The sequence below is a fragment of the Mugil cephalus genome, chromosome 14 (assembly GCF_022458985.1).
Source record: "Mugil cephalus isolate CIBA_MC_2020 chromosome 14, CIBA_Mcephalus_1.1, whole genome shotgun sequence".
In the NCBI taxonomy this organism is placed as follows: domain Eukaryota; kingdom Metazoa; phylum Chordata; class Actinopteri; order Mugiliformes; family Mugilidae; genus Mugil; species Mugil cephalus.
This window is the reverse complement of record NC_061783.1, coordinates 6,534,429-6,602,408: the sequence shown is the minus strand read 5'-3', so window position 1 is coordinate 6,602,408 and position 67,980 is coordinate 6,534,429. Positions and strand designations below refer to the sequence as shown.

General features: G+C 40.5%; 2 protein-coding genes across 2 annotated transcripts; one reads left to right on the top strand and one right to left on the bottom strand.

Annotated features, from left to right (window-relative positions):
* Positions 1 to 9,022: 9,022 nt before the first annotated feature.
* Positions 9,023 to 18,585, bottom strand: si:dkey-202e17.1 (uncharacterized protein LOC555344 homolog). Its single transcript, XM_047604208.1, has 3 exons — positions 18,189 to 18,585; positions 13,469 to 14,130; positions 9,023 to 9,639 (listed from the first exon to the last, which is right to left on the bottom strand). The coding sequence occupies exons 1-3, from the start codon at positions 18,328 to 18,330 to the stop codon at positions 9,475 to 9,477; spliced, it is 969 nt and encodes a 322-aa protein (XP_047460164.1). The 5' UTR covers positions 18,331 to 18,585; the 3' UTR covers positions 9,023 to 9,474.
* Positions 18,586 to 21,092: 2,507 nt separating this feature from the next.
* Positions 21,093 to 28,176, top strand: sdhaf3 (succinate dehydrogenase complex assembly factor 3). Its single transcript, XM_047606006.1, has 2 exons — positions 21,093 to 21,415; positions 27,737 to 28,176. Exons 1-2 carry the CDS (start codon positions 21,239 to 21,241, stop codon positions 27,929 to 27,931), a joined length of 372 nt encoding a protein of 123 aa, XP_047461962.1. The 5' UTR covers positions 21,093 to 21,238; the 3' UTR covers positions 27,932 to 28,176.
* Positions 28,177 to 67,980: the final 39,804 nt, after the last annotated feature.

Genomic DNA, 67,980 nt, shown 5'->3' with positions numbered 1-67,980 from the left:
AAAGTAGAAAATTTATTGTCTTATGCCTTGTCCTGAGAAGACTTCCAGTCATTCTTGGGGATGATGCATCTATGTTCTTTAAGGGCAGTTTGGTGAGTAAAGATTTTTGATTGGTGTTTGACTGGTGTTTTTACATTCTCCTATGTTTTGTTTATTTGGGATGCTATGTTATGATAATTAGCATTTATGTAGATGTTTCATTAAACTTTAGTTGATTTTAACTTGATAATGTGCTTTCACTGTTAGCAAGAGGAAATGAATTACTGCATTTAATGCTGCAAATAATGCAAAAATTCAAAGGGCTTGTATAGTCATTTGATTTCTGCAGAAACAAAAAACCTAAACCATTGAGGGGCCGCTGTTGGAACTTCCAGTTGATGCATAGTTTGTGGCGGCTCCACAGAATGAATGAACCAAAACAACAGAGGACAAATTTTAGAAAGTTGCAGGGGTTTTTGTTTGTTTGTTTGTTTGTTTGTTTTTTTAAAAAAAACTCTGGTCCTCACTGCATAGTTGTTCTTAATGCCTGCTACTATGTGTGGCACACATAGCATACAGTTTTTACTTTTGCACTCGCAGTATGCTGTTACATGGTTAGTGTTTTTGTGTTTTTTTATTCATACTTGAAAATTGTTCACAGAGCAAAAAATTTAAAAACTATGCTGTGGTTGTACGTTCTGTTTGCTGCATCGTAGAAAGGTACGGTAAGGTAATATCTGAAGCAAAAAGTAAGAATATACTGTTGGCAAAGACCCATTTTAATAATTTTATGAAAACAAGGTTTATTTTGGATTTGTTTGTGGTATTTCACACAGTGTCATTGTTAATACTCATTTGTTGCTTTGATGTGTGTCTAAATAAAATAAATAAAATGCACATGCATTGTGTGGTAATTGGCAAAAGAATGACTTAACTGGAATTAATTATTCCAAATATAATACTTTAAAATGTAATATAATCATATTTTTAATATTCATTAATACACAAAAGTTATACAAGATACACAATAAAACGTCAGCAAACAAGCCTAACCAGCAGCAGTAGGCATGAAACATCTACATAAATGCTAATTATCATAACATAGCATCCCAAATAAACAAAACATAGGAGAATGTAAAAACACCCATCAAACACCAATCAAAAATCTTTACTCACCAAACTGCCCTTAAAGAACATAGATGCATCATCCCCAAGAATGATTGGAAGTCTTCTCAGGACAAGGCATAAGACAATAAATTTTCTACTTTAAACTGCATCGAATAATTTGAATTTTACACTACTGTTGCAAAACTGTATGTACAAAACACACGAGTTGTTGTACAATTGTAATTTTTTTGTAAAATTTACCTAAGTCATCCCAAATTTACACACATTCAAATGTACAAATTTCAAACTAGATGTTCCAGCAGTTCACCTCAGGCAGAAATGATAACTTGATAATTTAAGCATATTAAACTTACAAAAATGAGAACACCCAATGATGAGACTATGTTATATTTTTTCCTGCCGCTAGCAGCGTATGAGAAGTAGCTTGGGGGCTGTAAGGTCCATGTGGTCGCCCACTGCTCTAAGCGTACATGCTGCTGTGTGAACAAATGGCTTAAATGCTGAGAAAAGTAGGTCACATGAAAAAAACATATACACTACTAGTCAAAAGTTCCCAATCCCATACACTACTTTTGACTGGTAGTGTATGGGATTGCTACACATTAGCAAATGTATAGTAAATATATAAATGTCATCTGTCTGTTATGTATGCACGGTCACAGATATAAATGAGGCCCATACAGCAGGTAAAATTTTTCATAGTAAACACATTTCTAAAGGTGCTATTGACATGGAATTTTCACCAGGTGTTGGTAACAACCCAAGTAATTCAGAAATTAAGTAAATTGTAAAATAACAGAGGGGAAAAGTGTTGAACACGCTTACTGATATTTATTTAATACTTTGTACAAAAGCCTTTGTTGGTAACAACAGCTTCAAGACGCCTCCTGTATGGAGAACCTAGTCCCATGCATTGCTCAGGTGTGATTTTGGCCTGTTCTTCCACACAAACAGTCTTTAAATCTTGAAGGTTCAGTGGGCCTCTTCTATGAACTCTGATTTTCAGTTCTCTCCATAGATTTTCAATTGGATTCAAGTCAAGTGATTGGCTGGGCCATTGTTTACGCTTTATTTTCTTTCTCTGAAGCCATTTGAGAGTTTCCTTGGCTCTGTGTTTAGGATCATCGTCTTGCTGAAATGTCCACCCTCGTTTCATCTTCATCATTCTGGTAGATTGCAGCAGATTTTTCTCAAGAATGTCTCGGTACATTTTTCCATTCATCCTCCCTTCAGTTATATGAAGTTTGCCAGTACCATACGCAGAAAAACAGCCAGACACCATGATCTTCCCACCTCCAACCTTCTCTGTCTGTATGGTGTTTATGGAAGTGATGTGCTGTGCATTTTGCTACACAAACATGGTGTGTTTTGTGGCATCCGAAGAATTCAGTTTTGCTCTTATTCTCCCAGTATTTTACAGGCTTGTCCAAATGTTATGCAGCAAACTTCAACATGCTTTTTCTTCAGAAGTGGAGTCTTGCGTGGTGAGCCTGCATACAGGTCATGGCCGTTGAATGCATTGCTTATTGTTTTCTTTGAAACAATTGTACCTGCTAATTCCAGGTCTTTCCGAAGCTCTCCACAAGTGCTCCTTTGCTCTTGGACAACTGATAATTCTTTTCACTCCTCTGTCAGAAATGGCCGGTTTATGGTCAAATGATGTTCTTTTACGGATTATGGCCCCAACAGTGCTCACTGGAATGTTCAGAAGTTTAGAAATCCTTCTGTAACCAACGCCATCAGAATGTTTTGCAACAATAAGGTTGCAAAGGTCTTGAGGAAGTTCTTTGCTTTCACCCATCATGAGATGTTCCTTGTGGGACACCTTGGTAATGACACACCTTTTTATAGGCCATCAGTTTGGACTGAACCAGCTGATATTCATTTATACAAGGGGCAGGATGGCTCTCGATCCCTGATAGATTTCAGCTGGTGTCTTGGCTTTCCATGCCTTTGTCCACCTCCCTTTCTGCGTGTGTTCAATACTTTTTCCCTGTGTTATTTTACATTATTACACATAACTTCAGTTCTGAACTTATTTGTTTTGGTTTCTTTATTTGTATGGATTACTTGGATTGTTACCAACACATTTCACGTCAATAGCACCTTTAGAAATGTGTTTACTATGAAAAATTGTAATGTGTTCAATACTTATCTTACCCCCTGTATATAAAGCAGTTAAACTAGGTGTGTGTTTAGAAAGTCTGAGCTGTGAATCCGCTCTTACAGCTGCTTATCGCATGTTTGATATTTGCTTTGGTTAGCAAATCTGTCCACCTCCCTTTCTCCCTATTTTTCATTCATGTGAATGCACATGGGCTCATTCAATTCAATGAGAAGGGAGGTCCAAAGTCTTTGTTTGGTAGTGTGTATATATGTATATATATATATATATATATATATATGTACAAAAGCCTATATATATGGTACTAACTTAAATGTATGTTGTTTGACTCAGACAGAATATTTAATCCTGTACCTGGTGTGTGTGTACATTCTATTGGCAGTTGTGTGGACCGGTGTCACTGGGACTGGGGACTCAGAAGGTAACAAGTAAATGTACTGACCTGTTCACCTGGGCTGGCTTTTAATCATGGTGTGCCTTCTTGGCACAGACACATGTCAACAGTTTGCTCCTGTGTACTTTGCGCACATATCAACATTCTATGTGCAATCGTGTTTGAGGACATGGCAGACAGTCAACAAACAATGGCACAGATAAACAGGAAGTAACTCCTACCTTTGGCCTTTAGATTCTGATCTTTCCACTGAACTGTTCCAATACTTTCCATATGTTTCTGGAGAGGAAGCAGCTCATACTTGTCTCTGTTATTAAAGATAACAACTGCTTTTGGAATCATTGAAGAATGACCAGATACCCTCAAATTCCTTTCAATTTCAAACTTGTCAGGGATTTTCTTCTACCAAAGCCTCAAACATGTTTACATCGAATTTGTGTTGTGTTTCTCCGTGACTCAGACAGAACATTTAATCAATTAGAAACAATTAATACTGTAGCTGGTGCGTGCGTACATTCTATTGGCACTTGGGTGGATGGATGTCACTGTGGGTGTGTACTAAGAAGGCAACAAGTAATTGCACCGACCTGTTCATCTGGACTGCCTTTAAGGTTAGGTAGGGTGCGCATGGGCCCTTCTTGGCATGGACAAATGTCAAAGCCTGTAAATGCCTGTAAGCAATTTGGTTGTGCAGCTTCATGATGGAGAATAAAGGAGAGTTAACAGTAATCAACAAAAGTGACGTAGAACAGCCATTAATTATCCTGTGATCAGATCAGACGTTGCTAAAAGACCAGTGGTCGGAGCAATTTGGCGGAATCCTTGCTCACAGCACCCTGGTCATGGACACGGCAGGGGGCGAACCTGGGACCCCCATGGGACCCCCTTGGGAGCTGTTGGTCCCAGGCTGTATCTCTAACCAGTACTCCACAGCTTTCCCCCTGTAACCGAGCTTCATGACTTTGAAATGCAAAGAGAAAGTGAGTAGTAGTAGAAACTCCTGTTTGGACCTGTTGCAGGCTGCAGTGAGCATGATTTAATAATTTACACATGAAAACACATGTAGGTAGATTAAACTGTATCTCAGTGACTTTGTCTCAGCAAGTCAGCATACATGACCAGCCACGTATTTAAATAGGACCCAGTTGAATAGAGAGCATACAGTATATGGACCTCAGACTACATTCACACTGCATGGTGCTTCCTGTCCGGTTCCAACCTGCTACACATTTATTCACTGGACAATTAGACATGCCACCGCCCAAGTGCATTTAATTTAATTCTCACTTCCTTTCCCTTATTGTCAAGGCATTATTAGGCTCAGGTAATCCACTGGAATCACCAATTGTAAAATAACAATGTTGTAAAACATGTTTAACATAAGCAGTAGTTGGGTAACTAAACAGTACCAAAAAGTATACTATTGTAGGACAAATCCCAATCCAAATTGAATTCTCAAAGACTCAACCCGTGCTCTGTTTCCAGCATTTGAGCTGATGCCGTCTGGTCGCAGGTTCCGATGTCCAGCCTTTAAGACCCAGAGGAGGAGAGCAACCTTTGTTCCCAATGTTATTCTCCTCCTGAACTCTAAGAACTATACGACGGTCACAATAACTTAAGTCCTCCTGTGTTACACTTGAGTGTAACACAATATCATATGTGCAATACTACCTCTTGTGCAATACTACTTTGACACTTTAACTACGATGTCACTTTAAAATTTTATTGTTTTTTTTTTGTTTTGTTTTTTTAACCATGCCTTACTTTATTTATTTTATTTTTTTCTTTGTCATACCTTATCTGCTGTTTTACAGTTTTATTTTATGCACCGCTCTTCGCCCTCCTAATTGCCCTTCGGGGATAAATAAAGTTTTTTTCTGAATCTGATTCTGATTCTGAAGCCTGATTGAGTAAATCAATAAAATAAACCCCTATCTAGTTAAATAAGACTTATGCCATCCCAAAGAATGATCTTATAGATTGGCCCAGGCAATTCATGCTGCATACATAATGTGCTGTAGAGAAGGTTACGTTCAAGATAATACACCTGATAGATTTCATTTCATCTCATCTCATCTTCTACTACTGCTTATCCTCACTAGGGGTGCAGGAGTTTCTGGAACTTATCCTAGTCATAATTTAACAAAAAAAATGCAATGTGTCCCTCCGAAGTTATATGTGACACTTGAAAAGACATAACAACATGGAGCTTGACTTTTAATGCAAGACTTGTAAACTAATAGAGCTTTCAAATCATCCATACAGTAAACTACTGTGGACCAGCTGAATGCTCGAGGAAGCTCTTTCCTTCTAAATTCTGACTTCATTCTGAAAATCTCAAATATCTTTAGCGTCAGCCTACATCCATGGTTTATCAAGAATTAATATAGGGTAGAAAGTCGTAAGCAAGACAGTTTCAGTACAGAGGAGACTGTTTCTAGGACCTAATGGCAGCATGGTGTCTCATGCAGTATTATCTCTCTGTTTTCATACCGTGTGCCAACCACAACTCACAACAGGAGTCCAAAACCTGTTCTGCCCGTACATCACCTACACATTAATATTTTATGTGCAGTGCGTTTGAGTACATGACAAACATTCAACAAACAATGGTACAGATAAACAGGAAGTAACTCCTACCTTTGGCCTTTAGATTCTGTTCTGTTTCTGAAGAGGAAGCAGCTCATACTTGACTCTGTTATCAAAGATAACAACTGCTTTGGAATTATTGAAGGATGACCAGATACCCTCTTTTTCCTTTCAATTTCAAACTTGTCAGGGATTTATTTCTACTGGAGCCTCAAAGATGTTTACATCGGATTTGTGTTGTGTTTCTCCGTGACTCAGACAGAACATTTAATCAATTAGAAAACCTGTATCAATACTGTACCTGATGCGTGCGTACATTCTTTTGGCACTTGGGTGGATGGATGTCACTGTGGGTGTGTACTAAGTAGGCAACAAGTAATTGCACCGACCTGTTCATCTGGGCTGGCTTTTACGATATGGTAGGGCGAGCATGGGTCCTTCTTGGCATAGACATATGTCAACGCCTATAAGCAAATTCGATTGCGCAGCTTCATGATGCAGAATAAAAGAGAATTAACAGAACCTAGGAAATAAAGTGGAGTTTTTAGTGTTTTCAGTTTGCTCCTGTGTTTACACTACTATCGCTTATTGTTTTGTGGACGTCAGCCAGCTGTACCAAATACAATCAAAGCATTATCAACAACAATGATGTAAGATGGCCATTAATTAAAGCTTATGCTTTGATCAGATCAAACACTGATAAAAGAAATCAACTGGCAGAACCACTGCAGGAGGCTAGAGAGAAAGACCTACTGATCTTTATTCATTTCTGTAGGAGAAAATCTTCAATAGATCTTAAACTATAAATAAATAAATTCATGGGTTAACCTATGCCGGTTGTTGAGAATGTCACAACCGCAAGGAAATGCACAGCTTATTTCTATCCCTTTTGAGCGTTTTGGAGTAGATGTTGTTGAGAGGAGTCGTCAGGCAACAAGTTCTCCAGAGCTCAACTGGATTTTCGCCATTTGAGTTGATCTATGCCCATTAAGTCAGAGGTCCTCTAGATGTTCTTCGGGAGATATGGAAGCCTCTAAATGTTGTCTCTTTTGTCCTGAAAATGAGAGAGCAACACATGAAAACCACATCCATGGCCCGTGAGAATCTGCTGAAGTCACAGGCTAAACAGAAAGAGTGGTATGACCTATCGGCTAGGAGGCGGAGCTTTGCACCTGCTGACCAAGCCTTCCTGCTGCTACCTACTTAAGATAACAAACTCCTGGCAAAGTGGGAAGGTCCTTCTGAAATCAAGTGCAAGATTGGTGAGGTGACGTACGAAATCTGCATGCCAGAACAGAAACACCCACTTCAAACATTTCATAAAAATATGCTGAAGAAATGGCACCCTCGCTCTGCTCCATAGGTATCTACACCCCATTCCCTTTTTGTTTGAGCTGTCAAAGAAGAGGATGACTTGGTTGAACAGTATTTACCCACTGAAGAAGAGGAGGAGAAGCAGCTGGATTTAGCGCACCTGTCTGATGAGAGGACGAAGGAACACCTTCAAATCTTACCACTTAACTTCTTCTTGCAGACACCTGGCAGAACAGACGTGGTAAGCCATCACATCATCTGAAAGGATCCAACCCCCAGAGTGCCTGTTACCTGTCTTGAAGAGAGAGCTGGACACGATGAGGGAGATGGGAGTGACTGAGCCTTCCATCAGTGAGTGGAGCAGCCCCATAATCCTTATTCCATAGAAGGACAAAACATTGAGATTCCGCCTGGACTTCAGAGAAGTTAATGGGGTGAGTAAGTTTGACTCGTAACTCATGCCCAAGGTGGATGATCTGGTGGAGAGCCTGGGCAGCGCCAACTTCATCAGTACCCTTATGTAAGGGGTACTGACAAGTCCCACTTCCCAAAGACAGCAAGGAGGGTTACCGCATTTCGAACCCCTTTTGGACACTTTCAGTTCATAGTACTCCCTTTGGCCTACATGGGGCCCCAGCAACTCTTCAGAATATGTTGGACAAGTTGCTGAGGGGCACAGGATCATATGCTGCAGCCTACTTGGACGATGTGGTGATCTACACTTTGAGCTGGGAGGATCATGTGTCCCATCTGGCAGAAGTGTTGAGGAGAATTTAGGAAGCAGGTCTTACCATTTGCCCAGATAAGTGTGAGATGGCCAAGCAAGAGTCCAAATACCTTGGGTATGTGCTGGGAAAGGGTGTGATCCATCCCCAAGTTGGCAAAGTGGATGCCATAATGTCAGCTGAAAGACCAAGGACCAAATCACAAGTCAATCATTTTGGGGCCTGGTGGGTTGGTATAGGCGCTTTGTCCCGAGTTTCTCTACACTCTCAGTCCCTCTTACCAACCTGACAAGGAAGAACCAAGTTTCAGTGGACAAGAAAGTGTGAGGAGTCCTTGTAGTTTGGGCTTAGTGAGAGCCAACATGTACTAATGCCCATAGTCATGGTCTAGTATGGTTCATTTTCTTTTGTTTTTGAATTAAATAAAGTTTTTGATATACCATAAAGCATTTAGCCTTTTCTTTTGTTTGTTTGTTTGCTGTTTCATATTTCTTTTTCTTCTCTACAAATACACATTTTTGTACATCAGCACCTGCACTTGACAAGGTTTCTAATTAAAAGGAAAAATGGTGAATCCTGACTCTGGCTTCTTCTTCCACCGCAAAACCTTACAGTAACCCTTAATTATCCCACAATGGGGGAATATGTTCCTGCTGTTTGATCCGTCCATTCAATCGCACATTAGCCGAGGCTTCTGTATGTACTAAGACCACCTCTGTGTCTGTTCTGTTTCTATTGCATTTAGGCATTTATAACACAGACAAAACATCATATTCATATATTATCTTTTTATTTACCCCCCTGTAACAGTAAGAGCAAAAAATAAAATCTTATTTCCCATTTAAAAAACAAAACAAAAATAGTAATAGGTCACCAAAAACATGGACAGCAAATGGGGCAACATTATTTTTCCATATGCTGTCTTGTCACTGGTTTACATTTATTTCATTAACATTTCATTAATAACAGTTTTTATTCTGCACAACCCTCTACCTCTGTTACCTCTGAGTTACACAATATATGGCCTTGAGGTCTTTTCCCATGGTGTCACAGCTACAACTGACATTTTTATGTGGCTAATTCATACTCATTTGAAGGGGCTGCAACAAGACATAACAAATAAAAGATAAAATATATGATGTTCATCAGCTCTGAAATCTGCAGATGCCCCTCAGCCTCTCCTCCACTTAGTGCACAAAGTGTTAGCAGTTGTCATCATTTTACATGGACTTAGTTGTGCTATTCAGTCCAGGTATCTCATCGGGATTATATCTGTATTTGTATCCATATGGCCGCAGATGGTACGTCAGGTACTCCAGCTCATACAGCTGGTTGGCATAGATGTAGTGAAAAGACACAACTAAATCCGAGCAGCAACCTGGACCCTGGGGAGGAGAGACAAAGAGGAGCACAGCAGGGGTTAGACTTGTTTGCAGGCTGAATGACTGATGGTTGAAGACACCAGCACTGTTTGGTCCTAGACAATGATGCAACTCACACTCTCTGCTTACAAAAAGTCATTAAACTGGAAGCCCAAGAGTGTTTTTTTTTTTTTTTTTACATCTATTTCAGTGATATTTTATGTGTAGTGGCTGTCTACCCAGACCGTTCTAACAAAAAATATGAACATGAATAGTGTATTTCAATCTTGAGTTATTCAGGTATAAATATATAAACCTCTTTCCCAATTTTGGAGCATGGCTACAGGGTTCCCCATGAAGCAGGAAGAGGGATGATAGGATTCATCACTAAGGGTATGGTACTGTTAAACTGGAATGAATTAAACTCCAAGGTGTTATGTTACTTAGAATAGCCCAATGACTAAGATGGGGTTGTAAAAGTAACATATCAGAATACAATTTAATAGTACCACAAAAACAAACCACAGCTCTCTTGGTTGTTTTAAGCAAATCCCTCCACGTAGCTACGATTTAGAGCAGAAGTGTTATATAATTTAACAGTTTAATATAACTTCCCCATTGTACCTAATAACTGGCTCTGGGCTTACTGAATACTGACTCACTGGGAAACCAAAAGTATTGTCGAGTTATATCTTGGCTTTGTAGAACCTTCAATTAGTGTTCAAACTAATAACAAATAAAGAAGTGATTTTTTTTACTAAAGAGATGGTAAGACAAACAAAGACTTCAGGACCAATTGTAAAAAAAAAAAAAAAAAAAAGAAAAAGAAAAAAAAAGGGTGTGTTTTTTTCCAAATTGTTTTCTCTAAAGTTGCATGAGCGTCAGTGATCATAAGGTACAGGACTGGTAACCACTCCAGAGCAAGCAATACAAGCCTGTACACATGTCTCATGAAATGATACGTAATGTCTCAGATTTTTATGGGAACTGGCATAAAGATTTTTGGAAGAAGGAGCAAGTTTAGCAGGTTGTGTTGTCGTTACTGATACAATGACTGTTAAATGGTGAAATCATGTGCTAAATTTATAGACAATCAGTAATTAATCCCTGGTTTACCATTTGGTAGCAAACTCTCTGACTGCCCCACCCCATTTATCCCAGGGTAAACAATGAAAGAAAGGAACAAAAATTATGTACATGTTACACATGTAAAAGTGCAGGAGGTGATCAAGAAATAATTCTAATAATAAAACTACATCCTTTAAATAATTCAAAACTGTGAAGTTTGCAAACATAATTATGTTTACAGTATCATGAACAGCTCTGCACAAATTTCTGAAAAAATAAACATACCGACACATCCAAGTGAGCTCACATGAGAGATTCAAACGCTGTCAGTCTTGGCTTTTAGTCATTAATAGGGATGCTTTTAAACCCAGGTCATTGTTGTAAAACCAGGAGCGTTTCTCCTATAGGTGGGTTTGTTTGGGCTGTTGTCAACACAGCAATTGCACTTTGTTCCAGAACAATTAACCAACCTGAGCCCGGTTAGAGAGGATGGTCTCCGGCCACTTGTAATCGCTCCCACACACTTTACCTAGGTACCAGTACAACTATGCTTACGTAATTGAAGTACTTCCCCTCAGTCACTCAACAGAGGTTTCTTTCTGCTGCGTAATGCTGCTCCTTGGGAGTGGCCTGGCATTTCCTGCAATTTCTGCATACAATTGCTCAAAACATCAGCGAAAAAAAAATGAAACAGAAGAATTATGCTTTGGTATTTGTTTATTAAGGAAAATGTGCCAATATAACATTTACGTGAGCTGTATAAGTCAGTGTCCTAGGATTAGTTCGTGTGAAATTCAGATTAGAGTCCCTCTGTTTGGTGTTGCAAATGTTTCCAACCAATGTAATGAGACTCAGGAGTTGTTCAGTGCACCATTTTGTTAAAAAAAAAAAAAAGAAAAATTCAGGGATTTGTCAAGGTCTGATCTTCATAGCACATGTTTGTGTAATGTGTGATGACACAGACAAAGAACCTCATCAGACTGGAAAAGCTTACAAAACCGTCTCTTTGCCAAAAGACTTTGGAATAATCCAATCCGCAGTCAGATAGATTTTGACCAAATTGAGGAGATTTATAGCTACTGTTACCCTCCACAGGAGTGGTCAAAGATAACTTGCTGTCACTGACGGACCAGTTAATTCTGAATTATACCAGAGGATACCAAAAGAAAATGTCAGGGTATTGAGGAATAGACTAAAATTCCTCCTGATGATCGATCAGGAGTTACTAGAAATGTTTATTGCTGTTATTGCTGCACAAGAGGATCACACCAGGCACTTTTGCACCTCCCAGATATGCATTGGCTAATTTTCCTGAAAAAGTATAATATTTCTGTTTCATTTGTTTTGAGTCATTTTTATGCAGAAAATGTAGAAAATACAAAAAATAAATACATAAATAAATAAATAATACTTTTAAGCTGCACTTCATACTGCACATAAATGTTACCCATACCCATAGTCTGGCCTACAATTATGATCAAATGGAATAAATGATCCCATAGAACACTGGCAAATGCACCACTGAACATTACTCACAACTCACTGCATGATTATGACCAATCACAAAACTGTTTGCAAGAGCATGGTGTTGAGGGTACTATATGTCACAACTTGGCCTCGATCACTTCACTCAATTGCGCTGTGAACACCAGTGTAGAATGCAACACTGGATCAATATGGAATCAACTACTCCCAGAACCAGAACAAAATATGGGTGTGAAAGCAGCATACACTGGAGGATGAACAGACTTAATCCACTTCACTGCTGTACCATGACACGCATCATGCCGACTAGTCACCGATCATGTGACAATAACAACACCAAGACAGGAGACAGGTGAGGAGCCCAGTGGGTCATTGCAGCAAACTAGCAGTGGTTCATCAACTGCATGGAAATACTTCACTAAAAATGAAACCCATCTACTACTGCTAGCAGAGGAACGGTCCAAATCCTTGGGACAACAGTCAACTAATAACTTCACCAAATGCCATTCAGTAACAATTTAATGTTGGACCATTCAGCTGCAGCACACAGAGAAGGCTTCAAAGAAATATCACTTTTACCTGGAGAACACTATCCTTCCTTAAACCACTGTGCCCATTTATATAGGTTATATATATATCTGCAGCTCACAGCATTGATAAGCTTTTGTGTTTATGTTCAGTTCTGTTGTGTTCTATTAGCTGACGTTGTTGTGGTGGTAGAGCGTGTTTTCTCACAGATGTCAGTGAATGCACCATACAAGAGACGGATGTTATGGTACAGTTGAGAGTTTGCCAAGCCAGCTTCTTTATGGTGTTGCTGTGAGCTCTGTAGACTCTGTAGCTCCCCTTGTGTGAGATGTTGCAATATGTATTCAGTTAAAGAATATAGATTCAATTGTTGCAATGCATTGTGCATTGTGTTTTTAAGAGTGACATCATCTGTGACTATTCAATTTCAATTTCACCACATAGTTGTCGACAAATCAGAAGTCGTTCCACCCCTGTACATGAATGTTTGATTATCTGGTGGACTTCCACACCTTGATTCTTTTTTCACACTGTGGCCCCTTTAGAAGTTTAGTTTATCAGCTTCACCCTTTCTTGAAGAGATAATAAACTTAAGATTCTGTGAAACCTGATAAACTGTCCTGCTGTCTCATGTTTTCATGACAGTCCATAACTTTGAGTTTGTCTGAAATTGTGATTCACACTCCCAAGAGGTCCTATGACTTTTATCCAGACTTTACATCTAGACCCTCAAGAACAGTTAACTCACTGATATGTTCTGAGACTAACTTACCTCAACAGGAGTGTAGTGATCGTAAAGCAGATACCATGGCCGCGGCCTTGGTTGCTGTCTAACAAGGTAATAATCTGGTGGATAAGGATGAAACGTTTGCCTCCCCTTCACATCTCTGCTGTCTGCTGGCTCCACCTTCATTGTCTCCATACATTTCCCCAAAGCCATGTCTTCGATGGTGGAAAAGTGGGTACATTGTCCAGTATCAAACCCTTTGATGAATCTTCTCACTGCTTCCTTACTGAGGACATAACCTGCTCCTCCACTCATGTAGCCTTGGCTGACGAAAGGGGCAAATCTCCTACCCAAATACAGCGGTTTTTCTGGGTCATATTTAGACAAGGTGTGACGTAGATTCTCCACGACCACAAATGTGTCGTCATCTGCTTTCAGGAACCAGTCTGCTTCATCTAGGTGGTGCTCGTAGATGTACTGGTAAGCTCGAATGGTCTTCCAATACAAGTTGTCCCTCCCCTCACTCACATTCAGCCCCACAGTGGGGAAGTCCGTCTTTACCGAACTGATGTATAGTGTTATGGTGCAGCGCTTGGCCCATGTTTCCCTGATGTGTTTGGTCCGGGATTCCAAGTACTTTGGTCCTGTCATGATCCAACATAAGATCCGGGTTGTCTGAGAGGAATTTGTAACAGAGCTTTTCTCACCTGGTGGTTGTACAAACACAAAATATTAGAAATGACAAACTACAAACAAACTAAAAATTCTGTATTTGACCATCTCTCTGTTGCTTGCTCCTATTGGTAGTTTTTTAATAACAGTACACTAATCTTATCAGTGGCTCATAGGCTCATTCACTATATTATCTCACGATTGCCCTTCGAGCAGGAACATTAAAAATCTCAGTCAGGTTTCCTTTTCACAAGTGTTTTAAAAACGCTTCAAGTATGAAATGAATCGTAAAAAGATTTGTTCTTTGGAAGTATTTGTTCACAGTGAACATGCCTGGATATCCTCAGACATAACAGAAATGATATGGTCCACACTCAATTTGGCATGTTTCTTAAGAATAAAAAGAATGGATTATTGATGAATAACCTGACTATAATAACAAAGTATTATATACATAAATTCAGATTTGAGGACTTGAGTTGAAATAATTCCACTGTATACTGTTTTTGTATTTTCACTGGAACTGAATGTTGTTGAAAAAAACAGTCACAGTAATAATATGAAATTTAGTTAATTTAACTTAACAAGTCCTACTCGTCTTACAGTTTTCCACTTAAGACATTTGGGTTTAAGATTAAAAGTATGAGACAAGAGTTCATAATGTCAGCTTTTATTTCCTGGTATTTACATCTTGATGTGTTAAACAACTCTGGACACACCACCCTTTGTTTGAGCCCATCCATTTTTCAAGTGAGCTACTTGAGTGACTGACAGGTGTTTCTTGTTGACCAGGTGTTGCCTTCAAACATTAAATACCTCTGCATGACTAGTCTACTTATTGGCCTGGGTTCAAACCTATAAAGTATGCATTTCTTGTTAAAGAAGATAAACCAACATGAAGACCAGAGAGCTGTCTATGGGAGAAAAGCAAACCATTTTCAAGCTGAGAAAAGAAGGAAAATCAATCAGAGCCATCGGACAAACATTGGGCAAGCACAACAATTTGGAATGTGAATAAGAATGAAACTACCGGTGTATTGAGCAACAGACGACGAACAGGTTGGCCAAGGAAAAGAACAGTTGTTGAAGACAGAAATATTGCGAGAGCTGTGAAGCACAACCCCAAAACATCAGTAAGTGACATCACCAACGACCTCCACAGTGCAGGGGTGAAGGTGTCACAATCCACTGTTCGAAGAAGACTGAGAGCAGAAATCTGGAGGCCAAACCACTCACCAGTAGTAAGAACCAGGAGGCCAGATTGAAATTTGCAGAGAAGTACAGAGATGAGCCACAAAAGTTCTAGAACACAATCTTATGGACTCAAAGTGTGGAGAAAGAAAGGAACTGCATATGATCCGAAGCATACAAGCTCATCTGTGAAGCATAGTGGAGGTAATGTCATGGCTTGGGCGTGCATAGTCGCTTCTGGAACAGGCTCATTAGTATTTATTGATGAGAAATGCATCCAAACCAATCAGGAGGAATTTTATCATGCAGCATGACAATGACCCAAAGCACACTGCCAACAAAACAAAGGACTTCATCACAGGAAAAAAGTGGACGGTTTTGTGGACTGGCCAAGTCAATCACCTGACCTTAACCCAATTAAGGATGCATTTCACCTCCTGAAGAGGAGACTGGCGGGAGAAACCCCCTGAAATAAACAAGAAATGAAAGAAGCTGCGGTAAAATCCTGGAATAATATTACAAATGAAGAATGCCACCAAACAGTTTGGTGATGTCGATGGGTTGCAGGCTTGAGGTAGTCATTGCAAGCAAGGGTTATGTCACCAAATATTAAATGTTATTTACTTTAAGATTATTTGTTCCATTACTTTTGCTCACCTAAAAATGCTGTGGTGTAATACAAACTGTGATATATCCTAAGTTGCTTAACACATCTAGATGTAAATACCAGCAAATAAAAGCTGACATTCTGAACTCTTGTCTCATAGTCATCTTTTGATCCTAAAACCAAATGTCTTCAGTGAGCAACAAAAACAAGGGACTTTGCCTTGCTGTTTCAATACTTTGGGAGGGGACTGTATATATATTCCCCTAACCACACAAAAGAAATTCTTTGTGTGTGTGTTCTTTTGCTGTTGTGTGTATCACTGCTTTTAAGTCACGGTGAAGTCAGTAGAGGAGAAGCAAGGGCAGTTAAAAAAAGTTTTTCACAGTGTCATAAGCTGACATTCTGAACTCTTGTCTCATACTCATCTTTTGATCTTAAAACCAAATGTCTTCAGTGAGCAACAAAAACAAGGGACTTTGCCTTGCTGTTTCAATACTTTGGGAGGGGACTGTATATATTCCCCTTACCACACAAAAGAAATTCTTTGTGTGTGTGTTCTTTTGCTGTTGTGTGTATCACTGCTATTAAGTCACGGTGAAGTCGATAGAGGAGAAGCAAGGGCAGTTAAAAAAAGTTTTTCACAGTGTCATAAGGAAAAATCTTGGTGCCAGATGATAAACAATATCGTGCGTGTGTACACATGCACCTTGTGTGCAGCGTTTGCTTTTACACAATGAGCAATAAAGTCTGTACAAACAAAGAATATTTAGCCAGTAACAAGGAAGACGAAACAATGGAATTGTACTGCAGTACTGCATTGACTCAAGGCATGGCTGTCATTGCGCAGTCACGGTAACGGTAAGATAGTGAGGGACTCATTTATTGATTTATCTTTTCAAACGGAGTCACATATTACCAGACAAACTAAGGGGCCAGAACGCTTACTCATATATTTGGCATTGAAAAACGGAATGTTTGGCACTGAAAAAAGTATTTGGCATGTCAGTTTGGGAAAAGAACGTGGATGAAACAGACAAATAAAAAATGTTTACAGGCTACCGACACCCACAGGCGGTCCAACTCGTTTTGACAAAGATATGATTCGCTCTGGACTAGTTTTAATTTGTAATTATTACAGAGGTCATCTGTGATCTTAATGCCGTTCGAATCGGAATTTGTGTGAGTTGAAGGTGGGTTAGTTTCCTGGAAGCAACCGCTGGATGAAGCATTCATCTTAACGTATGAAATCTTTAGTTAGTTCGCCTGCAGTAGACAGGTGGAACAAGATCAACGTGCAATCCTGAGCCACTTTACGTGGTGGGAGCGGGGTGACTGCGGTTCAAGAAGCCGACCCTGGAAAACGTCCGAACTGTCTCACGGGAGCACCACAGAGGCGTGTGCTCAGCACCATCCTTTTCTCTCCGCTCACCCGGAACACCGCATTCAATAAAGGGCGCAGTCTTTCTCAGTCCATGCGAATCGGAATTTGTGTGAGTTGAAGGTGGGTTAGTTTCCTGGAAGCAACCGCTGGATAAAGCATTCATCTTAACGTATGAAATCTTTAGTTAGTTCACCTGCAGTAGACAGGTGGAACAAGATCAACGTGCAATCCTGAGCCACTTTACGTGGTGGGAGCGGAGTGACTGCGGTTCAAGAAGCCGACCCTGGAAAACGTCCGAACTGTCTCACGGGAGCACCACAGAGGCGTGTGCTCAGCACCATCCTTTCTCTCCGCTCACCCGGAACACCGCATTCAATAAAGGGCGCAGTCTTTCTCAGTCCATGCGAATCGTCATTTCTGAGATTTGATCTTTTTGCGTAAGAATGACGAAAGGTGATTTGTGTTCGTAATTTCTTTCAATAGTCTCATCACATCGTTTTTAATTATCTCTAATAATATACATATATATATATATCAGAGATTTCAACTAAATAATAAAATAATAAAAGCTGCCAGAAAGTGTAAAATGCCCTCTGACATGCAGAGGAGTGAAGCGGAAAGTAGCTATGAGACATAATTATGGATAGTAAATTTGTTTTTTAGTTTTTTGTCTCGTACGAATGCGGCACATGAAACACAGGCGCAGGGGGTCGTTTCTAAATCACGTGACGCCGCCAGGTAAAACTAATCCCGTGCAATAGGGCTATCGACTAATAATTCTTCCAAAATCAATTGTGTCAGTTATGAAAGAAGGAAAAATTAAGATATACATATTACAAGATGCGGAATAAAAATTTGAGCAATAGTTACAAAGAATTGATTAAAATAATAACTGTAAGAAAATTAGTGCTTACCTATATGTACGTGCTGTACATCTGATTTGACATGTCTCGTGAATTGTTCGATGGAAAGGTTCGGGTCCAACACATAACGAAGAGAGAAAAATCCAGTCATCAGCCCAATAGCGAACATGAAATTAGACGTCAATTTCCTCATCCTCTCTGCCTGTCACACAGATCAATTAGTAGATAAATAAAATAGCTACAAAATAATATAATAATAATAATAAAATAGAGAGAGAAAAGAAGAAATAAAACTGTTGATGTTGTCGAATTTAAGAACTCTAACTAATTAACTAACTGCGTTGCCATTTGACAGATTTACCACAGAAATGATTGTACTATTCATAGTCTGTGGAACAATACAGAGCCAAAGCTGATGACACACTTTTTTTCTGCTACGACTCTGATTAGACCTATCAGGCGGAGCCAAAACTAACACCTCCCTAGAAGCAACTGCTGGATCAAGGTTCATCTTTATGTGTGAACTCTTTAGTTAGTCCACCTGCTGTAGACAGGTGGAACAAGATCAATGTGCCATCCTGAACTACTTTCACGTGGTGGGATTGGGGTATTACCGCTTGAACGTAAATATGAATATTACTACTACTACTACTACTACTACTACTACTACTAATAATAATAATAATAATAACAAGTGATATAATTTTATTTTATTAGTGCTTTCAATCAAAGTTCTGTACAGGCAATTAAAAACAGATAATCAGAATAAAACGCAGACTAAAACAACTGAAATACAGAAATTAAACCATTTATACAGTTTAAAATATCGAGACAAGTCAAGACTCATGTGAAGCAGTTTGAACTTTGCTTTGACATTTGAACATTCCTGCCTAATGTCTTGAGGAAGACTGTTCCACAACATCGGTTCACGGAAAGGAAAAGCACCCTGACCAACAACTTCTCAGAACTTTTTATTACACCATCACTACAAGGGTGTGACCATACCGTTCTCTCCGCTTATCGTCTTGAGTAACCATTGTCAAAAATGGGCGCAGTAAATTACTGGAAACAGTCTGTAATCAATTCAATACTTTCATCAAAAACAGCCCATGCAGAAAGTATACGGCATTATCAGGGAGCACAGCATGCCGTAGCCCAACCAGAAGTCAGTTGCTACTGTAAATATGCTCTAAATTTGGTCATTTTCAAACTCTTGGAAAAACCTTCATTTATCCAAGAGTACAACAAGAGTAAAGATTGGCCTGTGTAAAAGATAATTAATAAAATAACAGAATAAAAAAATACAAGTATTGGCATATATACAAAGACTATTGAATTGCACAGATGTTTATTGCAGGTATTGCACAGAGTTTCACACTGGTGCATAGCAGGAAGTGTTGAAACCTTGAGGTGTGACAATACTACACATATTATTGATGTGATATATGGTTGATATGTTTGTTGTGGGGCATAACGGCAGCAGGAAGGATAGACCTTCTGAATCTTTCCTTCACACAACAAGGGTAAAGCAGTCTATCACTGAAGCTGCTCCTCAGTGCCGTCCGATCACCCTGCAGGCAGTGCTGCTAGAATTATTGTTTTGTCCACAAACATTTCATTGCACCTTTAAACCTGTCTTAATCATGCACAATCAGAAATAAACTCCAGTCTGATTTAGCCGTTCTCTTGTTGGCTCAGGAAACTTAAGAATTCACGGTCTATAAAGTTTTGTTTCACTTGAGGTGTGTTGTTTGATCTACATAACCGTTTAAGGAGACATCAAGCCATGAGCAAAACATTCTGGTTGTACAACATTCCCATGATGCTCTACTGGATCTGAGCGGTCAAGTCAGTTTCTGTGCTGGCTGTACAGTGGACATAGGTAGGTCCATCTGTCCATCCACAGAATAAACCACAGAATAAACCATTCTGTCGATGGTTTATTTTTACATTATATTGTTGCACCCTCTTCCTTCGTGATGGTTAGAAATATGGACTGTACATAAATCATTACATATCTCTTTTAAGTCACAGACTGGAGCAACAGCTCCACCAGCTGCTTGTTCCCAAGATTCATTATGTGGGCATATATATAAATCCATTCTTAAGAGTTAAATTTATTTTGCTTACATGCAAAATAAGACATGAAAATCATGTATCATTGCCACCATTAAACAATGTCCCCATTGCTAAATCATCACCATCATCACCACTCTTCCAACCCAAATTGATTCAACTTTGTTACTTTGTAGATTGCATTACAGGCACAGATCTTGTGTCAGTGACAAGGCATCATCTGACCTCTGGATGACTTCTGTTCCCTTTAGCACACCACATATGATCACTATATGCTTGTTTACTATTTAACTGTTTCGAGGTTTCCCTTCAAAGACCAGCAGGTGTGTGTGTGTGTTTTTTTTTTGTTTTGTTTTTTTGCTTCCTGTTGGGGGCTGTTCCAAAAGACTCTGACACCCCAGCTTAGACACCCCAGACGCCCCGCCTCAGATGTTAAAAAAAATGAAGTATTCTGAACAAATATTTTTTTATTGGATTATTTATTTATTTAACAACCATTACATTGCTTAAATGCTTTTTCTGATGCTTGGTGGTACTGGGACAAAGCGGCATATGTGGCAATAACTAATTTTAATGTAACACTCATTCATACTTACCACTGTCTCTCTCTTTCTTTTTTTTTTCTTTTTTTTTTTTGACCTCCTCTTTTTTTCTCCCTCTATGCGTGTCCTGAGAGGTAGGTTCGCTTCATTTTACAGGCAGCAGCAGAGCAAACCAGCTTGGGGCTGTCCCCATTAGGGAGAATGTTATTTCCTTCTTCTGTCGTTTTAATGTCATGGTTGAACGATAGGTGATTTCCGCTACCTCTTCCATGTATTTTGCCGAACTACTGCTCCAGGCCAGTGGGTGGCGGTAACGTGCCTTTTACATGTTAACCAGAAGAAGGGCTTCTTCCTGTATAAACAAGGACATGAGTTGAATAACTACCCTTGTGAATGTTGACGTACGGGTCTATCCTCGGAAACTACAGTGTGTGTTTTTAGTGTCTACCGGTAGAAACTTGTTCGTCGGCGTTGCTCGACTAAATGGCGGCTTCTGCCCACCTCTCCAAAGTCCGCCGTCTTTACAAGAGGATCCTGGTCCTGCACCGCTTCCTGCCGATAGACTTGAGAGCCCTCGGTGACCAGTATGTGAAAGGCGAGTTCAGAAGACACATAAGTGCAACACCCGATGAGGTGAAGAGATTCATGACAGAGTGGGAGGTAAATCATTTAACTCTAAACGGACCCCATTCAGAAGAACACTAATGGAGGCACGTGGGCGGCTGGTCCATCTCTGAATGTTATTTTGCATGTGGAGATGAATCTGGAGATAAATTGAAGGATTTTTAAGAGGTCTTCTCTCTAACTGGGAGAACACGCGTCTGCTTTATCTTTTTCATCATTGCCATATTGTACCAGTTGTATGTCGTTTCCAACGTCTCTCTACTTGGAGGTCCTCATCAGAAATCATTGGGCAATCTACCTAATTTGATCTGTTTAAACAGTGGCCATTGGGACAACTACATAATTAACTTAATGATTACTGAAGCCTGGTTTACTTTTGACTGCAGGAAGGCAGGTTAAAACACAAGAAAATACATTGTACAATACGGTCAGTAAGCTCTCGTGGCACCCCATCGCTATGAACAGCTGATGAACAAAAAATGACAGACTACCATGAATGTCTGGGAGGATGACAGAGAATACTCGTCAGCCCTTCTCTGACCTAGCATTAATGTCTGTCCTGGGCAGTCCAATCACAAGAGGCCAGAGTACAGGGGTGAACACACCCAGAGATCCAGTGTGGATGGGGTCTAGTGGCAGCGGCTGTTATAATGTCCCACTGTGCCCCTAATGTTGTCAGGGGTATACAGAGAACAAATGGAATTACTGAATACAGATTGATAGGCTGTTAAGCCCACTTTTTTACTGCATTTGGGTGATGTTTTGTGCTTGGTGTGCTACCGGGTTAGATTAAATGTTAAATTTATTCAGTCACCTACGATAAAACAAAACCTTACAATTTCTGATTCTGACAAATACCTACAAAGCAAACAAATGTCCAAATACCTGAACCTGCTCTGGTTTAAACCTGTCTTTAAACTAAAGCTGAACTAATTAGGCTGTCTTTGGTTCAGAGGATGTCTCATGAATGTACGTTGCTTTTTTGTCTTATGGCTTGCTTGTGTTATGTCAGTCCATCGCCACATGATGGCAGAGAAGTCCCAGTAAAGGCAACAGTAAGGAACCGATGGCAGTGAATATTAATATAGGATTTTGTACTGTTGAACATACGTTGGAACAAAAATAGCAAGATGAAGTTTGAACCTGAAGAGGACATCCTCAGACAGTCAGGGAGAGTATGTTGGAAAATGAACCCAAGCAGAGCAGTGATCACCTTGCAGAGACCTGAAGGAGCTTGGTATTTCATCATGCTACCCACAAGATTTTTACATAGATGTGGTGCATTAATGTAAAGTTAAGTATATCTCTTACATCTGCATTAGCACAGATGAAATTAAATTGTGGTCTGGTATTATTACCCCTGAAATAACTTATCACTGTGTTCTTAAAGCGTTAGGTTTAGCTGTGTGATTTTGTGCCAGTTTAATTCATTTATTAATTTCCAGGAAGCTTGAAAACCAAATTACAACTAAACCTATACCACGTGTTACCTTGGATATTGACCATGGTGGCTGTAAAATTCAAAATAGTATCATTATAAGCCACAAAAAAAAAAACCCACCTGGATTCATGCTGGTGGGGATCAGGGTATCGGTGTACACATCCTCTAGTTCCCAAAATAATCTTAACTCTGACATTATGCCAGATCTCCCTTTTATGTCAATATGGGGAAGAGACAATGTTTTCCAGAACAATTACGCACTGCTGGGACATGGTAAATCACCCATCTGCAGGTAATTTCTTTAATGAAGTAGATGATTGCAGCTGGAATCCTGAGAGGTCTCTTTGTCATTGGTGTGGAGGCAGTCCCTTTCATTATGCCTCTCTATATCGGCATGCATTGTTTTCAACCCAGAGTCCATTTGGATCGTTACTAACCATGTGATGAGTGGCTTCCTGTTGTGTTTACACACACTTTTGGCTGGAATTCAGTGGAACATAGTGAGATCAAAACCACCACAGGAGCCATCCATATCTGGATTGGGCTGGAAATGTACAGTGGACTGACGGCTTGGTCTGTGACTAATTACTGCATCATCTGGCCAAAAATATCAGCCTTCGGTGTAAAGTGGTTTAAAAGTCAACTTTTGTTTCTGAATGTGGAATTGAGCTGGCGCTATTGTGGCCAGATACAGTGATAGTAAGAACTTAAGTACTTTTATCGCTATTGATTTTCTGATTCGATCAAGAGGGTTCATGGTATTGCCACAATATTTTACCTCTCGTCTCATCTTGTGTGTGGCTGTGCTATTGCCCAGTTTTGAATTAGAATTTTGTTTTTTTTTAAAGACCAACCCTCCTGATGATATCTCAAACCCTTCAGTGGCAGCATTGGAGGTGCTAGAAGATCAGAATATTATCTGCCTTCCGTGGGAAAGTATTTAGATTGAGGCCTCATTAACACCTAGTATTGACATGTGTCCTGGTTGGTTTGAGCTCCAATGGGAAGCTATAGGTCTGCGTCTTCACAGCTGGACTTAAATTTAAATACAATTGCTATGACTACCACCGGTTTCAGAACCATAAGCAGCTTGGTTTTTGTTTGCAGTGTCCCGCAAGACAGCTTGATACAAATTGTGGGCTGCACTGTGTGCTGTCAAATGTTAGGCTGATACTTGTTATTTAACTCTGCTCTGGTGTTAATTATTTCAGAGACCCACATAAAGCTCAGACCTTGGAAGCATTCATAAGCTTACTAAGTTTACCACTGCACTATTTTCAGCTGTGGAATGGAGAAATCTGCAGTATTAAACAAGTAAACCTTCACCAATCAACCACAACATTTGAACTACTGAAAGTAACTATCATTGACCATCTTGTGGCAATACAGAGTTCTGCTGAGGAACTTTTGGACCTGTCAATCATGTGGATGCCACTTAGACATCTACCACCCACCTAGACCTGTACATATACCTCCTTGTACATCCTTCACATTCTATTGGGTGGAAGGCCAGAGTTGCCGTTGGAGTGATTCGGTTGGTAACAGCAGTTGCATTATCCAGCTATCGAGAATCCACCAAATTCTGTTATATCACAAACAAAGCTGGAACAGCGAACACCTTGTCCCGACTGTCCCCACGTGTCCGTTCACTGGAATGGAGGCGAATTTCCACTCCACCTCAGCTTTTTCCACAAAATTAGGAAGACTGGGAACAGACGAGGAGCGAGACTCTAAAAGAGATTACAAGGCTTGAGTGTTCGGTGTGTAATCCATTTATTTCAGAGGCACCCATGGGAGTTTTCTGCTCCAACTAAATCAGCTCCATCGGGCCAAACAGGCACTACATTTCATAAAATGCTTTCCCAGTTTTGCCGTCAGAAATTTGCCATAAAGTCAAGGTACTGTAGCTGACCACTGTAAAGCATTTTCGTTGACAACAGACAGGTTAAATATACAACAGATGTAAAAATCCATTGACTTACCTGTTTGCCTGTGTTACCTGTGACACACAGTATTTTATCGTACTTAGATTAGTTAGCGTACTTTCAGCAGCTGTGGACATACACGTCTCCAAGTAGGACTGTATTAATAGTCAGTTTATTTTAACATTCATTGCATTGAACGGTTTTATTATGTCTCATTTTGTAACATTTTACTTTTGGTGAAGATTGCTTGTGAGCAAATATTTTTTACTAATGAAAGGCTCAGAGCATACACACCACAGCTACAGCCAAGAGTGATTTCGGTCTGTCGTCGACTTATTTAACTTAGCTTGCTTAAGATGAGTCGTTGTTGCCCGCATGTGTTGCGCACTGCTGCTTTTGCTGGCAAGAGAGAGCGGAGGTAATCACATTAGGGTTGGGCGGTATCCAAATTTTGATACCTTCATACCGTGTCCACATTTTACCGCGGTATACGGGATTACCGTGACTAATCAAAAATTACGAAGCACACGTCAATTTACACACACCACCTCAATAACAACATAATGTGCACAATATTAACAACTTTTATTAGCAACAGCCTAAGAAGTGCGAATACAACAGTCAAACAATTAAATTAACCTGACCATCCAGAACAGGTTTTGCGCCGAATGCGCCGCACACACACCGACAGTGGACATAGAATCATTTTTAGGCATTGAATTAATTATATCTTATATTTAATCCTTATCTCCTATATAAGTGCACTGCATTTTTTTTTAATGACTGTAACGACGGTATTGAAACTGATACCGTTGCTTTTGAAAGACACCGTCGGTATACCTTATTACCGTATTACTGCCCAACCCTAAAGCACATCCGTATTGATGGCTACATGACGCAAGAGACATCCCCACAGCAAAGGTGAGCACTCAGTCCTGTTTGACCAGATTTTCTTTGATAAAACAACCGAATATTAATAATCACGCCCTTAACATGGCTTCAGAAGTAACTTACAGTCAGTCAAGTTAACCTGATGCAATGACAGTAAGACTCATTTCGACAAGTGAGTAGAAACATAAATAAAAAAGTATAAATAACATTGTTGGAGTGTTCCTTTAAGCTCTAATCCTCCTGCCTCAGGAAAGACATTTTATCCTTGGCAAATATTCAAGATAATTACATTATGTACAGGAAGGAGCCTCTTAGATAAATGGCTCGTTATTGCTTGCCGAGCTTGAGAGCCTTCCAAAAACCCAAGATGCTTTGTGAATGGGCAAACACCAGACATTGACTGTGTGCTCCTTATTCAAATGATTAACGGCTTTTCAGAAGTGGAACGCATGCTCGTGGGATGATTCATATGCAGCACTGGCAGCTTTGACTCATCACACATGGGCTGAGGTTAACAAGACTTTTCATTCTGCAGAAAGAAGAGATCCATGTGCACAAATTCAACCCGAGAGACACCAGTGCTGGTAATCAAAGAATATCACCTTGAGTGTACGACCCAGTGGACATGAAAACTTTCTTTCATTTTCCCATTCAACAGAACAAAAATTTAAAAATAAAATGGAGTTCCGGTGACACTACCATTTTGATTTAAATTTGATCTCTCTGCTCCTAATAGAAAATGTGAAGGAAAAAGGAATTTTCTCTGGTAAGACAAGCAAACCCACGATCACACCCATGGACAGAACATGGCTTTAGAAATGGGTGTAAGTAACGGACGCATTTACTCACACAAGATCACGCCCAAAACTTTTCCATTAACTATCAATGCTAAATTGCAAAACTTGTGTCTCTCCCTTCTGACGGTAACAGTAATTACAAAACACTGGATGTGCATAGGACTCTTCTTCCTCTGAATGCCGCCACTGGTGCGAAGAGAATAAAAAAGGATTACCGTTTAAAAAAAAAAAACAAAGTGAAAGAGGTGAACAACCAGGTTGGCAACCGATGAACGTTCTGCTCAGGTTGATGTGCACAAAGTAACTATGTCCAGTTAAGGTTAGCATTTCCTCAGTAATCACCAAGGTCTTTATTTACACATACAAGTTAGGACATTGTTCACCAGTAGCTCGTGACACGTTTTTAGTGCTTGGGTATCTGCAGGATTAGTGTTTTCACAACTGGAGCTGGTGTTTTAAGCGGAAACATGACATTGATTGGCTATCTAGCCAACATTGTAGTGCTGGATAATACAAAGTTGGAATTACAGTGGACAGGATGTGCATGATACTTGTGATAATGTGATGTATTATCTCAAGGACACAATAAGGAAGATTCACAATGTGGAAAGGTAAAGATTTTTGTTTGCTTAGATGTTGTTTTAAAGTTTTAAATTGTCTTTAAAAACATTTTAAATGTGGTAATCTGGGTTGACTTTTTGCATACCTTTTTTTGGTGACAGTCATGGATGGGATGCCTTTTATTTCTCAGTTAGAAAAGCTTAAGGTTCTTCATGGCTATAAGCCTGCAGGCCCTGTAAGTTGCTTTAGTCAGCTTTCATGAGCTTCATGTTTGAGACCTTAGTCTCAAGTGCCTCTTTCTTGTGTATATTTAAGGGCTGGACCACTTCTTTGCAGAGAAACCTACAATTCAGTTGAAGTTTGAGGGTTTTCTTTTGTTCTACCCGACCAACTTTTCCAGCAGCTGTGGCTGAAATTGACCGTCTTCATATCAAAGTAGGCTCTTAATATCCCACTTCTTTATCAGAGTTTGGACACTAGTGATTTGTTGTCTTTTTATATCCTGAATTAAAGTGTTCAACATCCTTGCCTTGGAAGTTCTTTCACTGTACTTTTGCTTTACCCATGTCTTCAGTATTCAGTAAAGTCAGAGCGTTGACTATATACAGGATTTAAATTATATGGGTGACAAGTGTGGCAACTTACCCTTCATAACAATAAAAATCATGCAGACCATGTGCTAAACACTGTTTCTATTCGTGTCTGTGTTTGAACTGATCCTTGTCTGCCTGCCTCCTTGCAGAAGTATAAGGACACCCTGCAGACACAGGTACTGGAGTCGGCGGAGGGGCGGCTCGGCTCGGTGAAGTTCGGGATCGACCTGTCAGAGGGCCAGCTTGGCAGCCTCCAGGACGAACAGATAGGTCAGCTGTACGAACTCATGCTGGAATCCACCAAACCCAACCGACAGTTTGACATCCAAGAGGACGGCAAGTGAGGCGGTGCGCTCGGACTGTGTAACACAAAAGGTGCTATGTGGAATTCAGACAAATAATGTACAGTATTTCCTCTGAGTGCTTCAGATGAAGAGTGGTATTCAAAGGCCAAGCAGAGGCTTTTAGGGATATTTGATTACATTTAAAGTGCTGTGTAATATCTCTGTGTTCCTTTGCTTGTCTCTTTTACTGTGACAATAAAAGAGGTTCCTCGTGCTCCTTCGCAGATGCATTAACGTACCACTAATAAGGTTGCTTTTGTCATTTTTTTTTTTTTTTTTTAGCTCAAGTACCATTGTGAGCTCATGATGATGAAAAAAAAGACAGCGAGATGTGTCTTCTTGGTGAGGATGCACAGCAGAGCCTCATACAGTCTCAGTGCTGCTATTGTTCGGGGGTGAAGCCCTTATTATCCACGCGGACACAAAGCCACCAGCTGTGTGTGTGTGTGTGTGCTGAGGAGGAGAGTCCATAGCGTTAGTGCATCAGCAACTACAAGTTGGCTTTTATAAGTGCTCTGATTGCTTCCCACTGAGTTCAGGCATAATGTAATTTCTCTGGAAATAAGTCCTGCACTGTACAGACATAACTACGGCTAATAGAGCTTTTGTCCTCAATCTGCTCCCTGCTTTGAACACCACCACCTACGGACTTCTCGGTTTTTGTTCTGTAGACATGTTTTTATTGTCCTTTGAAATACTTTTTACTTTTAGAATACTTTTTTTCATTTTCCCCATTTACTTGTTAGCGCCTTCTCAATGAGAACTTCATTTGAGCCAGTATCATTTAGAAATTACGACTAATTCAGTTATTGCAGAACGAAAAAAAAAACTGAATTATGAAGTGAGTAAAAAAAAGCTGTAGATAAAGCAAAATATATTTTAAATTTCATATTCTTCATAGCAGCTTTTACAACAGTTCCTAAGGACTGTCCACATATGAGGGCTGAGCACTGATTGGATGCTGCTTCTTTACGGTCTTCTGTCACTCAGTCAGTCAAACGTCCCATACAGAGTCTGAAGGTGTGATATGTCCATTGTCATTTATAAAAACAGACATTTAGTGCATTTACATGCAGATCTTAATTGAGCTATGCTCAAAATTCGACTTTCTGACCACAGTCCTTGTCCCAGTTTACATGCAGTGGAAAAATCGAATAAGCCACGGGAACATGTCCTCCTCCTCCACACTAGGTGGCGATATGTGTCTTTTCAGCAGGTTAATACCACATCAATACAGTCCATTTTCCGGTTGACCCATTACATCATATATTAAAGAAGAGTCCTTCATGCGGCGGACCAGCATTTCAAACAACAACCATAGGGATAATATTACATTTTTTAAATCTCGTATGTAATGTTCGCGCTACTTCTGGTGCAGATAAGATGGCGCTATCCCTCTGACATTTTTTTTAGCGGCTCCGTTTACCTTCTTCTTCTTCCTCGACCGGCTTTCTTGGATGTTTTTATTCTGGGGTCACACGCCAGCGTGGCGTTTGTGGAGCACGAGCACATGCATTATCCGATTAAAAAATCCGGTTCAGCGTATACATGTCGGAGAAAATTAAATTCCAATCGCATTATCTGGGCGTCTCAATCAGATAATGAGAACTCCCGATTTTAATCGGAGTAACATGTTTACATGCACTTAAGTTCTCCTGTTATAGTCCGATTAAGGCAATAATTAGTTTTTTTCACGTGCATGTAAACACACTGACTGTGTCACTAAGCCCCAACTAGCTCAGTTCACATGCACACCTCTGCCAAACTGCTCATGGAGATATCGTTCATTCATCTTTGCACCGTCTGGAGGTAAAAATCCATTCCTGTCTTCTTATTGTTCTCCCTCAGTAGTGGTTTCTCTGCTGCCGTCTGAGCTTAAATTACTAATTCACACTAGTTAAGGTGTGACTTCTTCGATTACATCAGTGCTTCCCAGGAGGAGGTGTCGTTAATTGGTGATTGCTGAGTCTGGTAATTCTAATGAACTCGTCGTCCTCAGCAAAGGGAACTCTTGGTTTTCCTCACAGGGGCGATGAGAACTGGTTTCGTCATAGTGTTTGATGGTATTCGTGTCTGCACAAAGATTAACGTTATAAAAATGTTAATATTTAATAAACTAACCTTGAATAAAACATTTTATGTGTTTTTGTTGTCATGTCCATAACTTAGGAAAAACACTTAGGAATGGCAGTTAATTGTCTTCTATGTAGTTTTAACACTCTCACTGCCCTGACTGGACCCTCTGGGGAGCTGGTTTTTGGCCCACGGGATGTATGTTTGAGCACCCCTGCTTTAAAAAGAGACCTAGTTGTCTTACAGGTCACAGTCGGTGCGTTTACATGCAGAGCTTAATCGAGCTATGCTCAAAATTCGACTTTCTGACTACAGTCCTTGTCCCAGTTTACATGCAGCGCAAGAAAATCGAATAAATGTTCTCCTCTTCCACACTAGGTGGCGATATGTGTCTTTTCAGCGGGATAATACCACGTTAATATGGCCTGATTTCCGGTTGACCTATTACGTGATATAACAAACAAGAGTCGTTCAGACCGGCATTTCAAACAACAACCAGACGGATAATACTACATTTTTTAATCTCGTACGTAATGTTCGCGCTACTTCTGGTGCAGGTAAGATCCGCGCTGTCCCTCAGACGGTTCTTTTAGCGGCTATCTCTTCTTCTGCGATCGGCTTTCTTGGATGTTTTTGTTCTGGGGTCACACGCCAGCGTGGCAGTTGTGGAGCATGCGCACACGCATTATCTGATGAAAACTCAGATTCCAATCGCGGAGTAACTTGTTTACATGCACTTAAGATCTCCTGTTATAGTCCAATTAAGGCAATAATTAGTTTTTTTCACGTGCATGTAAACGCACTGATTGTTGTTGTTGTCTTGTCCCTCACCCGAGACTAATCCCTGTGTTTCTTACTGCCCAAACAATCCGAACTAAGAGTCAGACACCCTACAGTTCAGTTCAAATGAGTTAAATGCTGCAGTGTCAAAGCAGGAAATCCCTCATGCAACTTGTTTTTACCATATATCAACCCATCATCAGGACCAACTGTGTGTACTTGAAATTATTATTTTTTTTGTTTGTTTACACTTTTGTTTATTACATAATCCATATGTGCCATTTCATAATTTGGTTCTCTTAGTGTGTCTAAATTGAATCCTTGCCCACCTAGTAATAATTTTCTGGATTACACAAATCAATGTTAGTCTTGGCCTACAAAAAGATTGCAGGGCAGCAGTTGTTTTATGTCTTCCTACAGCCTTCCTACATCAGGGTCTACTGTACAGACTGTGCTGCATTAAAGCCTAGTGAAACAAAGGAACAATCAAGCATCAGTGCACTACAGAACCTCCTCAGCCTCACAGTGGGAAAACAAATGCTGCCGCTTTTATTAGTATTAGTAATAGTCATATAGGGCAATCTGTTCAGTGTCAGTGTTAATGAAATCACTAGTTAATACCCGCTGTGAAAGGCCCAGGATGTAATTAATTGGGGGATAATAAGCAAGGCGGTGCTTTCAGTAATTGTTTAACATGACCTCCATCACTTCGGAGTGGTAATTAATAAGCAGCGCCATATGTCACCAAGTGCAGCGCAAGGATGGTGGAGGGCCGGGTCAATAAGGAACAGAAGGAGGAAATAGGAACCTTGACCAACACTTAGGACACATAGGACAGTAAAAAAAAACTTGAAATTAATCTCATAAAGTCTCAAAATACTGTGCACATTTATACCTTATTTTACCCTCCATTGTGTACTTTTTGGAGGAAATGTACAAAGACCATAATGAATTCTATATGAGATATACAAACTGACTTATGCTGTATTCAGAACACCACATTTGGAGTGAAATCAACTGTTCTAGGTAGAAAAATAAATAAAATAAATGTCGGTGACGGCAACATAAAAAGACCTGGGCTTCTACAGAACACGGTTGTGGTAGATGCTAACAGGATCCTGTCCATGGAAAAGAAAAATCCCTCCGCAACAACCCGACATTTCATTATCCAAGTCTGCCATAAAGGCAAGACTTTACGAGAGCAAATAAAGAGGGTTCACTGCGAGGTGCAAAACATTCATGAATCTCTAGAATGAAAAGAGGCCAGATTAGTTTTTACCAATGAGCATATAAAACAAGACATTCAGGTTAACTTGCACCGGGATCAAGTAAAAAGAAAGTGTGAAGAATATTTGGAACAACTCAGGAAATGAAGTGTATGGCATCCTGTGTAAAACATGCTGGAGTCAGTGTGATGCACGGTAATGCATGGCCTCCAATGACTCCTGGTCGCTACAATTTATTGATGTGACAGAAGCTGCCAAATGAAGCAAAGTTGATTGGATGGTGATTCACAGTACAGATGGACGATGAGCCAAAACATACGGCTTTTGCGTTTCACTTTTCGAGAAGTGGAATATTCTGCAGTGACTCAGTCTGGAGACCGCAGCCTGGTTGAGCATGCACTTCAATTGCTAAATATAGAGCTTAAGGCAGAAAGTCATATGAATAAACAGCAACCGAAGAGAGGCCTGGCAAAGCATATTAAGGGAGGAAAACTATTTTTTGGTAGTGTCCACATGTTCTGGACTTCAGGAAGTCTGCACAGGATCCTGGGCACGGAAGATTAGGTTGAGCCTATTATTGAGTAGTGCGCGAAAATTCTAGTTCGAATGTAGATGTGACTGCCCTCAAAATCATCCTGGAGTTTAACAAGTGCTTGAGAGAGCTCTGTCCATGTGCACCTTTCATGAGTGACACATGCAAACAAGATTGACCACCCAAATAGGTCAATATAACAGATAAATGGTATTACTGAAGTATGAATGCGTCTGGCAGGCGAGCGCAAAAGCTACAGCTCCACAGGGACAAGTAAGACCTCTGCACTAGGGGGTGGTCAATTGCCATTACCATTCCTTCACAATAAAACAGGGCTGGGTCTGGAAGTGTGTGCCGCGCAATAAGAAAAAAATCAATACACTTCAACAGCTTCATTGGCTTCATTCAACAGCTTCAGCGTCATACAGAAGTGGAATTCACTTTGAGAAATGTAGATGATGACTAGAGTGGTGAACAAATAGTGGTGGGACAGGTACATGTGGAAGAAACCAGAGATGAAGTCACAATTCAACTCAGTATGACTCAGTAAGCACAGACACAGTGTGGTGACTGTGAAGATAAATGGCGTCTTTAAAAGGTGGCATTTAATGTTTTATAAAACCGTTCAGGGGCCTATGGCTGCATCTGGTCCTCTTTGGAGAGGCATCTGGTTCCAGATGGTAGAGATGACAGAGGTATGACCAGGTCTGTTCAAGCAGGTCTTTCTATTCCAGTCAGTAACAAAGTAAAAAAAAATAATTATGATGCTAATTCTAGCCATCCATCAGTGACAGATAGCAGTTGTTCACTGGTTTTATGATGACTACTAAGAAATAATTTTCTGGTTATGCAGTATAGGGGTGGTTATTGGCAAGGACTTCACGATACGATATGTATCACGATACTTGAGTCGCGATATGATACGTTATTGCGATATTATGCGATATTCTACATAGTTCACTGAGAAATTTTAAATAAAGCTTAAAATACAAGTTGTACATATGCACATCAGTGACAGTGATAATTCAATGGACAAACTCAGTCAAAATACAAGGTTAAACCAAATGATCCACTTCCAAATTATTGTACTTTTACAGAAAAAGTGGTGGTGGAAGTTGTTCAAGATAGGCCCTTCTTCTTTTTCTTTTAAAATCCATATTAAAACATTCAAAATCGATATTATATCGGAAGTAGTAATATTGCGATATATTGGCATATCAACATTTTTTCCCACCCCTACGGTATACAATATTTTCAAATCGTGGGGCTCAGTTTAAGGTATCAGGCACAATTCTTTTCGTTGTTTTAATTTTCTCAATAAATACATCATTTGATCACACCTCTGGATAATGAAGCAACTTGCACCTGGTTTTCTACGCGGGGCTCAGTCGGTCAGTCAGACTTCTGTGGATCAAATATTTGATAAGTTTGGGATCTAGTGAATTTGGAGGCCAGGTCAACACCTTGTGCACCTTGTTCTTCATGTGGGTTCGTTTGGTATGGTCTAGGTGGGTGGTAATAATTTATCTTACCTGCATTTCTTTGTGTTGTATAGATATTTTATTGTATGTATGTTATGCAAATAGTGCAATTATAATACAAGAAAAAAAAATCTCATAGTCCTGTAATGCAGAGGCATAGGGGCAAACTAGAACCCAGCATGGTTATCTAAAGACAGCCAGATACATGTCTGAGTCACAGATTAATCAATAATCACTGGCAAACACTGTCTTAGTGTGAAATTAATGTTGGGGAACAAACACTGCTGAGGACAAAGAGAAATGATTGGATTATGTGTAACAGCACTCAAAGCTGCCGTCCTTTGTACAGTTAATTGTATTATTCTATTTTTCAATAGGTTTTAGATGAATTGCTGTGGACATTTGCACAAGCTCCACAATCTGAATCCTGTAGATGTTTGACCTCTGACATCTCCTCAAGCACCAGATGGTGTTGAGTTGAAAAAAACAAGAAACAAACAAACAAAAAAACAACCTTGCTTTGCTGTCATTGTTTCGAATCTTTAATTTCCTTGGTGACCCTCATACTTTTAGTCCAGTGCCATCATCAGATCAGAATTTAAATACTAAATAGCGAAGATAACAAAAAAGAAATCATGCCGTGCAATTACAAGCCTTTTGGACTATAAAACTATGCTTAGGGGTTCTGGTGTCTGTCTGTCTGCAGTTTGCTCCTTCTGAAAAAGCTGCTTGCATGAGTGGTGAAATGTCTTCAAGCTTTGCTTTTCTGATGTCAAATGACCTGGTTGACAGAGCAGCTTTATTCCACTTTATTTCATTCACAGCGTAAGATGCATTCAAAAAATGACTGAAGACACAGTGGCTGTAACTGTGTGCAAGCCTTTAAATTGCGGTGCCAATAAAATTAGCAGCTTTATTCAAACTTTCATTCAATATCAACTATGTAGCACCAATGATAATACCAATAGTCAATGTATAGTCATATGTATCCTCACAAAGCTCAGAGGATGAAACCTCCTTGTAACAGGAAGAAACTAAGGCTCACTGGGTAGAGAAAGAAAAAAATAGATAAGAGAAGAAATGCATAAAGAGCAGCAGGAGCCTACATGCAGCTGGCTTGGAGAATCTGAATCCAGTATAATTATAAATACTAATTGGGGGTTGTCTAATAAATCACGCATGAACTTTTCAAATGGTGTAAGTGAAATATAAAACACAAGGAACTCAATTTCGGGACATCACCTATAACACATACATACCCTGCGTGGTCAACATAATTTTATAACAACACAAACACTTCACACACAGTTATTTTTTGTACTCTCCAGGTACTGCAGAATACAATAAAACGGAGGTGTCAGCAGAGAAGTTAAGGGATGATGCTGTGGAGTGACGTCATGCCCTCCCGCTCCCAGAGTAGGCTTGACTCCTAATGACCATCAAATGGAGTGTTCCAATTACCTTTAGTCACTGGCCCACTTTGCAGGATCACAGACAGATACTATTTGTGACGCACTCGTACGCTGAGAGAGTTTACAGGTCCATGTGGTCAGCAGTGACTCACTCTGCCTCCCTTTTCAGTAAAACAAAAATGGCGGAGGTTCAACAGCTTTGTTGTGCCGATGCGTGTATGCGTGTATAAGTGTGAATGTGCTTTAGCACCCCCTCAGCAACCCTACAACTCACTGCCCACGATCTTCAGTAACGCCACGTACAGTGTTGTTTGCCTTTACGTTGGAGTGTTTGCTGTGTGGCGATATTCCCGGTGGTATCAGAGATACCTATGCCCCTCCTTTGTTCTGGTGGCAGTGGTGCCCCTGATAACTTCAAAGAAAGATGCTTTTACTAATGTATGCATGAAGGTGATGAGATTTGCATCTCCTTCTGCTTGCTTTTCTCCATTATTCCTTGCATTTCTTGAGTTTTTTTTTATCCCTTCCCCTCATGTTTTTCCCATTTGTAGGTGTGGTCTTCCAACATGTATGTGAAAGTTCTCAGTCATCCATGTCATATAAAAAACTGAAAACAAGTAAACTGCACTTGTCTAGTGACGAGACACGAGTCATGCAAGTTTCTGATCAACAACTCCCATAAATGTTCCCAATTAACCCACAACTCTCCACCAGAGCTGGAGAAGCTACATGAAGGAGTGGTGAAACATCTTTGAGATACTCTCAATTCCATTGGCCTTGTGTTTTTTATGTGTTTAATGATCCCCTGCAGTCAGCCCGCACACCTGCCCATCTACCCTGTCTACCCTTGTTTCTAGGGGTGTAACGATATATCAATGAATCGATTTATTTTCCTACAATCCAACTACATCGATCTGTGCTCGGCAAGTTGGCTGTCCGGACAACATACATTAATCTAATATCAATATAAAAGGTAATCAATCGATTGTATCGATACTAGGAAATAACGCATTGGATTAAGCACGTCAGAGGATCCACTTAGAATATTTACTTTAGAAACACTGTAAAACTGGACAAAAAAAATATACAAATTAGTTTTATATACCGAAAACACCATTTTACAAATATGCATTAGCTATCAGCTAACATCAATGGAGAAACTTGAGGAAGTTTAAAAAGTGACAGTAATGGCAGATTAAGTACCCCAGAGAGTAGATACGGAGCAAGATAGTTATCTGATGGCAGCCCACCACTCCTAAATGAATGTAGAAGAAACACTGAGTAAGTATTCATTTCAGTCACACTGGTTTAATTTTTGGCTAAAAAGTTACTGAAATGAACCAAAATCATCCTTGAATCGTATCGGCAACCACGAATCGAATTGAATCGTTATTAAAACAAATCGTTACACCCCTACTTGTTTCTCACCAGCTTCTTGCAAGTTTGTTGTGTGTCCACATGTCCCGCTCCCACATGTCACACCTCCAACTCTGTGATATTCTCATTATCTCTTCCAAACTCTTTTGATGTGAACATGGTGAGATTTATGTAATTGTTAATAGTAGTAGTGTTTGGGTTCACTGGACAAACACTTTTGCCTGTAATCCCTTTCCTCACACACCAGGGTGCACAGTGGATCCTAATCGCTATGGATGCATAGTTGGCACTACAGCACAGACCTCAAGAGCTCCCTTTGTGTTTAAAGCCTCTTGTGTGACTGCTGCATGTCACAGTGTGTTTAGGAACATTGTCATTTGGGAAAAGGCCATCTTCTCCAAATCTCCTGGGAGTCATATTTTCATTTATGTACCAACATCAGTCTGGTTTCGTAAGGGTTTATGGCTCTGCGGGACTAGACACTGCAAGCTACACACTTAGCCAACTCCTGCGTGAGTCATGTATTCTTGTGTGCTTGTTAGTCTGTCTCGCTCTGTAAACACATCACCCAAATGCTTGTCGCCAATTTGTGTTTTTTTGCCAGTCGGGTTTATTTTTATTTGTACTTCCTGCGTTACTTTCAGTAAAGACGACTGAAACTTTCGCAGAAATTTCCCTGAAATGAGTTGTAAATTTGCTTGCATTTTCATCACGTGTTCCATCTTTACTGATCTAAAATAATCCATTTGATTCAAGTGATGGAGAAGCAGCCGGAAATACTACAAGGGGAAACACGCTACTACCAAGCGGACGAATCACACAAAAAATAACCGAATTAATAAAATATGGGGAAACAGTGTTTTAAAGAATGACCTCTGTGCCAGTGCCGGCTGAGGCCACGGGCTTTATGGTTTGCGTAGTCCATCCGACCCAAATCCTTTCCACATATTCACTTTGATTCTCAGGAAATTTGGGACAGTCATTTGGACTAAAATGCAAACAGATTTTTATTATGTGGTAAATGTTCAGGTAGCAAAACCTGCATTTGGCCAAAATGCAGGAATTCATATTCTAATTGTGACAAAATTAAAGTAAATGTCTATTAGCAAATAATTATTAAATGGAAACCTTTTTGCATCCAGTTTCAATACAGTAAAGCTTATATGTCGACTTAACAATGACATCATGTTCTGCAAAACACTTCTTGGAGTATATTATATTAGTCTGGACAGACATGAATGTAAACTGTAGACTGGTTGGTGGAGGCACAAAACAGTGTGGTAATTCTAGTTTACTGCAGGAGAGAAAGTCTATTTAGGACTGAAATAATATTTTACAATCATCCAGATAACATTATCAGCTTAACCCTTAGACATACAATGGAAATTACATCCACTAGGAAAGGCAACATGTGCACTACAAAGCAGACGGGAGTGTATTATGTTCTCACTGCTAATTACTTCCCTGCTTGGGAGATTAGCAGGGTTTTTTGTTTGTTTTGTTTTGTTTTTTTTTAAAGATGGTTTCACTATCTTTATCACTTTGATTAGAAAGCACACCAAATTCCACTCGGAATACATGGAAATATCAGCTAAGTGTATTTACCTTCGTGGTCTGTCGTGCCGTTTGACATCATGCTTCCCTGCATTCACAATTGCAGTAATATGGCATCAGTAAACATTTCAGATAATAATGTGAGTGCTCCCATTTACTGTTAGCGAATTGTTAAAAGGTACTTGATTTAACGCAAGTTATTAGTTTTGGCATTCAAAGTTAAATCTAGACCACAACCAATAGATCCCTTGCTTATATATGTAAGCATTTAAAGGTCTACAAGCAAACCAGATTTATAGTGTACAGACAGATTTTTATTTTTTGCAGATGCATTAAGGACCCGCTTGGATGTATAGCATTTAAATTCAGATGCCGCCCCACCCTCACCCTCTCACCCGATAAAAGTCTGCATCTTTCAAGAGGACCACGATTTTCATGCAGGACAACGCTCCATCGAATGTGTTAAAGTACTCCACTGGATGGTTAGACAGTAAAGGCTTTAAAGATGAAAGAATAATGGCAAGGGAATTAAAATAGTGTTTTAGATTTCATATGGACATATTTCAGCCAACATTATGTCCACAATTTTTTTTTTTTTGGTAATTGAAGTGTTTCCTCTGTCCTCAGAGGATCAAAGATGGGTTACAAAGTCATGGAAATGTTTGGAACTGGAAGTGTTTCCTAACAACATTTCCAGAAGCATGAAAATGGAGTAGCACTGGTCCTAGCACAGAACCCTGTGGAACTCCATGGCTGTACATACGCAAGAATCATGGATAATGTTGACCATCAGGAATTTATCTAATAATAGAGACAAATAAGGGGATAGATATAGATATTCTCCTAAGAAAACCAAAACCTTACTTAAATGTTTAGATTTGAGGTTTATTAACATTTTAGACTGAGTGCAACGTAGTGGCTCAATGATGAATCCGCAAAAACACCTAATCATTGTGTGCAGTATATGTTATTGCCATCAGTATCTACAGGAGTCACCAAATTCATTAGGGATGAAATCTTTGAGGTGGCACTGTTATTGACAACCTCGACAAAATTGCTTTTGTCGAACAAACCTGACCTTACATTAGACGCCAGCCCGTCACCACTGACGGTCGTGTGTATTAGACATTGAACCATCAGTCCCAACATAATCAACTCCAACCACTTGAGAATCTGGGGTTATCCGTATATGTGACATTTAATTTAAAAAACAAACAAAAGAAAAGCTGAATACAAATGAACCAACAATCATGCTGACATAATTTATAACTTATAAGTCAGTCTAAGTTAGTCTTTTTAAACCCTGACACAACTAACAAATGAAACACAGCACAACACAAGATACATCCCTTTTCCACTCTTACACCCCTCCAATCTCTATTTAGAAACTTCATTGAGCAAGCTAAATTGTATCTCCTGCCCCCTGGAGCACCATGTTCACATACATCACTTTCAAAGTTTCTTACCGAACATGAGTGGATTCCTACATGAGTAGCCTCACAGACCTTTTTCCTGTCACATATGATACTGACTTGAGATGTGGAGGGGCTATTTTTGTGACATCCACTTCCTAACATCACCCCCCCTCCCACTCCAGTCTGAGGAACAATTACTGCTCCCAGCTTCAGTGGTTCGACAAACTGTGTATGTTTTACTTTTTTTCTTAGCTTCTATGCCAGCATGTGCTGGAGATTTTTCTACAAGTCCCTTAAATCCTTGGTATAATCGCCATGATACTTCCCCCGATGGAACAGTGATAAAACCTTCCTCTCCCCCTGCTTTCTTCCTTCCTGATCACCACCCCCCCTCCCCCACCTCCCACCCCCCAGCCTTCATGAAAATGAATAGGGAGCTGAGGGGAGCATCAATTATTCAAAGTCAATTACCAAGCCTTTTATTCTATTCAACACAGTGGATAATGTCCGTGGTCTGCTTCAGAGGTATTTATAGGATTTTATCATGCTAGATATCTGCTACTCATGAAAAACGATAAGAAAGGCCAGCCTCCATAAGATGTGCAGCTAGTGTTAAGTCTAAAACACGTTGCTTTTGGTCATCTCTACGTGACACAATTTATTTCTGGTTTATGAATTGACAGTACAAGTCTGAAGTACTTCTACCTCAACAGCTGTTGTGGGTAATCATTACGCGCTGTGTGAGACAGTATGCCTTTGTTCACAATAGATAGCACTTTGCACTTGGTCATGGTTAAAAGTAAATCATTCAGTTTACTTCTGACAGTATCAGAATAACAAAGTATCTTGAAACTGCCATCTCCGCTTTGGTATTTGATGCCTCAAGAGCTGAGACTATTTTTATCCTGAATGACATCTGTATATAATTTTCAAGCATTCCTTTTTTTTTTTGACAAATCTGAAAAGGTCTTCTGCTTGTCCCCCAAAGCACACGCTCATACTAAACAATAACTAGGTACAAATAAAACAATTGAGAGACACTCACAAAAATGACAAGTGTGATGTTGGTTTGTTTGCATATGATAGCAAACGCTATCCTAACTTTTACCAACTATAGACATGTTGGTCTTATAAAAGTAAGAGCTTCCGCAATATGCAAAAAATGGGGCAGCACAGATACAGTCTACAAGATTTGATAAAGTTAAAAATGGGGATGACTCAGGTGCCTTTGAACCATCCCTCAGCAGGACTCAGACTGCAACAGCTTTGGGCCAATTTATCTCCCAAAATCCTGACTGGCCCTCTTAATAAACTGAATTTATGTTCCCTGGTAATGTAAGGGTTAACAGATCTGGTCTTAAACCTGCCAAACCACTCACAGACTGATCAGGGCTTCTCAGATTAAGATCTAACATGACAAATATTAAACCTGACAGTTGCAGAATAGGTGGCCTGTGTAGACCGTGTCCTCCCAACCGTTTCCTCAAACACACTTCGCATTCCTTTGCTTTTGCGTACCATGTAACAAGTTGTTGCTTTCCTGTGTGACAGCATGAGGAGCTCGACTAATTTCTTATCAGAGGTGAGTCTGGCAGAACTTCCTTATGGAGTGTTTGAATACAGAGGGGAACATTCGTCCAACCACTTGGGGGCATTTTGTTGTAAATAAATTAAACTCCACACCACCTAGATTATGTGGATGATAATTGTACTGTTACTCCACCAAGGAATTTGAAGGGTCCTGCAGATCTTTGAAAAAAAGCATAATCAGTTCCCAAAGAGAGGCCCCATATCCATAAAAACAGTGGTCTAGGTTCCATATGGACATATTTCACTCAAAAATAGGTCCATGACATCCAGAGTCACTGATTAGATTCAGTAATTCTGAAGTACTTCAGGCCAAATATAATTTTATATGTTTTGTCTTACAAATCAACCAGGTCTTTATGTCTTTCAGACACAACTGATCTGTTTCCTCTGTCTTCATAGAGAATTATAGCTGGGTTGCATAGTCACACAAATGTTTGCCAAGTTTCCTAAGAATTTACTGAAGCAAGTATATGGAGTAGCACTGGTCCTAGCACAGAACCCTGTGGAACTCCGTGGCTGTACGTATGTAAGAATCATGGTTAATATTGACCATCTGGAATTTATCTAATAACAGGAAATGTAGCATTTACCTCAGCATGTATAGAGACGAAAAAAACAAAAAAAAATGGATAAGATTTGTTCTGATATTAATGTATTTCAGCAGTAGAACACTCAATTTGATGTTCCTGCAGTTGGGTCAAATCATCTTTGTCGCTCTGATATAGCCAATTGATTTTGTTGACCACTGACCTTTAGAGCTGACATGCAGTCAGGAGGTATATGACCTATGTGTGGTACTCATAATGTCAGGGGACCAACCCTTGCTGCAGGCCAAGTTAGGGCCTTGTTCGCACCTGGCATTTACATGCATGTACAGCTCCGAGTACAATGAGCACACACTGAGGTCAAATTGGTCAGAACACATTTGGCAGTGGTCTGGGTTCCAGCATCATAAAGCAGCAGGCTACATGAGTATCTTCCCAGGAGGACAGTTGCATGGCAACGTAGGCGGTAATGTCATTAATCACTCAATGTATAATTACTTTTTCATTTAGGTGCCACACTTAGTAAAAGTGTGTTCCATTAACGAAAGTCTGAGAGAGACTGTGCAACAATCAAAATTCCTGCGGGTTCATGTCTCTGACAACCTGACCTGGTTAGACAGAGCCCATCCCAGATGTCCTCACCTCCTTCTACCGAGCGTACTAACTAGTAGCATCTCTCTGTGGCAAGACAGAAGCAGCCCCACAGACAGGAAGGCACTGGAGAGGGTTGTGGGAGCAGCAGAGAAGATCATTGGGGCCACGCTGCCAACCATTGGTGAACTGGAGGAACAGCGCTGCTTGTCCAGGGCAAGGAAGATTATCAGGGACACTCAAACCCCTTCAAACTGTTTTCTCTCCTGCCCTCGGGTAAACGGTACTGCAGCCTGAGGTGCAAAGCAGGCAGATTCAGGGACAGCTTTTATCCAACTGCCATTAGACAATTTAACACAAAACAATTGAAAATACTGTGCAGTATAGAATACACAGTACCATCTGCTAGTCTAGTTTAAGTCTGTATTTTCCAATTTCAGGGTCTAATATAGTGTTGTTAGTGTGTTGAATGTTTAAACTTTGTGACTTGTAGTTTGAGGTTGGCAAATCAGTGGAACAGAATATACTTTGTTTTTTTTCATTTGTTTTCGCTGATGTGGGTGTGTCATGAATATTCTCCAGACTGCTGAGTAATACGCCACCTCCTCTGTCATTAACTGGAGAAGATCTGCACTGAATGTGCACATTTATTTAGTAAAACAGACTGCATTAAAAGCCAGCTGTCTACACTTGTGCAAAATCAATGACTGATGGAGAGACTGATTGTACAAGTGTTTTCTGTTTTCTACATGTGCTTAGGTATGCTTTACTAAACTGAATACAAGTGTTTTTTAAAGATCATGTTAAAACTGTTCAGGGAATCATGCCAACCATTTGTTCAGACTGACATGATATCACTTCCCTGTGAAGTGGCTGAACTGACCCTTTTTGGTCTCACAATTAATGACTTATTTCTTACTTCTTTCTATACAAATATACAACAATACCACTTAAAGAGGACTGCTGAACATTAAAATAGAAGCCACAGTTGGCAAACTTTCAGTCGCAATATTTAGTAGGGTAGAATTGATCTAACCTGACCAGCACAGGCCAGGTTTGATTCTGGTTTCCATGCCTACTTTACTTCTTTTGAGTATTTCTTCAAAGAATGTATATATAAAATATGTCCAGATCTGGTACGGCCTGCTGGACTGTAACTACTTGAAATAACTTTGCAACGACTTTTATTTCCTGTATTATTGTTCTGATCAGTAGCAAGGTCAGTTCCAGACACAAGAGGAGAGTGGAACAGGAAACAGAGGAACTTCAATGAAACTTGCAAATCATGAATAAAAAGCGCTGAACTCTCAGGTCAAGGAAACACAAAGAATGGTATGTGTGTGTGTATATATATATGTATATATGTATATATATATATATATATACAGATAGATAGATATACACACACAGAGACTAATGAGGCACAGGTGAGACTGAGGGTGGAGCACCACACAGGGAGAAACCAATCAAGCAATGAATGGAGGGAAAACACATGAAGTAAGGCAAGAAATAAAACACCAAAGAAGAAACCTTTAATACAGAAGAGGAAAACGCAAAAGAAGATCAGAGAAAATGTTCAAAAGTCAATACCATGACAGTTATGTTTGGACAAACTGAAGGTTTTTCAACCGAGGTTGTTTCACAAGGTCTCAACAAGGTTCCACAGTTCTTGAAATATATATATGTACATATTCCTTTCATGCATAGTGGTCACTATAGAGAACAGCTATTCAAAAGCTGTTTTTAGTATATGTTGTGGGTGCATATCAACCAAGACACCGGACGCTTGTGCTGATGGCTGACAGAGAGCCAGAAATGCCAAGTACCTTGGGAATTTTGTGTAAATACTTCCATAGCATCGCACCACTGAATTTACTAGTTTAAAATCAATTTATATTTGTTTATAGAGCCGTTTCCTACTGAGGCAAAAATTGCCAGCAGGTGCCATGACGCTGCATTCACACGAGAGACAAAGTATGTCTGCATGCAGTGTCTGGTGACTTTGTGCCCTGGATGCTTCACAAATTTCCTCACAAAATAGATGCAAAGAGTTGATGAGAGGGTCATGACACGAGAGGATGACAGAAAATCAAAAAGGTCGTCTGCAGATATTTTTTTTCTCTTTATTGGAGTTAAGCATGCTATAGATGGCATGTTTGTCTGTATGTTTCACATATTATCTCTGTGGACAGCGCCCCAGTAAAGTATGACTCATTATGACGCATTCAAGTTCTACTCAGTAATTATGAGCATCAGGCGAGGGTCAGTTACTTTTAGAATTACTGTTCAAATGTAGCCTTGTAAAATTTTGTTATTGTCGGGATATTTGAACAGTCTAAATACAAACAAATTAAATAAAGTAAATAATAATAGGACAGTTTACACTGGGAGGGATTTAATGTTTTTATTTAAACTATAATTGTCCCCATTTCTTCATTTCATCTTGATAACATTATTTTTTATTAATTTCTTTATCTCCGAGCTGTAAATGTCTCCGGATTTCCACATCAGCAGGCAGTGCTAACACGGGGCCATGCAAACTGGTTTTACTACTAGTGTGGGATTATTCTACAATATTTACTCATCATCACAGAAAAATAGTCCATCCTTAGTCAATCTACTGCACCGAGGCTGAGGTTATGCCTCACCATTTAGGCTTTTCAGTTCAAATGATAAAGTCTCATGAACAACAGGGTTAAATATCCATGCAGATACCTTTTTGTGCTGTTTGTGCAGTCTTTGTATGCTTTCACTAATCCTCAAGTGTGTCCCAGTTTCATTCTGGCCAATTACTGGTTTCCAACCCACCTGGGATGTTGGAAAATCTATTTGTTGAATTGAGATTTGCAGTGAGCACACAGGAACCCATGAAACCCATGGAAAACACATTTTTCAATGTGGTGACACACTGAGTAAAATATAAGATACTTATTTCAGCCTCAGCCTGATTGTGAGGGAGCGGATCAGAAACCGCTATTAATTGTATTCTTTTGAACAGACTGATGCTCCACCAAATAATTGAATAATTGCTGATAATGCTGCACGTTACTCATGGTAGAAAATGTCATTTCATTTGGCCCCGCTGAATTATACAGCCAATGTCCCACTACCCCATAACCCAAAATATCCTCCTATAATAACAACACTTGACATTATATTATGTTGAATAACATTATACGTTTGCTAATTTGCAGTGAGCATATGATTAGTCCTAATCGCTCGTTATTCTTTTAAAAGCCTCACTGTTTGCCCTTTACCAAGAGCTTACCAGTACTTCTGAGTCAGCAACCATCTGTGCTGCCAGAAACCAAAGCCTGACTCACATTTTTTATAAAGTGGTGATGCTGATCAGATGGCCGTCCCAATTCTAAGGTTTTGTCCTGGTTACGGAGGTCTCATTGCTATTGATTAATGAACAACCACGTGTCCCTGATGTGAAAGACAAAGAAGTGCAATGGCTTTTGTATTTGTTTCTCGATTGCACAGAGAAGAGCTGGTCAGTATGACAGTGATCAGAAGCCTAATGCGAAGAGGCAGCGGGGAGAATAGAGTTAGTGCTCTGACTGACACCTTCATGAAATGGCATGACATTTCATCTGGGCATGTTTCCGCCAGCTTACCACAGTGACGCGCCGCAGCGGAGCTCCCAGCAGCAACACTGGCAGGACCAGCTCGCTCACAGTGATGTGACATAACATGTTAGCTTTGGCTTTTTTTCTCCTTCCATTTAGAATGATGCCTCGCAAAGTGTGTTACCACACATAGCTTACTCATTCACACCCTTGGTCAGGACTGAGTATGGAGCGTTTCATGACAAATTATCTCCAGAAGGTCGCTGGAGGAGATCATGTTGTCACATAGCAGACATTAGACAAAGGGAATGTGAGGTGTCTTTGTTATATGGTGAAGGCGAAGGTGGTGAAAGGACATTCTAGTCTGTGGAAGAGCACAGCATCATGCATCTTTATAGTTTCACATTAGTTGAGTTTTACTGAAAAATAAACCATCCCTTTGCACTTTTGCTCCACCTAATAACTTCTGCAAAGTCTCTTTGGTACACAAAGTCCAGATGAGCACATTGTTCTAATTCTCAGAGATAGCTGTCAACCTCGTCACTGAACTTATCTGAACTAACTTTTAGATTGTAGAGGACAACGAGTTCAGACATCTTGAAAAATCTTGTCTTGGAGTGGCACCTCTGCTCCTGAGTGTTAAGAGTTAGTCAAGGTGGTTCAGAATGTCAGGAGCAGAGGTACGCACAGCAGGGAGTAGACCTGGGGGCAGCCCAAAACACACTGAAGGGAGTTTAAATCTCATTGATGTGGGAGCACGTGGCTGGGAGGAACTGCTTCTCTTTCATCTGACATGGACTAATTTGAGCCAGTACAATAATATTAGATGAGATGAGAACTTTATAAATCCCAAAGGAGGACAATGACTATACATGTTGATAAAATAAAAGAAGCGTGAACAAAATATAAACATTTGTTCAAGCTGTAACATACAAGAACTAGTGGCTGATGTCAACCCTGTACAATGGTTTTGTCCACAGTGAAAAGTAGTGCATCAAGTATTGTATACAGGAGATTGATTTTAATAATCAGAGCACAGCATCTAGTCAAATCAACTTAGTGAAATTAATAACGGGTGCATTAAAGGGGCAACAGTTAGACAACCTCCAAAACATATATGGTTTTAAAGTTGGACCACTGACGATTTTTGACTCTACATCTTTCTTGGCAATTTTTTCCCACTAGTTTAGCAAAGAAACTGGCAGGAAGGACCTCATAGCATTCTGTGGTGATCCTTGGTAGATTAACTCGTTAACAATACCACTAGCTCATTTGTCCTTGCAACGTCGAGTAAAAAGTTCTTGCCAGTCCACATATCTGTCTACCACTGCACCAATACAGCCCACTACAGCAGTGTCCTCAAACAACTTCTGCAGTTGGCAAAACTGTATCTTAAATGTCATGTGTAGAGTGTGAACTGAAAGGATTACAGGTAGTGGAGCCCACATACTGCTCGCAATGATGCCAGAGACGATGCTCTGCAGCCTCACATAATGTGATGTCCTATGAGGTTGTGCAGGTCCCCTGGGCTGGTTGTAAGGGGTTAAAAACACAAAAAAATGGACTTTGTGTAGCAAGACAGTGATGGTATTCTACACTTCTACATGGTGCTGGTGGGTAAAGCTCAAGAGGTGGTCACTCCACAGACTGTGGTGTCTCAAGACTAGTCCCTCCAGTGGTTTCATGTCTTGTGAGGTCAGTGAAAAACCATACACAACTGAGTGGAACACTCCTTCCTTACCGAGGCGTTTAGGCCCTGAAGCATATTTATTGAGTTGAATGTAGGTAATTATTTGATGTACTAGTGGGAGCACACTTTGGAATCATTTAGAGAAAATAATCACGAACTTTTCAGCGAATATTGACGCATTCTTCTTCAGTCCTTCTCCAGCCAGACTTTGTTGTCAAGAATAATGGCCTCTCCTTAAAGGAAAGGTTACATTAAGGTTTCGTGCTCAATTCTGAGATTTGTGAATAGCTTTGTCACTTTTTATTTATTTTTAGGGGTAAATCTAGAAACCTAATCTCTGATCCGTCACATTTTGTGTCAAAAACATTCAGGTTTGCTGAGGCAAATTCCTGTCCTGTGAGGCCGAAGTTAATTACCTCCTGATGAGAAATACCAGGCTTATTCACAGTTTATGTCCTTGAGAATTCACACCTTAAAATATAACTGACTTTCTTTAGATGTATCCACACACCACTGAAGAGTTGCACAGGAAGAATCTTAGTGATTTCTTGAGACCTATTCCAAAAAAGTTTTCACGATTACGTTTTCATTAGTATATAGTCTGTTTGGAGTGTGAATAATTCTGCACTCACTCAGTCCAAAGGACCTAAACACACCTCAAAGCATTGTAACCATGTCAACTCCAAGCAGTGCTGACCGTCATGGACTTCCTTCTTAGTTACCTGGCCTCAGCCCTACTGAACATTTATGAGGAAGCACCAAACATCGCAAGATGTTACAATGTTGTAAAATTGTCATATGATGGCGGGTTACCACCATGGGTTCTGTGCAGTATTTGGTGTTTCTAGCACGGTGCCCTCACATACCTGATACTTGGAAACTGCTAGGGCCACTCTCCCAGTTTCAGGGCCCCAGGCCACTTTGGACATCATCTTTCACCTTCTGTCCCTGGTTCTTTTCAATCACCCAATGCTCCTTCTTCTTGATGGCTAGGATGGCCACATATGTATACGTAAGTGTACCTCTGTACAGTCCTTCAGCCTGATCTAGCCACTGGTAAACTTTATGTCAGGTCTCTACCAGCGACTGATCCATCCCATGGAGCAACTTATGTTATGGTCTTATCAAACATTAGAATTCGATCTTAATGTGGCATGGCTGTTGAATGCAGAAAGGCTAGAAGAGAACTGGATTTTGACCACAAGCATTTTCTTTGCCTTTGGTTTAAGGAAACACAAAACATGGGTCAAATGAAAACTTCTATGAAAATATTTCATGAACAGAAATAAAAACCTGACAATGTGTTGCAGTCCCTAGCTCTGCTACGGCACAGGTACTGTACCGTATGCAGATGGTAATATGTCTCAACTATCACATGCAACATATAGCAATGGACCAGAGGGAGATCTGCCCCATAAACTGTTAAAAATTACTGTTGAAAATTAATTTAACATATAACTAATTGAAGCCAAGTAATAGTTTAGGTTAATAAATATAGCAAAATTGTTAAAAGGCTATTTTTTAAAAAAAAACTATTGGATAAGGCACGCTAATGCTATTTGTCATGACTGTATCATGGCATTGCAAAATAATTTCATTATGCGTGTGAAACAAAGGTGTAAATTATTAAGTGAAAAGTGTCACGTTTGCCTTAATCATAACAAAAACCAGAGGGAGCAATATTTATTATCACAAACTAAACCTTTACATCAAAGCTGGACTGTGGTTCTCTCTCTACCTTAGCATGAAAGCAAACATTTGAAAGGAGAACATGGATAGTAATATTTTGTATAATTACATGCAGGGTACGGTTTCAGCTGTAAAATATCATGCTGTTCTTGTCTGTGTTGCCACCCACTTGTCATTCAGTCAGTGATTTTCTCCCTCTTATTTTAATCAATTGGCTCCTCAGCAGTCCTGCACCTGGTCTGTCACCAGTGTCTCAGAGATGTCCCTATGCAGCTTCACTCTACTCTCATACAAACCAACCTTTGCTCTCAAGTTCGTCAGCCCTCTCGTGCGTCTTTTCAGCTTTAACTTTATTGTAAAATAATTAAAAATGAATTCTGTTAATTTTGAGAGCCTCATATAAAGATGCTTACAGCCACATAAATGATCTAAATTACATTTTTATGTCTTTAGTAAGTTTTTTTTTTTTTTTTCTATAGGACAAATGAACGTAATGACTTATTCATTAATGGTGTTCAGAGGACAAAAGCACTGTGATCTTTTTTTCCTCCAAGGCCACGGTGACATTCTAGCAGACCTTTCTGATATACAATTAAATATTCTGACAACTGTTTGATCGACTTGCTTGAACTTTGCTAGACAGCCAAGTTCCACAGAGAATAAACTTTCTTGACTCTAAAATGTTTCCCGTTGGGCCCCAATTATGTCACCTCCATTCTACAATTCCAAATGAAAGTCTAGATGAAAATCTGTATCTTTAAGTACCAATACAAATGAGCGGATATCATGGATTGCTTTCAGCAGTGTTACCAATGAGACCCAATCATTTATTGAGTCACTGAAATTAATAATTAAATTCCACAAAATTATGTGAGTGACAGTAGACACACTAGACTATGGAGCAGATAGGCTGATGGACAACTAGGATGAGGTGGAGATGGGGCGGAGGAGGCCTGCACAGTAGACAAGCTTAAGAGGCAGAGTGACAGTGTGGTAATGAATTTAAACAGCTTGGGAATAGTTGGTCAGAAAATTCAATCAAACAGACCGTTGGAGGAGAGGAGTAGTGACAATGAAATTGAGAATGAAGTGGGCTTTATTGTAAGGCTAAGTAATGAGCAAATGGAGAGTGGAGACATGGATTTTCCTTGTTGAACCTTCTTTACCATAAGACCAAGGAGATGATTGTGGACTACAGGAGGCTTCAGGGAAGAGGACACATCCCCATCAACCTTGAGCCAGTAGCAGTTGAAAGAGTGAGCTGCTTCAGGTTCGTGGGCATCCACATCAGCAAGGATCTCAGCTGGTCATGCCACATGGGCACCATCATCAAAAACAGCTAGACAGCGACTCTTCTTCATGCGGCATCTGAGGAGGTTTGGCATAGACACTAGGATATTCCCAATCTTTTACAGATGCACCATCTACAGCATCCTGGCTGGCAACATCACAACCTGGTACGACAGCTGTACCGCCCCAAATCAGCCCGGTGCATCACCAGGCAGAGCTGTCAGCCATCCAGGACATTTACAGCCAGCGCTGCAGGAGAAGGAGGGCACAGTGGAACATTTATTACCGCAACCACCCCAGCTATAGACTATTTACACTCCTAACATCTGGCAGGTGGTTTCGGAGCAACCACACACGAACCAGCCGGCTCAGGGACAGATTTTACCCACAAGGCTACTGAACAGCTGATCTACCACACATACAAACACACACAATTCCACTTTCTTCTGTTCCTATATAGTTATCTTTTTGCCACACATCTCTTTCTTTTATTTTTTTTATTCTATTTTATTGTAGTTATTGTATTTTGCTTCTGTGAAGTCGAGTGAGCTCCCTGCACCAAGAATTTCATTACTGCTCATGATGTTGCACTGTTATAGAGTACTCGACAATAAAGAATCTTAAATGTTGAGATAGTTGTTTAGCCAAGTCTCTGGAGTCTGGCTTTTGTTGCATCCAGCTATTTGACTGCAAGGATTTTCTTTAGTCTGTTCTCTGTAATCTGGAAGAGGGAAATTGTAAGGTACTCAGCTGGAACTTCAATTTGGCCACTTTGCTGGAATGTAGGACTCTCGTCTATGAATTTCAAGTGGACAACGGTGTGATGACACTCCAGATTGGTTGGCAGATTGATTTGTCTTAGACCATAATGAACAAACCTCATGTTCCTGTGACATTGTAAATTGTGTTTTGTGTGACTTTTTTGTGTGTAACGAGCCATGTTGGTGTTTGATGCTAGATCCAATAATGGTAGTTTTGCATCATTATCTCCTGTCAATCACACAGGACAACAGTATTTCCTGGTTGACTAAATCTATATTCCTTCTGACTATCTCTGCTTTGTGATTTACTTTGAATGACACAAATGTCATCATCGCAATTATGATCGTCAGATTTGGTAATCTCTATACTTGTTGCGTTTCATTTATCCCTAGAAATGTGTAACATCTAAATATCACAATAAAAACTGGTAATGGAAACGCCTTATATTTTGAAAAAAACTCTCAACTATTGAACATTTTTATGCTCTCACGAGATGGTTTTTCAGATGTGTCGATATAAAAGCGTATCGCAAAAGTACAATGGAAACACTTTTGAAGATGACGCATCAGTCATGTGACTAGTTCATCTTCCTCAAAGTGAAGTCTCGTGTGACGAAAATTTGAGAGAATTATGGGATATCACAAGTCGAGGCTTTATGAGACTTTACAGCTCATTCGCAAAATACCTCTCAGTGGAAATATCGCTTTTTTTTTCGCAAAAAATGGAAACGTAGATATTGTCACATACCTTTGAGGGCTAATGTAAATGATCTGGGGAACCTCAAGTTATTCATCTAGCACCATCTCCAGGTCACAAATAATTAGTTAGATACCATGGTTTATGACTAAAGACTACTGACCTTACAATCTTTGTAATCTTTGTCTTTGTTCCTCCAGAACGCATAAAATTAAGTGTGAGATACCCCAAGGGTCAATTTGAGGTCCAATTCTTTTTAATCGTTACATGCGTCCACCTAGGGACATCCTCAGGAGGCACGGTATCAGCTTCCACAGTTATGCAGATGATACAAAGCTGTGTCTCCTGATGACACAGGGCCAATTCATGCCCTTTGAAACTGTATTTTAGATGTAAAGTCATGGATGACAGAGGAATTCTTACAGCTCAGCCAAGACAAAACAGAGGTCTTAATTAGAAAGACAAAGACACTTTTACCAAAACTATAAGATTTTATACCTTCACAATGTGTAAAGAACCTGGGTGTCATTTTTGACTCTGAGCTTACTTTTATTTTACTTTTACTCCTCATATCAAAAAACATATAACACGTAACATGTAAAATGTAAGTTGTTTTTTTTTTTTTTGAGGCAGCTTTCTGATCCCGTCATCATGTACTGTGCCACTGTTACTTCATCATGCTCTCCATCACAAATAGAAACAGACCACTTAAAATATCCCACACATTCTCCAAAATAATGGGCTTCCCCCTTACAACCTACCAGCCTTAGTTAACACCGCCATAACCCGTAAAGCACTGACATTAGCACCTGACCCCTGCCACCCCCTCAACCCATGTTTCACACTCCTCCCCTCCAGTATCTTATACAGACAAATAACTTGCAAAAGGATGCGGTTTGCCAAGAGCATTATCTCCACATCCATATCTGCCCTGAACAACCTCAGCAGGAGGTCGAGGGTTTTTCATTTCTCTCGTGCAACTGTGATTTTGTGTTTGGTGTTACATGAGCTGAATGTTTTTATGTGATTAAATGTTATATGTTCGTATATGTGCCATGTGTGCTAACTGTAATGCAAATTTCCCCCCTGGGGACAGTAAAGTATGAATCTGAAATTGAATATAGCCAGAGTCCGCCCGTTTCTCTCTCTGTGTAGCAGATGCATGCTTTTATCTCTTGTCGCTTGGACTATTGTAATGCCCTGCTCTCTGATCTTCCCAAAAAGACCATCACTAGTCTGCAGCTACTACAGAACACAGCCGTACGTGTCTGGCACCCTGTGCGTTCCAGGATCAATTTTAAAGTTATTTTATTAGTTTTTAAGTGCCGTAACAGTTTTGGACCATATTATTTATCTGACCTAGTCAGCAACCCTCGCGACTTCTGAGGTCCCCTAAGGCCTTTTAATCACACCCAAAGTTAGACCTAAAACCCACAGCGAGGCCACATTCAGCCATTACGGCCCTCATTCATAGCACAATCTGTCTGAGAACATCAGGAATCAGACTGTTGATAGTTTTATGAAGAAGATCAAGACTCATCTTTTAAATCTTAAAATTATTTGTTTTACTATTCCTATTCCTGAAAGCTTTTTAGGATTTTCGTTTATTTACTTTATGACTTTGTACATTTTATCAAATCATATAAGATATTTAATGACACTTTAATTCTTATTAAATCTTTAAATCCTAAACTTTTACATTTCCTAAATCTTTACATATTTTTATATATTTTATCATTATTATATCTATTGCCTGTTTTTATCCTGACTTATTGTCTTTTAATCTTTTAGTTTTTAGCTCTGCATCTTGCATGCCTGCGTGGGTCTATGTGTGGGGGTGGGAGGGGCAGGTTTAAATTATTTGTTGTGATCCTGTTTCATGTGAAGCATTTTGTGTTGCATTTTTATTAGAGTTTGTGCTACAATACGGAATACTGCATTCTTGTACCCCAGAGACAAAACTCCTTTTTTCACTTTTTAACTTTCCATGTGCTTTTTGTAAGCGCTTTACCTTGACAAGTATTTGTAGTCTAATATAAGTGGGAAGATTGTTGAGCAATCTGCACATTGGTGGACCTCAGAGAATAAGCCACTAATTGCTGTCACCTGTTGTATTTGCATTTTTGTGGGATTTAACAGACTTCTAAAATTTTTAAGATAAATAAAATAGCTGCACTTATGATCAATACCCCCGAACATTTAATTTGTAAAATAAAAATCATCATAATGTAGAAAATGACATTGTCCCATTCATCAAAGAACAATAACAGATAAAACAGCATGCAGGAACTTTGAAGGGTAATTGTACTACCTAATTTAGACTGGAGCTCAGTCAAAGGTCATGTCCCAGTAGGAGCTCGGTCCTTCAAAGAGGCTCATCCTGATGTCTGAGCAGCCGCCAAAAACCCATGAAGACTAATTAACTCATAGACACCAGGCAGCTTTCTGATCCCTCTATGGTTTTACAAATGCCATGGGAGTAGCCTATTGAAGAGCACCTGACGCCTGAATCCCCTGCTGCAACAGAGGAAAGTGAAATTTATGCATGATGTACAAAAAATATACTCTCTGAAAGGTCTTACATAAGAAATCAAAATTTCATACATATGCATGTGGTCTTGATTAAGATCATGTCCAGCGCTACAACGCAATGGCATCATCAACATCATCAGAATAAGGTCCAGTACCAGGGAGGCGCACAGTGGAATTATTCTGTAAGTATTTTACAATGTACTTATTATCATCAGTGAAGCAATGGCTTTTCTTTCAATTCATGCTCAATCTATTTGATTTATGATGAACACAGACAAAGGGGGAAGTGGTGGTGGGGAGGTGGGGAGGCAGACTCCAGACACAAGCAGCGCCCACACAGCGTTGCCAGAAATTGACTGGCAAAAGCATTTCTGGTGGCTTTCAGTCAAGTTGACAGGCAGCATTTCTCAGACAGTGGCTTTTGACTCTAGGACGAAACAAAGCTCCTCTGCGAGTGGAGGACTTGATTGAAAAATTAAACCTGGGTGAATGAGGATGCGATGAGAGCGTAGACTGTTTGAATGTTTGAGAAGCACCGTGCCTGTCGACAACCCAAACAGACATTAGTATTTTTAGCCCTAAAACAAGAACATTACCTCTGATATTCAAATAACATTCGGTTATTACTTTCAAAACAGATTACGATATGAAATAACGACTTCACTTCTCTAAATGCAACTTTTAATTCAAGAACCTGGACAGACCACAACAGCCATTGTTGATCCCTTTATGCCACCACTCATGGGGAGCATGCTGTACCTAAGTTTAAATCACATAAGTTAATATGAAATCAGAAGACCCATGGAGCCATTCTGATGAGCGTGTGCGTGGAGGTGGGGTGCTGTTTCGTTTTTATCTTGCACAAGGGTGATGTAATACATCTCATTGTCACGGTGTCTGACAATTGGTGTATAGAAATACGTCAAGAAAAAAAATTAGCAGTCTTCAAACTGGTTCGAAGAGGGAGTCTTTTTTTGTTTCATCTGGAAATAGTGCTAATATAGGATTCAAAGCAGCATCTCTCTATTGATCTCTTGTGTTCCATATTCCAGCGGAGTGAACACATTGAGATATGTGACAGATAGAAAGCCCCCTTGGCATTGCTATGATAATTACTCAATTCCCACAAGCACAGTGGGTTCACACAATGGATTACAGCAGGATGGGATCCTCACAAAGGTCGCATTCAATCCTCAAACCCACAAGGCACCAATAAGGGGCTTGGGTTGTAGACAAAAACCTTCATTAACTGTTTTGGATCTCACAGGAAGATCTGTTAATCTGAACCTGTTAGATTCTGACAGTGATTTGTGTGTACCTGGCTGAGCAGAGATTAGAAAAAATAAAAAAATAAAAAGTTGCCACCTTACACTATATGTGAGTAATATATACATATAAGTGGTCAGAAATATTAAACCTGTTAACACACAATTGGATGTCCTCTTCCTGCTTTGTTGTTGTTGTTCTTTGCTTCTGGTTTCTAGGACAGAAAATCATGGCCGCTGCTGCGGAAATCAACTCAAAACATCACCAAACCACTTTGGTTTTTGGGTTTTCACTTTGGAATTTAATCAAATACAGATCAGCAAATTATCTTTTGCAATACACAGAAGACCAGACACGTTTAAATTAATAACGCCTCACAGAAAGGTATCTGCGCAGATGGTTGCACCAACAATATCTCCAAACACGACCGTTGTCTTTGGACAGTGCGGTGATGGAATTATTGAGAACGAGGCAGAGAAGAGCAAAACTAATAAGGTAATAAGAGTGTGTGGCAGCAGCTCTTCTTCCGGTGTCTGGAAAGAGTCACTTCACGCTGCGCATTTTTGTTTCCATGAAAGTCAATACACACCGATCAGCCACAACATTAAAACTGCTGACAGGACTGACATGATAAGTAAATAAAACGTGGACCATCTTGTGACAATTCACTCCCTCATATTAGCAAGGTGGTCATAACTGAAGTTATTTTATCCAGTTCCAGCACATTATGAGCTGATCCACACTGTTCCAAAATGGCATTAATTTAAACTCACTGACAGTCAATATTTTGTATATTGATATTTCACCACATGAAATGTCAGCACATATCTAGCAGATGCGTCTGTATGTATGAAAGCGTACATTTTGGTGAAAACTGCACTGTAATTGTGAATCCTGAGTAAAACAATTGTCTGAGGACACAAGGAAGCAGAAGAGAAGGTTTTGCTCCTCGGAGCTGTTCTCTAATCCTTCAGTTTTAAGGAGAGCTTGACGTAAGAGAACCAGACTTCGGGGAGCTTTCCACTTGCAGTAGAAGGGATCAATGGTTAATTTGCTGGCACAGTGCTCTTTTAGAAAGCTTGTTTGTGCCATAACCTGATTTGCATTCATTTCTTAGTAATTTAGGAGACAAAAATCTGCGTTCTTCAACTGAATAAATAACTCAACTGAATCCAGAAAGTGAACTGCCAAAGTGTGCTGTTGGAAACCAGTCCGTGTAAATCTGCACTTTGCTATTCTCGCTTGCCATTATGCATTCCCACTATTGACTTCTCACTATTTTAGCTTCTTAATGATTAAAATCTGCACAGCCATAAAGGAATGTCTGGGAATGGCTTTTATTTGTTCTTTGGCTCATTCTAGTGTCTTGGCAGCTGGGGGGGATGGATGAGGAGTATTTCTAGCATCAAAGCTGGGAACAACAGTATGGTGCTCACAGCATCTTTCAGTGGCTCACTTTATTCCAGCATGGCCTGTAGTAGGAGAGCCAGGGAGGCTAAATGTACGCTTTGACACAGAGGCTTTGGAAAAGAAAAACTTTCTAAGGATTTGCCCACTATGTGTCACATAACTGTAATTATACTGTCACCTTCTCAGTGTGATACGATGTGACTAAGGAGTCTGAAGACTAAAGATGCCCTCAGGCCTCTGAGTGCTGAAGTACAGCTGAACAACAACATGAGTGAGAAAATACGGTTGATGACATTATGTTGAACACATATGTTTCAGGGTACAGCCTAAAATGTGATATTTTTGTTAGCTAGCTATCTCTTATATTGTTAAGTGCACGCTATAACTTGATGAAGCCAAATTGATATTTGAACATGCAAAATACAACGGAAATTACAGTCCCTCCACAAATAGGCTCAAATAAGCATGGGAGAGAGATCTGAAGACACTTCGACTGACACACTCAAGTTGGTTAACTCTACGTCCCTACCTACGCGCCTGCCACTTTTAGGCTTCTGCAGTGTCACAAGATTTATGTCCATCCAGTGCTGCATTCATTTCATTTTCACCAAGATCTTGTATTGAGAGTCTGGCAACTGCATAAAACCTTCACCATCACATCCCAAAGATTCTCAGTGGGGTTCAGGTCTGAACTCTGTGATGGCCAATCCATGAGTGAAAATGATCCCTGAACTGCTCTTTCACGATTGGAGCTCAATGAATCCTGACATTGTCATCTTGGAATATGCCTCTGCCATCAGGGAAGAAAATATCCACTGATAGAATAAACTGGTCATTCAATATATTCAGGTAGTCAGCTGACCTCATTCTTTGGGCTTAATGTTGCTGAACCCAGACCAGAGCAACTGCAGCAACCCCAGATCATATCACTGATCCCACAGGCTGGTTTCAGTTCCAAACACTGATGGATAGTCAATCACGATTAATCGGGATTTTTTTTTACGATCACATTTATTCCTTGAAGACGATGGTTCCCCACTATCCTTCGTTGTTTCTCTGCTTGATGCATGCCAATGATGTGACCCTTCTCAAACAGACTAACATCTAACATAACGGAGGTGTCTTTCAGCATGGTTGCTTAAGAAATGAGAAGCTACTTATTTCATCAGTTGGGGTTAAATAATTTGTCACCAGCTGAAAGATAATTGCCCCTGCAGTAATTATCCAACAGTAGGCTTGTACCTATTTGCTTGGTGAGATCTGTGGCGGCTTTTTTTGGCCAGGCAGTGTGTCTGTGCAGCCTGCCGTCAGCCCATACTGTATTTGATGCTAGCTAAGGCTCCCTTATTCACATGTAATGGCCCAGCCTTGAAAATACTATATACTATTGCTCATTAAACTGGACTCAGAGCCCCTGGTAGCTTTATGTGAGGTCCTGGGGCTTTTGCTTTAGCTTCTGACTCTATGCTGTCTGGACGAGCAGTCCTGCTTCGAAGGAGTGATATTTTCCTTCCCACCCACCCACCCACCACCACACCACACACACACACACACACACACACACACACACACACACACACACACACCGCCTTTAAGATATTAGATCTTGGTTAAAACTTGAGAAAATTAGATAGTCTCTTCAGAAATCGGAGGGGTTGTACAGACTAGTCAAGTAGTCAGTTTGTGGACTTGAACACCACTGTGCTGCCCTTCTTTAACTTAGTGCAGTAAAATTAAATTACATTTTAAAGATATCAAGTGAGGCACAAGAAATGTAAATATGAAAAAGGTACACTGAAGTGACAAACAGTAAAACTCAAACTCAAACCGAGTCTCTTGAGTAGTACTTGCATTGTTGGATCTTGTGCACAGGAATGGTTCATTCATGCTCTGGTGACAAACATTTTGCACATTAGGGTGCTGCTTTTATGTGCATCAACTTTTTCAAGGAATGTATCACTGATGACAGTGTTTGCACCTTCTGCCGCCTCAACTTTTGCAAGTAGCTCTTCTCCCAGCTGTCGAAATGTGACTAGTCCAAGGTTGACAGGAAATACTGGCAGAACTAGACTCTGCTTTGTGGAATTTTGGATGACTATACAGATTTGTAACAATGTGTTTGAATGTTTTTAACAGGCATTTATTAAATTAGCCTCCCGGCTCCCAGCAATTTGTGCTTGTTTCAGAGATGAACTCAAATTGTGCATTATGTTGTCTGACTCCTCTCCTTCTGTCTGAAGAGTTTGACTGCAGTCACTACCACAGCTACGGGGAGTTAGGTATTTAATTACCTATTTTGGTTCAATACATTTATCATTTAAAATTTACCTACTTTAATCTGGATACTGAGTTTTTATTGTTTTTGTTTTCCCCCAGAGCACTGTATAATCAAAAAAACGTACCAATACTAATACTCACCACCTGAGCTGTCTCAGATCTTCAGCTCAGATTTTTAAAGACAATAATATAGAATAGAATATTAGAAAATAAGACATCCGGAACTTTAATGGGAAGACAAAAGGCTTTAATTAAGAATTCTTTCCAGTCAAAATGTGCCAGTTATTTAAATCAATTAACTGTTACATAGCATACTAATAATCATATCGCATCTGACGGAAAATGGGCAGTTGTTGTTTTCGGTCGACATGGAAACAAGACTCTGAGTATACACTACTTTATAGCCACACTAACGTAAGCCAGCTTTCTGTTCAGAAGTAGAGTCTGCACACCATTTTAGTTGGACGGTTCACTCGGTTCACGCAGATAAAGTGCAGCATAATGCATTGCAGTGCATATCCTACAGGTCTGTTAGATTGTCTGCCTAAAAATTATTAAAAGAAGGAGAAGTTTTCTCCTCTAAGAGATGTGACCCTCCCTCTCCATTTATCATCACCTCTAGTCAGCTTGTGTAAGAAAAGAAGCTCTCACACCAATACTAATCACACCAGCAAAACTTTTCATTTGTTTCTCGTTCTTAAATGTGTGCTGTTACGTCCACCTGGTAAAACCAGGTGTCAGACAACACGACAACCAGTAAACAAACAAGTCTTGTGAAAATGAGCAAGCGTGATTTATTGTAACAAAGGAAAACAGGCTAAGGTGAGGGAGGATGGGACAAAGAGGTTGTGCCAAATAAAATGAAAGTAATATAACAAAAGACGGCCTATCTGAGCTACCTCTGGGAAAAGAAAATCAACAAAAATGCCTAACTGGCTTGTCTACCAAGAGACTTTCCCCAAAACAATACAGCGGTGGCACAACCCATAAACCTAGTGGAATAACAATAATCACCTACGTGAGTGCACAATATGTACAGGGTACCCCATCTTACCTAGTCCCAAAACCCTCCAACACAAACCTGAATACACAAAAGTCGCTGCAAGAGCACTAAAAGACAAGGACAGCAAAATCATGTGCAGCCAAATCAAGAGGCAGGAGAAAAGAGAGTGAAGGCCTGAGACGTCCTCCATCTTAAGGTTTCTCCTCTGTTGTGATTGGCCAACTGACGAGGTAATCATCCAATAGCCTGTCTACACAGGTGAGCACCGTCTCTGCAGCCATTACCTGAAGAAATAACAGGAAAGGGGAGGGGAGACACAAACACACAGAGTACCTGGCTGCCTGGCACGTAACACCCCCACCCATCTAAGTTCAAACATCATGTTTGGAACTCCATCATTCACTAGAACTACAAAGCACGTGACAAGGCATCAGCCATAACATTCTCAGACCCCTTTTTATGACAAATTTCGAGGTGGTAGCTCTGAATGATCAAAGACCAGCGCATGAGACGTTGGTTGTGATTATGCATCCTGGAGAGAAACACAAGAGGATTATGGTCTGTGAAAACCTGAATGGGCTTCACACTGGATCCGAGATAAACTTCAAAATGTTGCAGGGCAAACAGTAGTGCAAGAGTTTCCTTTTCGATGGTATAATACTTAAGTTGATGTGTGTTGAACTTTCGTGAAAAGTAACTCACAGGATGAGCGATGCCCTGGTGGTCCTCTTGTAGAAGAACAGCTCCAGCACCAACTGCACTGGCGTCAACTTCAAGCTTGAAGGGTAGTGAGAAATTTGGTGCAGACAAAACAGGAGTGCAACACAGTAGACTTTTTAGACTCTCAAAAGATTGTTGACACTCGCTAGACCAACTGAAGGGTTTTGAGGGACTGGTCAAGGTGGTCAACGGAGCAGCTACAGAGGAGAAGTTTTTGCAGAACCGGCGATAATAGCCAGCCATCCCAAGGAAACGCCGCAACTCTCTCCTGGTGGTCGGTATGGGAAATGTAGTGATGGCGGAGATTTTTGCATCCACAGGACGTACCTGTCCCTGACCAACCTGCTGACCAAGATAAAGCACAGTGCCTTTTCCAAATTCACATTTGGCAAGGTTGAGTGTAAGAGATGCACCGGACAGACGGGTGAAAACTTCCCTTAATGTAGCCATGTGACTAGGCCAGTCATCTGAATACACAACAATGTCATCCAGATATGCTCTGCAGTTTGCCACTCCTCCCAGTACCTTACTCACTAGCCTCTGGAAAGTAGCGGGCGCATTGCACAGACCAAAGGGCATCACAGTGTACTGGAAGAAGCCGTCAGGGGTTACAAAAGCTGAAATCTCTGAAGCATGTGGGGTTAAAGGAACCTGCCAGTATCCTTTTAGCATGTCAAGTTTACTGACAAAGTTTGCTGGGCCGATTTCATCAATACAATCATCAATAAGAGGTAATGGATGTGCATCTGGAACAGTTACAGCATTTACCTTGCGAAAGTCGGTACAGAATCTTGGACTTCCATCCGACTTTGTATCCAGAAGACAAGGGGAGCTCCATGGACTAGAACTTGGTATTGCGAATCCATTCTGGAGGAGATAGTCAACCTCTTTCTTCATGATCTCCCTCTTAGTGGGATTAACCCGGTAGGCGTGCCGTTTGATCGGTACTGGCTTTGTCAGAACAATATCATGAGCAACAACAGACGTTTGAGACGGAATGTCATTAAACAGACCTGGGAAATCATGGATAAGCTTCTCAACATCACAACGCTGGTCCTCGGAGAGATGAGACAAGTGGTGGGACAAATCAGACAATATCTCAGTGTTACTGAGCCTAGCCCCCTGTGCTGTAGCACTATGCATCACCAACCCATCATCATCGTCAAGTGAGCTCACCTTTGAGATGGAAGCCATAGGTGAGACGGCGATCTGCACATCTTGAGTCGTAGCTGACGCATTCCGATTCTCCCTGGAGCAGTACTGTTTCATCATGTTGACATGACACAGCCTGGACCGACGCCTACGGTCAGGGGTTTTGATGACATAGTTCGTCTCACTGAGTTTTTTCTCTACAACATAAGGACCAGAGAATTTAGTCGAGAGGGTAGAACCAGACACAGGCAAGAGAATTAGAACTTTGTCACCCGGTTGAAAGGAGTGGACAGTCGCTCTTCGATCATAAAGTCTCTTCATCTTCACCTGGGAAGAGGTCAGGGCGTCTCTAGCCAAAGAGCAGGCTAGCTGGAGTCGATCCTTGAGCTTGGTCACATACTCAGAAATACTTGTGACTCCTTTCTCTGGCATAACCAGCTGCTCTTTAAGGACCTTTAAAGGACCCCGGACCTCATGTCCAAACACTAGCTCAGCAGGACTGAAACCTAGCGACTCTTGTACGGCCTCACGTGCAGCAAACAAAACAAATGGGACACCATCATCCCAATCCCTCTGAGACCCATAGCAGTGCTTGCGCAACATGGATTTCATGGTCTGGTGAAATCGTTCCAGTGCCCCCTGGCTTTCCGGATGGTATGGACTAGATGTTATGTGATCAATGCCTAAAGTTTTAAGCACCTGGGCAAACATTTTAGACTTGAAATTGGTGCCTTGATCTGACTGAACGACTCTCGGCAGACCAAACACAGTGAAAAACTTTACTAAAGCCTTGGTAACAACTGGAGCCGTTATTTTCCGGAGTGGGATGGCTTCTGGAAACCTGGTGGAAGCACACATCACGGTTAGGAGGAATTGATTTCCAGCCTTAGTTTTTGGCAACGGTCCTACACAATCCACAATGACTTTCTCGAATGGCTGCCCCATGACTGGAATGAGACAAAGTGGTGCGGGGGGAATGACTTGGTTTGGCTTTCCAGTAATTTGACACAGATGACATGTACGACAATGATGAACCACGTCAGATTTGAGTCCTGGCCAAAAGAAATGTTTAAGGACTCTGTGGTACGTTTTGGTCACCCCCATGTGTCCTGACCATGGGTGATCATGAGCTAAGGACAGTACCTGAAAACGATAGGCCATAGGAACAACGATCTGGTATGTTGCACTCCAATTTTCATTTTCATCCGAAGCATCGCTAACCCAGCGACGCATCAACAGGCCATCATCATACACATAAGCCACTTTCTTCGTCCTGGCTTCCCTTGGGCTGAGAGCAGAGGAACGACATTTTAAAAGTGTACTATCACCTTCCTGGGCGGCAATAAATTCCTCTCGGTTGGCTGGTAGGTTCATAACCTGCGAGCTGGAAGAGGATGACGCAGCGTCAGCAGGTTTGACCTTTACCTGAGTGTTGAACTCAGGTATCACAGCATCAGGATCCTGCTCAATAGCCATAAAGGAGTCAGACAAGTCCACACCATATTTCTTCGACTGGGCTCTGGTTATCACACAAGCAGGAAAGATAGCAGTGTTCTGGGTTGCATTGTCAGACTCAAGGTTGAGATCAGGTCTGTCCAGCACCTCAGGGGCAGGCACAACCTTGTCTCCAGCTATGTCATTGCCAAGGATGAAATCAACACCTTTAATGGGCAAGACAGGAAGAACAGCCACTTCAAAAAATCCACTGACCAAAGGACACTGAAGATGGATCTTGTGCCGAGGAGCAAGAATGAAACCCATTTCAACACCCCGCACAACTGCACTTGAGTGACATGATGATTTGGATGTTAAAGGTAGGATGCCCTCTAGAATAATCGACTGGGCTCCTCCTGAATCCCTCAGAATAGATACTGACCGGTGATCTTTTGGATCCCCAGTTAGTGAAACAAAGCCTTCTGAAATAAAGGGTCTAAAACAGGGATCAGGTTCATCATCATCAGCCTCATTTTGTGATGTTGCAGTGACAGGAAGAGAAACAGTCTTAATGAGGCTCATGCCTTTCGGTTGGGAGGAGCTAGAGGGAAACTGTTGCTTACGCTTCAGAGAAAGACAGTCGGCAAGAACATGGCCCTTCTTGTGACAGTAGAAACACTCACGAGGGCCATGAGGGGGCAGCTGTGGTCCCCTAACCTTTTCAAAAGGAGCGTAGCCTGCATCAGGTTTCATTGGGCGTGACAGTGGCTCTCTGTCAGGGCGGGAAGATGACATAAACACATTCTTGTGAGTTAGAACAAACTCATCGGCCAAGACCGCTGCTTTAGATAGGGTAGTAACTTTTTGTTCATTTAAGAAAATCACCATCCTCTCAGGCAACGCATTCTTAAAGTCCTCCAGCAACATCAGCTCACGAAGGGATTCAAAACTGTTCCTGACATCATTAGTACTGCACCATTTGTCAAAAAGAACCCCTTTTTCTCGTGCAAACTCAACAAAGGTTTGCCCACTTGACTTTTTATGATTCCTGAACCTCTGCCTGTAGGCCTCTGGCACAAGCTCATAAGCACGCAAAATAGACTCTTTGAGCACCTCATAGTTCAAGCTATTCTCTAAAGAAAGAGAGGACATGACTTCCTGTGCTTTACCCACAAGCTTACATTGCAGAAGGATAGGCCACATCCCCGTCGGCCACTTTAGTGCGGTTGCAATTCTCTCAAATGCACTGAAATAAGAGTCGACCTCTGTCTCTCGAAATGTTGGCACCAGAGCAATGTTTTTACTGACGTCAAAGCCTTGTTCATGGAAAACTGTCTGTGAAGAGGCGAATTTCTCAGGTGCGTGTGCCATAACCTGTGCCGAGGAGATTCTCATGGCCTCTACCTCAAGCTGCCGTAGCTTGACTTCTTTATCAGCCTCTATCTCTAACCGGCGAACCTGTAATTTAAGGTCATAATCTGCTTTGCGTTTGCTCTCTTTTTCCTGTGCCTCTAGCTGAAGCCGGGCTAACCGAACCTTTAGCTTAGCATCGCCACTAAAACCATGACTTTCTGGGGAGAAAGGCTCAAAACGAGGCAACGTTGCAGCAGGGGCCTCACAGACGGCTTTATCAACCCGAGGTGTGGCCTGTGCCACCTGCGGTCCCCCTTCTTCATCTAAGTCAGAGGAAGCACTTAGTCTAACCACAGAAACTCCCTCTAGAGGAACCTCAGCTTCTGGCTGAACAGAGTCAACAGAGTCTGTAAGGACCTTTAGCTCCATAAGCCTTTCCAGAACTTTATTTTTTATTTCCTTTTTAACCCCATACTTCTGTACAGCAATATTAAAGTGTGCTGCAATACACAACAAGTCATATTTGCGACACAAGTCAAGTTTTTCAAAACTGGGATCGTCAAGGAAGTTCTGCAAGTTAAAGCTCATGCTTACCCTCAATGCCACCACCACGTCAACTCATCAGTTTTTGGTTGTCTTAGCTCAGGAAAAAAGATCCCGGACGAGCCCCCAATTGTGTTACGTCCACCTGGTAAAACCAGGTGTCAGACAACACGACAACCAGTAAACAAACAAGTCTTGTGAAAATGAGCAAGCGTGATTTATTGTAACAAAGGAAAACAGGCTAAGGTGAGGGAGGATGGGACAAAGAGGTTGTGCCAAATAAAATGAAAGTAATATAACAAAAGACGGCCTATCTGAGCTACCTCTGGGAAAAGAAAATCAACAAAAATGCCTAACTGGCTTGTCTACCAAGAGACTTTCCCCAAAACAATACAGCGGTGGCACAACCCATAAACCTAGTGGAATAACAATAATCACCTACGTGAGTGCACAATATGTACAGGGTACCCCATCTTACCTAGTCCCAAAACCCTCCAACACAAACCTGAATACACAAAAGTCGCTGCAAGAGCACTAAAAGACAAGGGCAGCCAAATCAAGAGGCAGGAGAAAAGAGAGTGAAGGCCTGAGACGTCCTCCATCTTAAGGTTTCTCCTCTGTTGTGATTGGCCAACTGACGAGGTAATCATCCAATAGCCTGTCTACACAGGTGAGCAGCGTCTCTGCAGCCATTACCTGAAGAAATAACAGGAAAGGGGAGGGGAGACACAAACACACAGAGTACCTGGCTGCCTGGCACGTAACATGTGCAATGGACACATTCAAGTTATCTCTCATGGCAACAAAAGCAAAAGGATGTTATCTTCCTCCCAACATGTTTTAGTTGCCGAAAGCAAAAACTTTTTGCAGGATTTGGATGTTACACTTGGGTTGGAAAAACTGTTCAAAAGAAATGTAACCCAGAAAAACAGTTTGTGAATATGATAAATGTACTGTATGTGGTGAAACTTGTGGTCTATGGCATGGACAATTCAATACTTAGTTTCAGTACAAGAGCCATTGCATTTGCAAAAACTAGAATGAAATGTATAATTGATGTTTCCACCTGCCCATAAGTTTTATATCGTAACAATTTACAGAACGATATAACACTCGCTGTTCAAGGTGCTGGGTAGTTTTTACAAGTATAAAAGCTCTATGCACTCAAATGAGCATTCATAGTATTCAAAGGTTGCAACAGGTGGAAAGTTGGTCTGGAACCTCACCATCGGGAACTTATTAAGCTCCATCAAAGATTGGCCAATAAAACAGACAGACGTGCACTTCAGTACAAATGGCTGCACCAGCGTCGGCTATGTGCGTAGGTTATACCGTCTTCCTCCAAAGAAATATTAAATTGAACATAGCGTTAGTTCTGGCAGGTCATGACGTCAAGCCTATATTAACTGTCAACAGCAAGCAGCTACATCAATCAGCTGATGGCTCAGCTGACCTCCTCACAGCTTCCTACTAGACAATTGCTTTAAATGCGTCCTATTTAAATTCACCCTACATTAGCTTCTTTCTCGGGCTCATCTGCTAGCCTTTCACCAACACACCTCCACCCCAGCCCCATGTAGCGCTACATCCATCCAGTACCGTGCTATCTTGATGTCGCTCTGGTTCTCTCAGGGTTTGTTTTTGGCTGTTGTGCACCCTGCTGTAGCCTTTCACGTTGAGTCATTAAGGGCGGGAAGCTGTGCTCTTCCTGCCTCAGGTTTCCATGCAAGTGCGTGTAACAGCATGGGGTCCCAGAACAGAACCATACCACCAGATGTAACTTCATAAAGTTTAACTTTGACTGAACTGTGCTTTACTGGTTGTGTTGTTAAGGAGCAGCGCTACACACCCTCTTCCCTATGCTTTACTGTGAGAACAATTCACGGATGTCCCAACCATTAATATGAGCTTAAGCAATTCATTTAATTTGTAAAATGACAGCTCATACTCATTTAGCGCAAGAGAAAATACATAGTTGAACAAGCGACATGGCAATGGGTAATGCAGAAAAAAAAAGCTTCATCTGTCCTTGAGCTTATGTCAAGTGAAGTGTCCCTTCACCTTTACAGCTCAACATTCGCTGC

Bases quoted from the DNA above. Each gene is read 5' to 3' on its own strand.
- si:dkey-202e17.1 (XM_047604208.1), bottom strand. From the start codon at position 18,330: ATGAGGAAATTGACGTCTAATTTCATGTTCGCTATTGGGCTGATGACT. The intron at 14,131-18,188 runs GTAAGCACTAAT...TACAACCACCAG, and splicing joins TGTACAGCACGTACATATAG to GTGAGAAAAGCTCTGTTACA. The intron at 9,640-13,468 runs GTAAGTTAGTCT...TCTCCTCCCCAG, and splicing joins ATCACTACACTCCTGTTGAG to GGTCCAGGTTGCTGCTCGGA.
- sdhaf3 (XM_047606006.1), top strand. From the start codon at position 21,239: ATGGCGGCTTCTGCCCACCTCTCCAAAGTCCGCCGTCTTTACAAGAGG. The intron at 21,416-27,736 runs GTAAATCATTTA...GCCTCCTTGCAG, and splicing joins GATTCATGACAGAGTGGGAG to AAGTATAAGGACACCCTGCA.